Source organism: Triticum urartu, chromosome 2 (genome assembly GCF_003073215.2).
Source record: "Triticum urartu cultivar G1812 chromosome 2, Tu2.1, whole genome shotgun sequence".
Lineage (NCBI taxonomy): Eukaryota > Viridiplantae > Streptophyta > Magnoliopsida > Poales > Poaceae > Triticum > Triticum urartu.
The window spans coordinates 92120280-92192368 of record NC_053023.1 but is presented as its reverse complement, the minus strand read 5'-3'; the positions used below and the strand labels follow the sequence as shown (position 1 = coordinate 92192368).

At 46.9% G+C, this 72089-nt stretch overlaps 3 protein-coding genes and 1 pseudogene across 4 annotated transcripts in view; 2 read left to right on the top strand and 2 right to left on the bottom strand.

Moving 5' to 3' along the window:
• LOC125535246 (AP2-like ethylene-responsive transcription factor CRL5) overlaps positions 1 to 8875 on the top strand; it is a 9451-nt gene extending 576 nt beyond the window's left edge. The window contains exons 2-3 of the mRNA XM_048698295.1: positions 1 to 95; positions 8773 to 8875. The exon at positions 1 to 95 is cut by the window's left edge and continues 444 nt beyond it. Of these exons, the coding sequence (XP_048554252.1) occupies positions 1 to 95; positions 8773 to 8875 (198 nt within the window). The remainder of the gene's footprint in view (positions 96 to 8772) is intronic.
• Positions 8876 to 9302: 427 nt separating this feature from the next.
• On the top strand, positions 9303 to 12937 carry LOC125541164 (annotated as a pseudogene).
• Positions 12938 to 16646: 3709 nt separating this feature from the next.
• On the bottom strand, positions 16647 to 19007 carry LOC125541163 (protein NRT1/ PTR FAMILY 8.3-like). Its single transcript, XM_048704628.1, has 5 exons — positions 18778 to 19007; positions 18560 to 18659; positions 18198 to 18415; positions 17579 to 18117; positions 16647 to 17489 (listed from the first exon to the last, which is right to left on the bottom strand). Exons 1-5 carry the CDS (start codon positions 18859 to 18861, stop codon positions 16685 to 16687), a joined length of 1746 nt encoding a protein of 581 aa, XP_048560585.1. The 5' UTR covers positions 18862 to 19007; the 3' UTR covers positions 16647 to 16684.
• Positions 19008 to 48394: 29387 nt separating this feature from the next.
• On the bottom strand, positions 48395 to 51191 carry LOC125536050 (protein NRT1/ PTR FAMILY 8.3-like). 2 transcript variants are annotated; one of them, XM_048699140.1, is made up of 5 exons: positions 50884 to 51191; positions 50685 to 50784; positions 50398 to 50615; positions 49593 to 50155; positions 48395 to 49500 (listed from the first exon to the last, which is right to left on the bottom strand). In XM_048699140.1, the coding sequence occupies exons 1-5, from the start codon at positions 51028 to 51030 to the stop codon at positions 48675 to 48677; spliced, it is 1854 nt and encodes a 617-aa protein (XP_048555097.1). In that variant the 5' UTR covers positions 51031 to 51191; the 3' UTR covers positions 48395 to 48674. The 2 variants fall into 2 exon arrangements, with proteins under 2 accessions (XP_048555097.1, XP_048555096.1); XM_048699139.1 differs by having other exon boundaries at positions 50398 to 50784.
• Between the last annotated feature and the right edge of the window lie 20898 nt (positions 51192 to 72089).

The following is a 72089-nucleotide window of genomic DNA, read 5'->3' as shown; positions in this document are numbered from 1 at the left end:
GAGAGGACGGCAAGGCGCCGCTCGGAGCGGGCGGACCGGCGTCAGCGGAAGGCAGTGGCGAACGAGCAGTGCGACATCATCTCCGCAGGTGGGAGGTGAAGGAAATATACCCTAGAGGCAATAATAATGTTATTATTTTATTTCCTTATATCATGATAAATGTTTATTATTCATGCTAGAATTGTATTATCCGGAAACATAATACTTGTGTGAATACATAGACAAACCAAACGTCACTAGTATGCCTCTACTTGACTAGCTCGTTAATCGAAGATGGTTATGTTTTCTAACCATAGACATGTGTTGTTATTTGATTAATGGGATCACATCATTAGGAGAATGATGTGGTTGACATGACCCATTCCATTAGCTTAGCACCCGATCGTTTAGTATGTTGCTATTGCTTTCTTCATGACTTATACATGTTCCTATGACTATGAGATTATACAACTCCCATTTACCGGAGGAACACTTTGTGTGCTACCAAACGTCACAACGTAACTGGGTGATTATAAAGGAGCTCTACAGGTGTCTCTAAAGGTGAATGTTGGGTTGGCGTATTTCGATATTAGGATTTGTCACTCCGATTGTCGGAGAGGTATCTCTGGGCCCTCTCGGTAATGCACATCACATAAGCCTTGCAAGCATTACAACTAATGAGTTAGTTGCGAGATGATGTATTATGAAACAAGTAAAGAGACTTGCCGGTAACGAGATTGACTTAGGTATTGAGATACCGACGATCGAATCTCGGGCAAGTAACATACCGATGACAAAGGGAACAACGTATGTTGTTATGCGGTCTGACCGATAAAGATCTTCGTAGAATATGTAGGAGCCAATATGAGCATCCAGATTCCGCTATTGGTTATTGACCGGAGACGTGTCTCGGTCATGTCTACATTGTTCTCGAACCCGTAGGGTCCGCACGCTTAAGGTTTCGATGACAGTTATATTATGAGTTTATGAGTTTTGATGTACCGAAGTTAGTTCGGAGTCCCGGATGTGATCACGAACATGACGAGGAGTCTTGAAATGGTCGAGACATAAAGATTGATATATTGGACAGCTATATTCGGACACCGGAAGTGTTCCGGGTGATTTCGGAGAAAACCGGAGAGCCGGAGGGTTACCGGAACCCCCCCCCCCCCGGGGGAGAAGTAATGGGCCATATGGGCCTTAGTGGAGAGAGAGAGGGGCAGCCAAAGGTGGGCCGCGCGCCTCCTCCCCCCTGGTCCGAATTGGACTAGGAGAGGGGGGCGGCGCCCCCCTTTCCTTCTCCCTCCCCACTTCATTCCCCCTCCTAGTAGGAGTCCTACTCCTACTAGGAGGAGGACTCCTCCTTGGCGCGCCATAGGGGCCGGCCGGCCTCCTCCCCTTGCTCCTTGATATAACGGGGCAGGGGGCACCCCTAGACACATAAGTTGATCCACGTGATCATATTCTTAACCCTGTGCGGTGCCCCCTTCCACCATAATCCTCGATAATATTGTAGCGGTGCTTAGGCGAAGCCCTGCGACGGTAGTACATCAAGATCGTCACCACGCCGTCGTGCTGACGGAACTCTTCCCCGACACTTTGCTGGATCGGAGTCCGGGGGTCGTCATCGAGCTGAACGTGTGCTAGAACTCGAAGGTGCCGTAGTTTTGGTGCTTGATCGGTCGAGCCGTGAAGACGTACGACTACATCAACCGCGTTGTCATAACGCTTCCGCTGTCGGTCTACAAGGGTACGTAGATCACACTCTCCCCTCGTTGCTATGCATCACCATGATCTTGCGTGTGCGTAGGAAATTTTTTGAAATTACTACGTTCCCCAACAGTGGCATCCGAGCGTAGTTTTTATGTGTTGATGTTATTTGCACGAGTAGAACACAAGTGAGTTGTGGGCGATATAAGTCATACTGCTTACCAGCATGTCATACTTTGGTTCCGCGGTATTGTTGGATGAAGCGGCCCGGACCGACATTACGCGTACACTTACGCGAGACCGGTTCTCCCGACGTGCTTTGCACAAAGGTGGCTAGCGGGTGACAGTTTCTCCAACTTTAGTTGAACCGAGTGTGGCTACGCCCGGTCCTTGCGAAGGTTAAAACAGCACCAACTTGACAAACTATCGTTGTGGTTTTGATGCGTAGGTAAGATTGGTTCTTGCTTAAGCCCGTAGCAGCCACGCAAAACTTGCAACAACAAAGTAGAGGACGTCTAACTTGTTTTTGCAGGGCATGTTGTGATGTGATATGGTCAAGACATGATGCTAAATTTTATTGTATGAGATGATCATGTTTTGTAACCAAGTTATCAGCAACTGGCAGGAGCCATATGGTTGTCGCTTTATTGTATGCAATGCAATTGCGCTGTAATGCTTTACTTTATCACTAAGCGGTAGCGATAGTCGTGGAAGCATAAGATTGGCGAGACGACAACGATGCTACGATGGTGATCAAGGTGTCGCGCCGGTGACGATGGTGATCACGACGGTGCTTCGAAGATGGAGATCACAAGCACAAGATGATGATGGCCATATCATATCACTTATATTGATTGCATGTGATGTTTATCTTTTATGCATCTTATCTTGCTTTGATTGACGGTAGCATTTTAAGATGATCTCTCACTAATTATCAAGAAGTTTTCTCCCTGAGTATGCACCGTTGCGAAAGTTCTTCGTGCTGAGACACCACTGATGATCGGGTGTGATAGGCTCTACGTTCAAATACAACGGGTGCAAAACAGTTGCACACGCAGAATACTCAGGTTATACTTGACGAGCCAAGCATATACAGATATGGCCTCGGAACACAGAGACCGAAAGGTTGAGCGTGAATCATATAGTAGATATGATCAACATAGCGATGTTCACCAATGAAACTACTCCATCTCACGTGATGATCGGACATGGTTTAGTTGATTTGGATCACGTAATCACTTAGAGGATTAGAGGGATGTCTATCTAAGTGGGAGTTCTTTAGTAATATGATTAATTGAACCTAAATTTATCATGAACTTAGTACCTGATAGTATCTTGCTTGTTTATGTTTGATTGTAGATAGATGGCCCGTGCTGTTGTTCCGTTGAATTTTAATGCGTTCCTTGAGAAAGCAAAGTTGAAAGATGATGGTAAAAATTACACGGACTGGGTCCGTAACTTGAGGATTATCCTCATTGCTGCACAGAAGAATTACGTCCTAGAAGCACCGCTGGGTGCCAGGCCTGCTGCTGGAGCAACACCAGATGTTATGAATGTCTGGCAGAGCAAAGCTGATGACTACTCGATAGTTCAGTGTGCCATGCTTTACAGCTTAGAATCGGGACTTCAACGACGTTTTGAACGTCATGGAGTATATGAGATGTTCCAGGAGTTGAAGTTAATATTTCAAGAAAATGCCCGGATTGAGAGATATGAAGTCTCCAATAAGTTCTATAGCTGCAAGATGGAGGAGAACAGTTCTGTCAGTGAGCATATACTCAAAATGTCTGGGTATAATAATCACTTGATTCAATTGGGAGTTAATCTTCCAGATGATTGCGTCATTGACAGAATTCTCCAATCACTGCCACCAAGCTACAAGAGCTTTGTGATAAACTATAATATGCAAGGGATGAATAAGACTATTCCCGAGCTCTTCGCAATGCTGAAAGCTGCGGAGGTAGAAATCAAGAAGGAGCATCAAGTGTTGATGGTCAACAAGACCACTAGTTTCAAGAAAAAGGGCAAAGGGAAGAAGAAGGGGAACTTCAAAAAGAACAACAAGCAAGTTGCTACTCAAGAGAAGAAACCCAAACCTGGACCTAAGCCTGAAACTGAGTGCTTCTACTACAAGCAGACTGGTCACTGGAAGCGGAACTGCCCTAAGTATTTGGCGGATAAGAAGGATGGCAAGGTGAACAAAGGTATATGTGATATACATGTTATTGATGTGTATCTTACTAATTCTCGCAGTAGCACCTAGGTATTTGATACTGGTTCTGTTGCTAATATTTACAACTCGAAACAGGGACTACGTATTAAGCGAAGATTGGCTAAGGACGGGGTGACGATGCGCGTGGGAAATGGTTCCAAAGTTGATGTGATCGCAGTCGACACGCTACCTCTACATCTACCTTCGGGATTAGTATTAGACCTAAATAATTGTTATTTGGTGCCAGCGTTAAGCATGAACATTATATCTGGATCTTGTTTGATGCGAGATGGTTATTCATTTAAATCAGAGAATAATGGTTGTTCTATTTATATGAGTAATATCTTTTATGGTCTTGCACCCTTAAAGAGTGGTCTATTCTTATTAAATCTCGATAGTAGTGACACACATATTCATAATGTTGAAGCCAAAAGATGCAGAGTTGATAATGATAGTGCAACTTATTTGTGGCACTGCCGTTTGGGTCATATCGGTGTAAAGCGCATGAAGAAACTCCATACTGATGGGCTTTTGGAACCACTTGATTATGAATCACTTGGTACTTGCGAATGGTGCCTTATGGGTAAGATGACAAAAACACCGTTCTCCAGTACTATGGAGAGAGCAACAGATTTGTTGGAAATCATACATACAGATGTATGTGGTCCGATGAATGTTGAGGCTCGTGGCGGATATCGTTATTTTCTCATCTTCACAGATGACTTAAGCAGATATGGGTATATCTACTTCATGAAACATAAGTCTGAAACGTTTGAAAAGTTCAAAAAATTTCAGAGTGAAGTTGAAAATCATCGTAACAAGAAAATAAAATTCCTACGATCTGATCGTGGAGGAGAATATTTGAGTTACGAGTTTGGTGTACATTTGAAACAATGTGGAATAGTTTCGCAACTCACGCCACCTGGAACACCACAGCGTAATGGTGTGTCCGAACATCGTAATCGTACTTTACTAGATATGGTGCGATCTATGATGCCTCTTACTGATTTACCGCTATCGTTTTGGGGATATGCTCTAGAGACGGACGCATTCACGTTAAATAGGGCACCATCAAAATCCGTTGAGACGACGCCTTATGAACTATGGTTTGGCAAGAAACCAAAGTTGTTGTTTCTGAAAGTTTGGGGCTGCGATGCTTATGTGAAAAAGCTTCAACCTGATAAGCTCGAACCCAAATCGGAGAAATGTGTCTTCATAGGATATCCAAAGGAAACTATTGGATACACCTTCTATCACAGATCCGAAGGCAAGACTTTTGTTGCTAAATTTGGAAACTTTCTAGAGAAGGAGTTTCTCTCAAAAGAAGTGAGTGGGAGGAAAGTAGAACTTGACGAGGTAACTGTACCTGCTCCCTTATTGGAAAGTAGTACATCACAGAAACCAGTTTCTGTGACAACTACACCAATTAGTGAGGAAGCTAATGATAATGATCATGAAACTTCATAACAAGATACTACTGAACCTCGTAGATCAACCAGAGTAGGATCCGCGCCAGAGTGGTACGGTAATCCTGTTCTGGAAGTCATGCTACTAGATCATGATGAACCTACGAACTATGAAGAAGCGATGGTGAGCCCAGATTCCGCAAAATGGCTTGAAGCCATGAAATCTGAGATGGGATCCATGTATGAGAACAAAGTATGGACTTTGGTTGACTTGCCTAATGATCAGAAAGCAATGGATCTTCAAGAAGAAGACTGACGCTGAAAGTAATGTTACTGTCTACAAAGCTCGACTTGTCGCAAAAGGTTTTCGGCAAGTTCAAGGGATTGACTACGATGAGACCTTCTCACCCGTAGCGATGCTTAAGTCTGTCTGAATCATGTTAGCAATTGCCGCATTTTATGATTATGAAATTTGGCAAATGGATGTCAAAACTGCATTCCTGAATGGATTTCTGCAAGAAGAGTTGTATATGATGCAGCCGGAAGGTTTTGTCAATCCAAAGGGAGCTAACAAAGTGCGCAAGCTCCAGCGATCCATTTATGGACTGGTGCAAGCCTCTCGGAGTTGGAATAAACGCTTTGATAGTGTGATCAAAGCATTTGGTTTTATACAGAATTTTGGAGAAGCCTGTATTTACAAGAAAGTGAGTGGGAGCTCTGTAGCATTTCTGATATTATATGTAGATGACATATTACTAATCGGAAATGATATAGAATTTCTGGATAGCATAAAAGGATACTTGAATAAAAGTTTTTCAATGAAAGACCTTGGTGAAGCTGCCTACATATTGGGCATCAACATCTATAGAGACAGATCTAGACGCTTAATTGGACTTTCACAAAGCACATACCTTGACAAAGTTTTGAAAAAGTTCAAAATGGATCAAGAAAAGAAAGGATTCTTACCTGTGTTACAAGGTGTGAAATTGAGTAAGACTCAAAGTCCGACCAATGCAGAAGATAGAGAGAAAATGAAAGATGTTCCCTATGCTTCAGCCATAGGCTCTATCATGTATGCAATGCTGTGTACCAGACCTGATGTGTGTCTTGCTATAAGTCTAGCAGGGAGGTACCAAAGTAATCCAGGAGTGGATCACTGGACATCGGTCAAGAACATCCTGAAATACCTGAAAAGGACTAAGGATATGTTTCTCATATATGGAGGTGACAAAGAGCTCATCATAAATGTTTACGTTGATGCAAGCTTTGACACTGATCCGGACAATTCTAAATCGCAAACCGGATACGTGTTTACATTAAACGGTGGAGCTGTTAGTTGGTGCAGCTCTAAACAAAGCGTTGTGGCGGGATCTACATGTGAAGCGGAGTACATAGCTGCTTCGGAAGCAGCAAACGAAGGAGTCTGGATGAAGGAGTTCATATCTGATCTAGATGTCATACCTAGTGCATCGGGTCCAATGAAAATCTTTTGTAACAATACTGGTGCAATTGCCTTGGCAAAGGAATCCAGATTTCACAAGAGAACCAAGCACATCAAGAGACGCTTCAATTCCATCCGGGATCTAGTCCAGGTGGGAGACATAGAGATTTGCAAGATACATACGGATCTGAATGTAGCAGACCCGTTGACTAAGCCTCTTCCACGAGCAAAACATGATCAACACCAAAGCTCCATGGGTGTTAGAATCATTACTGTGTAATCTAGATTATTGACTCTAGTGCAAGTGGGACACTAAAGAAAATATGCCCTAGAGGCAATAATAATGTTATTATTTTATTTCCTTGTACCATGATAAATGTTTATGATTCATGCTAGAATTGTATTATCCGGAAACATAATACTTGTGTGAATACATAGACAAACCAAACGTCACTAGTATGCCTCTACTTGACTAGCTCGTTAATCAAAGATGGTTATGTTTCCTAACCATAGACATGTGTTGTCATTTGATTAATGGGATCACATCATTAGGAGAATGATGTCGTTGACATGACCCATTCTATTAGCTTAGCACCCGATCGTTTAGTATGTTGCTATTGCTTTCTTCATGACTTATACATGTTCCTATGACTATGAGATTATGCAACTCCCGTTTACCGGAGGAACACTTTGTGTGCTACCAAACATCACAACGTAACTGGGTGATTATAAAGGAGCTCTACAGGTGTCTCCAAAGGTGAATGTTGGGTTAGCGTATTTCGAGATTAGTATTTGTCACTCCGATTGTCGGAGAGGTATCTCTGGGCCCTCTCGGTAATGCACATCACATAAGCCTTGCAAGCATTAGAACTAATGAGTTAGTTGCGAGATGATGTATTACGAAACGAGTAAAGATACTTGCCGGTAACGAGATTGAACTAGGTATTGAGATACCGACGATCGAATCTTGGGCAAGTAACATACCGATGACAAAGGGAACAACGTATGTTGTTATGCGGTCTGTCCGATAAAGATCTTCTAGAATATGTAGGAGCCAATATGAGCATCCAGGTTCCGCTATTGGTTATTAACCGGAGACGTGTCTCGGTCATGTCTACATTGTTCTCGAACCCGTAGGGTCCGCACGCTTAAGGTTTCGATGACAGTTATATTATGAGTTTTGATGTACCGAAGTTAGTTCGGAGTCCCGGATGTGATCACAGACATAACGAGGAGTCTCGAAATGGTCGAGACATAAAGATTGATATATTGGACGGCTATATTCGGACACCGGAAGTGTTCCGGGTGATTTTGGAGAAAACCGGAGAGCCGGAGGGTTACCGGAACCCCCGGGGAGAAGTAATGGGCCATATGGGCCTTAGTGGAGAGAGAAAGGGGCAGCCAAAGGTGGGCCGCACGCCTCCTCCCCCCTGGTCCAAATTGGACTAGGAGAGGGGGGGCGGCGCCCCCCTTTCCTTCTCCCTCCCCACTTCTTTCCCCTCCTAGTAGGAGTCCTACTCCTACTAGGAGGAGGACTCCTCCTTGGCGCGCCATAGGGGTCGGCCGGCCTCCTCCCCTTGCTCCTTGATATACGGGGGCAGGGGGCACCCTTAGACACATAAGTTGATCCACGTGATCATATCCTTAGCCGTGTGCGGTGCCCCCTTCCACCATAATCCTCGATAATATTGTAGCGGTGCTTAGGCGAAGCCCTGCGACGGTAGTACATCAAGATCGTCATCACGTCGTCATGCTGACGGAACTCTTCCCCGACACTTTGCTGGATCGGAGTCCGGGGATCGTCATCGAGCTGAACGTGTGCTAGAACTCGAAGGTGCCGTAGTTTCGGTGCTTGATCGGCCGGGCCGTGAAGACGTACGACTACATCAACCGCGTTGTCATAACGCTTCCGCTGTCGGTCTACAAGGGTACGTAGATCACACTCTCCCCTCGTTGCTATGCATCACCATGATCTTGCGTGTGCGTAGGAATTTTTTTGAAATTACTACGTTCCCCAACAGGAGGTCGTTCTTCACCTCGGACGATGAACGTTGGGACGACATATGGCTCTCAACCTCGGACGACACCGACGAGAATGATGATGGTGATGGTAGCGACTTGGAGTAGTTTTCTATCTATGTATGCCGTAGTAGTTTGTATCTATCTATCTATGCTGTAGTAGTATCTATCTATCTATGTATGTCGAACTATCTATCTATCTATGCCGTAGTAGTTGCACCGATGTAAAATATCTTTGTATCGTTTTTTTATCTATGTAATTTTAATTTAAAAAATATTGTAGAATGAGTGCGCGCTGCATTTTACCGCGCCTGCTGAAGCTGCGCGTGCGCGCGGCTTTTCAGCGCGGCTGCTGGAGCAAACGCTGCGCGCCGCGCCAAACCAGGCGATGGGCGCGCGCCAAATCCGTTTTTACCACGCGGCGCGTTGGGCGCCTGTTGGAGATGCTCTCATTCACAGACACCTCCTTGCTCCTCACTCGTCGCTCGCCTCTTCGCCCGAAACCTTAGCCGGGCTCCTCGTGCTCTGCTCTCCTCCCGCCGCCGGCGGCCATGGACGCGGAGCAGCTCCTGCCGTACATCTACACCTGCCTCCCCGAGCCGCCAGTCTCCCACACCGCCCGCCTCGCCGCCCGCCGTACCGCCCCCTACCACGGCGTCGACCGCATTAGCGGCCTCTCCGACGCGCTCCTCCACGACATCGTCTCCCGCCTCTCCTTCAAGGAAGCAGCGCGCACCGCCGTGCTCGCCACGCGCTGGCGCCGGGTCTGGCTCTCCGCGCCGCTCGTCCTCGTTGATACCCACCTCCTGGAGTAAATGGCACCGGCGGTCCGAGAACTTGCGCTGCGGATGCACTTAAGTCACGGTACTTGCAAAGCGAAGAAACCCGTCATAGAACTTGCATTACGGGTGCAGATAGGTCACACAGGTCATCTGAACCGGCCAGCTGTCCGGTTTTCTCCCTCTAACGGTCAAGCGCGATAAATTTGTTCACGACTTTAAAAATATATGTGATTCGTGACTTTAAAAAAATGTTCGTGAACGATAAATTTGAAAACTATTTGTTCACGACTTTAAAAAAATGTCCGCGAACATTTCAAAAAATATATTCGTGACCCACGACTTTAAGAAAATGTTCGTGAACCATAAATTTGAAAACTATTTGTTCACGACTTTAAAAAAATGTTCGCGAACGTTTAAAAAAATATATTTGTGATCCGCGACTTTAAAAAATTGTCCGCGAACGATAAATTAAAAATAATTGTGATTAGTGACTTTAAAAAGATGTCCAGGAACGAAAAATTTGAAAATGTTTTTGAATGATAAATTTAAAAATGTTCGTGAATGATTAATTTGAAAACTATTTATTGACGGCATTAAAAAAAGGTCGAGAACGATAAATTTGAAAAATATTTTTGATTCGTGAACAATTTTTTTAAGTTGTGAGCATTAAAAAAATTGTGATTCACGACTTTAAAAAAATTCGCGAACGATAAATTAAAAAAAATTATGATTCGTGACTTTAAGAAAATGTCCATGATTTTTTTTGAAAATGCTTGCGAATGATAAATTTGAAAATTTGGTGAATGATTAATTTGAAAACTATTTGTCCACGACTTTAAAAAAATTTGAGAACGATAAATTTGAAAAATATTTGTGATTTGTGAACATTTTTTTAAGTTGTGAACAGTTAAAAAAATATTTGTGATTCGCCACTTTAAAAAAAGTTCGCAAACATTAAATTTGAAAAGATTTATTAAAAACATTTGTGACTCGTGATTTTAATAAATGTCCATGAATGAAAATTTTGAAAATGTTTGCGAACAATAAATTTGAAAATGTTCATGAAGGATTAATTTGAAAAATATTTGTTCACGACTTTAAAAAATGTTCGCGAATGATAAATTTGAAAAATATTTGTGATTTGCGAACATTTGTTTTAAGTGGTGAACATTTAAAAAAATGGTTGTGATTCGCGAATTTAGAAAAAAATTCTCGGACGATAAATTAGAAAATATTTATTAAAAATATTTGTGATTCGTGACTTTATAAAAATGTCCAGGAACGAAAAATTTGAAATGTGACCTATCTGCACCCGCAACGCAAGTTTTATGACGGGTTTTTCTCGAAAATAGAACAGGCCGGTTCAAATGGCATATGTGACCTATCTGCACCCGCAATGCAAGTTTTATGACGGGTTTTTTCAGTTACAAATACCGTGACTTAAGTGCACCCGCAGCGTAAGTTCTCGGACCGCCAGTGCCATCTACTCCTCCTGGACCACTGGCCCCCGACCCGCGCCGACGCGCTGGCCGTCTCGGCCGCGGTGTCGCGCGCCCTCGCCGCTCACCCCGGGCCCTTCCGCTGCGTCTACCTCCTCTGCACCCCCATGGACGCGTGCCACGCCAAGCTCAAGCGCTGGCTCCGTCTCATGGCCGCCAAGGGCGTCCAGGAGCTCGTCCTCGTCAACCGCCCCTGCCCGCGCGAGGTGAATCTCCCCGGCACGCTCTTCCGCATCGCCACCCTCACCCGCCTCTACGTCGGCGTCTGGAAGTTCCCTGATGTGGCCTGCCTCGGCGACGCCTCCTTCCCCAACCTCCGCGAGCTCGGCATCTTCGGCGTCGTCATGGAGGATGGGGACGTCGAAGCCATCGTCGCCAGCAGCCCCGTTCTGGAGATCCTCAACATTCAAGGGAGCGTGAAGGGGTTGGGCCTCCGCCTCGTCAGCCAGAGCCTCCTGTGCGTGCAGATCTTCGATTCCGTGATGGAGAGCGTCGTCATGGCGGACACCCCGCGCCTCAAGCGGCTCATCCTGTACAAGGTTCGGCGATCTCTAAACCCTGCCAGTGGCTTGCGCACCGGGATCAACATTGGCAATGCCCCCAACCTGAAATCGTTCGGGTACCTGGAGCCAGGAAAGTGCGCCCTTGAGGCCGGCGGCACCATCATCATGGTAGATCACCTATCTAAACTTTCCATTTGTTCAATTGGCAAAGATGTTCAATTCAATGTCTGATCTTTCTTTGTTGAATAATTGGGCGCATTCCATTCCAGCCTGGGATGAAGCCAAGCGCAAGCACTATGTTCACAAGCGTGACTACGCTGAGCCTGAATGTGCGTTTTGGAGTCCATGATGATGCCAAGATGGTGGCCACTTTCCTGAAGTGCTTTCCTAATGCGTCGAGTCTGCATATCAGGGTACTCATCTTCATCACCACCTACTATAAGCTCCTAGCATTATATACAATGAAAGAAATAGTGTGCCATTGCAAAACAGCGCCGTCCTTAAAATACACTATTAGCATTCTATATTGCGTTCTCGCTTCATTCACTTGCTATTAGTGAGACATCGTACATTGGTTTATTTAGCAAGACATTGCTTAGAATGGTTTAGCATGCTATTAGCAGCGCTACTATCTTTTCAGTTATTATCCATCATCTTTTTAGTGTTGCTGCTGCAATGCATAATTCATCAGTAGTTAACTGTTCACTGACTTAACCAATCTGCAGTGTGAAAGATGTGATGAACCCACTGGCAAGCTCGAACTTAATAAGTTCTGGGATGAGGTTGGCCCTATCGTGAGCATTATGTTGCGCGTCGAGATTATGACTATCCGTGAATTCAGAGGGGAGGAAGGCAAGATGGCTTTTCTCAAGTACTTCCTGCAGAACGCAAGGGTGCTGAGGCATGCGGTGTTCATCTTCCGCAATCCTGATTTATCTTCAATTTCAAGGGCGAAAGGGCGCTCCATAGCGGGGAATCTGACTAATTTGACATGGGGCAGTACTAAAGACTGCGGATTCATGGCGTATGGGAGTTCAGATCCTGAAGGAGGCAGACCATGTTGCTTCAAAACCGGAGCAGATTTTTCTTGTGACCCTTTTTGCTGGTGAAGTTAAAAGCACCAACATGTTTCATCATCCAAGCTTAATGTCCGTTGGAGTGGTCAGTGTTCTTTTGCAACATCGTACAAGCGATCGTTTTGGGCAGTGTTCTTGGTTCTAGCATGGTGTTTTGGGCAGTGTTCTTGGTTCTAGCATGGTTAGCTTGAAGTGTTGAGGTCAGTGGCGCTACTATTCATGGACTATTACTCCTATGCATATGTCAGCATGTGTTTTCTTTAAGTAGATGAATGCTGCTTTAGCTTCTGCTGGGCTTATCTTGGTAGTGATGGTTGCCTGATAAAACCAGACTGTAAAACTGGATGTTGTTTGGCTTGAATGAAATGGGGTATGGTGAAAAGCCCTGACGTTCGCATGCATGAGCCTTGTTGAAACTAATCCCTTTGGCTTAAGTAGTGGGTATGGTTTGATAGAACTTACATATACCTATATAATAGGTACTTCCTCCGTTCCAAAATAGATGACTCAACTTTGTACAAGAGGGAGTACGTGCTAAGCTAGCGTGATGGACTATCAATACTCCTTATGCATGCCAGTATGTGTTTTGTTTAAGTAGATGGTGAAAGTTGATTTAGCTCTGCTGGTTTTATCTTGGTAGTGATGGTCTGATGGTTGCCTGATAAAACTAGATGGTAAAACTGGATGTTGTTTGGCTTCAATGAATTGGGACATCCATATTTCAACATTATCAATGTTTGACTACAGTACTTTCAAAACGATAAATCCTGGAGCTACCCATGTAAACCCTTTTCCCACATCCACGACTTGTCACTTGGCTGTGAAATCTTCCTCTAGCTGCTAGTACTACACAAGAGTTAATGCTAGAGCAATGCTACAGTGGAGCATGCATCATCCGTTCAAAGACTGCAAGTTTGTTGCATCATATCATCACACAAAACTATTGCTGATCTTTTTTGAGGCATTTCTCTATTATTGATGAATTGTTGATTGTCTTGGGCACCATAAACCGCGGGCTGCAAGAAAAATCTCGGCCCACGGTGATGAACAAAAAAGGAATTTTATGAATCATTGAGCGTTTTTACACATTGACGAACATTTTTTTATTTTGCTACAAAAAAATGTTCACGGATTTGGGAAGAAAAGAAAAAAAGAAAAAAGAGAACTCAAGAAAAACAAAAGGAAACTAAACGGGACATGGGCCGGCCCATACGAACGCCCACCGCACCAGGGGGGTGCGCGCCAGGTCGCTCAGCGGCGCCCTATGCGCCATATAGGAACCCGCGCGCAAGAGCTATGTCTCGCCTGTGGCACTTCCACTTATGGGCCGCTTCCTGGAAGCGGTTTTGAGAAGATTCTATAGACCGGTTTTAGAAGCTTCCGCGTGGGCTTTTTCCCTTCTTTGTTTCTGTGAGATGGTTTTCCACTTATTTTCATTGTGTTTTTTGGGGGGTTTCGTGTTTGTTTGTTTTTACTATTTTTTTTCAAATACATGTTGATTTTTCTAATACAGGTTGAACAATTCTCGTATGAACCCTGAATAGTTTTTAGGAATGCGCTAAAAAAATCAAGTACATGTTGAACATTTTTGAAATGCACACTGAATAATTTGTATACATGTTAAACATTTTATAGATACACAATGAACATTTTCCAAATACACGTTGAGCATTTTTTTGAATGCATATTAAACACTTGTCAAATGCACATTGAACATTTTTTAAATACGCGGTAAATATTTTTTTAACACACATTGAATATTTTTTATAAATGGCATGAATATTTTTTTAAACGTGTGAAACTTCTTTAAGTGTTACGATTTCCGTGAAAGCTATGAAGCATTTTTCCACAATCACACGAACAAATTTGTACATTGTACAAATATATATATTTAATATGTCACAAATACAATTTTGTAACGCATGAATATATTTTAAATGTGATGATTTCTATGAATGTTATGAACATTTTAAAAAGACTAGATAATTGCCACTGCCTTACGACGAGGGCATAAATATTCCCACTTAACGGAACGAGGCGGAGCGCGCGGATGCCGCTGCCATTGATGCCCTCCTACAGGTGGAACCGGACGTCTTGGACTTGAACCGGGCGGCAGAGGCTCAACTCGATGTGGAGCGCGCGGATGCCGCTCTCATCGAATCACTACGTCGTTGTGATACACACCCTCTACGGGCCAACGTTGTTGAGCCCGGCCACCGCCGTGATGCTACTATCTGCTGAAGCAAGGCCGGGGAAGCACTTGGAGGAGCCCCGATAGGTCTGCAGGGTCGTCGGGCTCGCGGACCACCACCCCTCTATACTCCGCCAGCAGTGATGGCTCCGACTCCGACTTGGGCTTGAGTAGGGGGCCGCCAGAGCCTGTCCCAGGCTCGGGCTTGGGCACGAGTAGGGGCGCGCGCAAGCTCGTCCTGGGCTCGGGCTTTGGGACTAGCAGGGGCGTCGTGGGAGCTCGACCTCGGTCCGGCTTTGGGATGCTCAGGCCGGCGTCGCGGACTGTAGAGCTCGTCCCCGGCGTCCCTGGCTCCGGCTTAGGAACGCTGAGGCCCCTCCTGCTGCTGGCACCATCGCCGCCTCCTGCAGATGTGGGTGTGGCCCGCGGTGTGGATCGAGCCGTGGTCCGCGGCGGCGAAACCCGGTCACCATCGTCCAGACCGAGCTGCTCGCGGCACACGGCCATGAAATCAGGGAAGGATTGTGACCGGGTTGGCGTCGGACTGTAGAGCCCGTCCCAGAAGGCGTACCTCTCATCGATGTTGTTCTGTGACGCTGGGTAGCAGCCGTCGTAGTGCTGGATGCGGGCGGCGTTCTCCTCCATCAGGATCTCCGACCACCGCTGGTTGTTAGGCGCGTAGCGCTGCTTGGACCGCTCCTTCGGCGGCAGGCTTTGGCAAAATTCACGTAGTGCGCGCAGAATGGTCGGCGTGCCGACGCTGGGGACATGCTCCACCGTAAGGCCCTCTATGCACAAGTGCTATCCGACCGGCAGGTGCGTGTCCGGCGGCACCATGATGCCGCGGCAGCCGAGGAGCGACGTCTCGTCGACCTGGAGGGTGCGCTGCATGCCGAGAATGAAGAGCGTGTGTCGTCGTTCCAGGCCGCTACTTCCCACCCCACCATCGTGCCTGGCAATTTTTTGCGGCTACGAAAGGGGAGACATCTAGGGTTCAGTGGACGTGGCTAGGGTTTGGTGGAGGCACACGACGAAGAAGGCTGTGGGGCAGCGATGGGAGGGGAGGGGATTGTGACAGGAGTGGGTGAACACCGTTGTGCCGTGTGGCTATAAAGTGCATTAATAGGCGTGTTGCGGGCACGCCGGTGACGCTGCTCCTCGCATGGGAAACCGCATGGTGCGTACTCGCCGGTGTGAAACTGCCGACGTGACCACGATGTGACTACTCATGCATGCGAGCAAGCACACGGTCAATTGTAGAGCGCCACCTGGCACGATGTGTCAACCCACACGTCAGTAATAGCGCCGGCTAGCAGTCAACTCCCTTTGACCAACGACAAACCCCCGTTTGGGCATTGGTGAGGATGGGTGGTGCGGTGGACGGGAAAAGTGAGAAAAAGAGTTTGCTTGGGCAAAACCGAGCAGGACTAAGCAATGAGGGGCACAGAAACAGAAATTCCTTGTGCTTATGTGCTTCTCACAAAAGCGAAATTATACTTCCTAAAAAGGGAAAACACTGCCTATGCTATTGCGAGAAGCAAAACTATGCTTTTCGAAAAGGCAAAAACTTAGTTGTGCTTCTAAAATTAAATGAAAAAGCATGACTGTGTTGGGGCCCCGCATCAATAATTATCGAGCTGAATTGGGGCTGCCAAATGCTCATCGAACGGTCCTAAGGTCGTTTGGATCTAAAACTAATATCCGAACGTTCGGAAATTAGAAATTTCGTTTTTTTGAAATGGTTCACTATTCTTGATCTTTCTTCAGGCATTTCTCTTTCGCTGATGAATCGTGCATTTGTCTTGACCTCTTGGCATCATGCACCGTGGGCTGCAAAAAATCTCTGCCCACGGTGAAGCAAAATTATCAACCTTTCCTGGATTTGTACTTCCTGGCGCAGCTCCCGAACGCTATTAGATTGAGGCAACCAAGTCCGGCCATCATCCAGAAGAAGCGATCCAGGTGACCCTCATTCAGGTCGTCGGGGATCCACCCCGGCGCGCCGCCAGTCGCCGTCGCCCACTGCACGGTCGTCAGTAGGAACGAGCTAAGGTAGCCGCCGGCCGCTATTGCAAGGAGCCCGAGCGCCGTGCACACGGTCTTCATCGCGGCCGGCGCCTGGCCGTAGAAGAAGTCGAGCTGCCCGATGGTGGTGAGCACCTCGCCCACGCCCATCAGCGCGTACTGCGGCGCCTGCCATAGCACGCTCGTCGAGTTTGGCGCAGCACGGAGGCGCGCCGTCTCTAGAAGCGCTGCAGAGGCCATCGCGAGCACGGGCATGGCGAGTCCGGCACCGATCCTCTGCAGCTCCGAGATGCCTTTCTCCCTCCCGGTGAGCCTCCTGGCAGCCGGAACGAAAGCCCGGTCGTAGAGCGGGACCAGGAGGATGATGGTGAGTATATCGAAGGTGGACATGGATGCCGGCGGGACGCGCACGGAGCCGACGGTGGCGTCCATCGCCATGCCTTGCTCGACGAATGTCGACGTGACCTGCGCCGACACGGCATAGAAGAACACGACGGACGCCCAGAGCGGCAGCATCCTCACGAGAATCTTGAACTCCTCGACCTGCGTGACGACGCAGAGTCTCCACGGGCTGGTCCGCGCTGGCGCGGCTGCCGCCTCCACCTCCTTGTCCGAAGCCACGAGAATGGCGGCCTTGTCGAAGAATCTGATCAAGCAAGCAGCATATCAGTCATTCAGTCTAGTGGTAACCAAGCACGCGACGCGAGGTAAACTCAGAGGATTGTAGTAACTGACTGGAGATCGGTGGTGTGGTCGATCCTCGGAACTCCGGCGAGGCCGTCCTCCAGCATGCCGTAGAGCAGAGAGCTATCGGCCGGAAGCTCGATGCCGCACTTTCTCACGGCAGCGACGACGACCTGGCACACTCGGATGAGCGGGCTGCCGCGGGTACGCTGAAATCTATACGTCCGCAACGCCGCAACCAGGCAAGACAGGCCGGCGGCCAGGACGACCGCTGGGATGGTGAGGCCCAGTGCCCAGCCGCAGTGATCCTGCACCCACACGATGGCCGTGCTGGATATGAGCGACGCGCAGTTCATGTTGAATATGTACCAGTTGAAGAAGGAGCCCTTGGTGGCGCGCTCCGACGGATCGCCGTCGTCGAACTGGTCGGCGCCGAAGGACATGAGGCACGGCCGGAGGCCGCCCAAGCCAATGGCGATCATGTAGAGGCCGAGAAACAAGACGAATTCCTGAGACGGCACAATGTTGGACGACACGATGTTCTTGACGAGCAGCGGCAGGTACGCTGAGAGAGCTGTCATCAGCATCCCCTGCAAGCGAAAACAGAGAGCTGTCAAAGTCTAATAATCTTGCAGAATTCAATTCAAGTCAGGATCAGGCAAAAACTTACTGCGACGCCGATGAAGCAGGAGACGACCATGGTGCGGTACCTTCCGCAGTAGGAGTCTGCGACGACGGCGCCGCCGAGAGGCATGAGGAAGCAGGTGGCCTGCCAGGTGGACACGTTCCTCGCCGCCGCGACGTTGCTCTGGCCCAGGACGCCGGTGAGGTACGTGATGAGGTTGAAGGAGATGCCGTGGAAGGCCAGGCAGTAGCAGAACTCGGTGCCTGCGTGGCACACCATCGATCAAACTAAATTAACCATCACGCAGAGACACCATCGATCCAAGATTAAAACTGAACTAATCATCATCACACAAAGAATTTTATTACTAGTACCGAGAACAGGTGAATAAAGAAGAAATAAATTACCAAGAATTGAGCGGCACGCGCGCCATCCACCCGTGCGATTCTTGAGCGCCGGGTTCCCGTCGAAATCAAGGGACCCGTCGGTGGTGTACGCCTCCGCCGCCTGCAACGGCGATCCCCACCAAAGTTAACAGCGAGACATCATCCATCTCAGGGGTTGAAATAATACACAGGCGAAAGGGAGAAAGAAAATGAAGGAGGCAAGGCTAGGGGGACCAGACCTCGGCGGGAAGGCCGGCAAGCAGGGCCACCGTGTGCTCGCCGGTGGAGGCCATGGCGGGAGCTTGGGAGCGTACACCTGTCATTTGTAAGATGCTGCAATTGGGCCGTGCAGGCAGCCTCGTCCTCTAAGCTGGCCCCATGTTGTTGGCATAGAGAAAATTTCCGCAGACTATAATTAAAACAGCAAGAGCATCTCCAATGGGACAAGGGGAAGCGTTTGTGTAGACTCTTAGGCCTCTTTTGGTTCATAGGATAGGATTATCATAGGAATAGGAATCTTGTAGGAAATGGGATGACGTGTATCTCAAATCCTATAAATAGGAATAGGAAACAAGATGTCATTTGGTTGACACCAAAGGAATTTTTCCCATTGAGTCTAGGCTCTTTTTTATTTTCCTATGAAATGTGGAGGATACGAACCAATCCTATATACGAATAGGAATCCATTCCTATGAACCAAAAGGCTCTAAAGGAAAAAATCTTATAAGAATCCTATCCTCTAAAATTCCTATGAAATTCCTCTAAACCAAAGGAGGCCTAGGAAAGATTAAATATCACAAAACTGCTCCTGGACTCGGTCCAGGGCCAGGGCAAGAGGGTGCTGTGGACCAGCATAGGCGCGATGCTATGGTCCCTGTGGCTGACATGCAACGAACTTACCATTGAAGGACAGCTCCCGACGCATCCGGCTAATATTATCTATAAATGCTCTTTCCTCTTGCAGCAATGGAGTCCGTTGGTGAAGCCGAAGGACGCTGATCTCATGAAGCATGCCCAAGTCTGTATTCACCAGGTTTACGTTGCGGCTAGGGAGCCGGTGGTGCCAGCCTGAGGGTGGGCACTTGTTTTTGTTTTGGCGAGTCAGCGTACTCAAGGCCATGGACTTCGGCCTTGTAATAATTCGCGCAGTCAGGCTCTGAACCTTAAGCTTCCTGTTTCTCGCGTAGCTCTGGCTTTTGTCTCGAACTTGTAATGTCCGTGGTTAGCTACTCTGCCTGTTCCGATGTGGGCTTTATTAATTTAAGGCCGGACGCTCCCAGCGTCTACGTTCTAAAAAGAATCACAAAACTAGAAAATATCTAAGCGGCCTAGCTTTTAGCACCAGACAAATAACTTCAACAGCTCCTGTAAAAAAAATTCCGTAAAAGTTGGAAGTTGGCAGACATCAACTTTTCCCAGTTTGTGTAAACTTCTTTCCATAAAATCTGTTTTTATTTCTAATTTTGTTAAATAAACCTAGCTAATGGTGTAAAACCCGCATGTCATTGGCACGAGAGAGAGAGAGAGAGTGTGTGTGTGTTTGCGTGTGTGTGTGTGTGACAGTGAACTGCATGGTGCGGTGGAGGGTGGTGGCGCGGCGGTGCACCGGCGTGGAAGCGTCAGGAGAGCATCGAGGCGGTGGCCCGTGCATGCGGGCAACGTGACAGCGATACAGGGTGGCCATGCGAGGGCGACAGTGGTGGTATCGCAGCTGTCCTACCGCGGTGACCGGCACGGGGTGGCACAGTATGGGAGGCACGACGGTGGCCCCAGGCCTTGTTGGGGCGGCGACGACAGAGGGACGACGTAACAAAGCGGGCAGCGGAGGGGCGGCGGCCAAGTGGCGGTAGTGGCGGTTGATAGACTCTTAGATCTTCCCGAAAAAAAAGATAGACTCTTGGAACACTAGGCTAGATTAGATCCAGTAAACCAACCTTCTCCTAGTGTTGATGAACTCGGGCCGGTGCCGGCCATGGTGAAGTAGCGGCCGGTGATGGCAGAGAGATAGCGACGGTGGTGTGCTTCCCGTGAGCACCGCGCTAACCCTAGATCGATAAGGAGTGTTGGTGGGGTTTATGATAGCGATTAACCTCGTAACTCGTGCCCCGGCCCTCATCTCCGTTTATATAGCGCGGGTCACAGGGGTCCACCAACCATGGTTTGGTTGAGCGCCCCCAATCAGGGCGCGATGCAAGGGCCCATTCGACCTGTTGGGCTCGAACGGGAGAGAGATCAACCTAACAGCGGTATCGCAGCCGTCCTACCACGGCAGACGGCACGGGTAGCGCAGTATGGGAGGCATGACGGCGGCCCAGGCCTTGCTGGGGCGGCGGCGACAGAGGGACGACGCGACAAAGCGGGCAGCGGAGGGGCGGCGGCAAAGTGGCGGCATGACAAGATGACGTCAGGCGACATGCCGGAGTGACGACGCACGGCGCTCATCATGAACTTGTCATCTTCTACCCGTCAAATTATATGGGAAGGGCTAATCTTTCCTTAAACTTAACGGACGGATGAGGTGATTATACAGGATTCCGTAATGTTTTTCTGGATCAACGGAACTGGTGGAGGCCTTTTTTTTCGCTCAAACTTTTCTTGAATGATAAGTAGTAGGAGTAGTTCTTTTAGGGATACGGGGTCTATTGTAGTTGTTCACGACATACGCTAATTAAACAGCCAAGCTGCCTCGTGCGGGGAAGAAAACGATATGTGAATGTGGGCTCTGCAACCGCCAAGGCACCAACGGAAAGTATTAGAGCAACACCAACACCATTCATCAAAACGGACATCATTAAATATCCACAAACACGTCACGGCGTCCGACCATATCCATCAAATATCCGTCATTTGGACAACGGAGAGAGAAAGAGAAGAGCATACAAAATAGGTTTGTGGTGGGGCTTCTGCAGTAGCGAACAAGCATCGCTCGGGTACTACTGCCGCGGGGCGAGTCAGGCGGCTGGTGCGGAGTGAGTCGTGCAGAGACGCCACATGGATTGAACCCGCGCTTACGAGACTACGAGAGCACACCACTGCATTCCCACCACCGGGCTAGGAGCTCACTTCAAAAAAAAAAACCACCGGGCTAGGAGCCCATCCACAAAACACAAAATTAATAAGTAAGAACAAAATGAAAAAGGAAATAAAAAAGGAAGAACAATAAAACCAAAGATGAAACCGGACAATCAAAAATAATAAATAAATAAACGGAAAGTCAAGACATACAAAAAATGAAAAATGAAAAAATAAAAAAGAAGAGAAAGATGAAGCAAAGAAAGACAACTTCTTTCAAAAAAAAAAGAGAAGCCACCGTGGCCCCAACCACTACATGCAAACTCGCTTGTGCAAGGGAAATAAAAAGGTAGAACAAATCCTATATATTCTATATTTAAGAAGTTGATCCTCAGCTGTTTATCTCAACATGCACACATGCCACATCATCATACATCCCATCTCACCAACTCCACTATCTTTATTTCTCTTAACATGCATGCATGAAAATGTTACCTATAATAACTCCCTCAACATGCACACATCCCAATTTATTAACCCCGCTAATTTTATTTCTCTCAACATACATGAGAAATACTATTCAATAAAGATTTCATCACTATACAAGAATCAAATATAGCAAATCAGATGTATTTTTAATCTTTTGTCTCATATTCAAATTCATGGCAACCAAATATCCTCAAAATGATATATCGTAACCAATTTTCGCATGTCTTCGCATGTCTTCACCACAACACGAAAGATATCATCTAGTTGTACAAAACACGACTCAGAAACACGGTAGAAACTCGGGCTAGAGGAGCAAAAAGTACAAAGCCCATAAGCAAGAAAAGGCCTCGTCTCAACCCGCCCCTCCTACCAGCGCAGAGGCAAAGAAAAACTCATGTTCGAGCCAGCCTACCCATGCACACAAATATTCACACTTCTATATCCTACAGTCCAAGACATCGGCTGAGACTTTGCTAAATCTTAGTTAACTGAAATTTAGCAAAACCCACAAGGAAAACTATACGGGCCGTCGCACATGCCGTTAACACACGAGAAACAAAAACATGCTCGAGCCTTCATGTGCGCTTGCGTGAATCATAAAGGAACTTCAGTCTAACGGTGAAACATGCAACCAAGTCTCAGTCGATTCTATATTTATGGGATCTTACGTCGAGATCCATGCAAATTTTTCATTTTAGTTTTACGTCAAGATCAGTCGATGTTATGTTACCTGATTTAGACTTGATTAAGTCCCGAGACCTAGCCACACCCATTTAGTAAAACCGTTCTTTTAGCCCCACCAAGACAAGTGCCGCTCAAGCCCAACCTGGATGTGAAGCAACTTATTGCGATCGGAGGATGGTATCTTTGGTGGATTCGGCGTGAGACCACTCATAACGGATCTCCCCCACCCCCTTGCAAATGGCCAATGTCAATTCTTGCTATAGCTAATAATTTTCAGCAAGCAAATGCAAAGAATATGGCACCAGCGCAAGATAGATGGAAGAAGCCGGAGTTCAGGTTTGTAAAACTAAATGTTGATGCAACATTTTATATGGCAGAAGGAGTCACTAGTAGAAAAAGGGTCAAATGTGAAGCACATTAGTGCCGGTTTGAATTTGAGCCGGCACTAATGTGTGCATTAATGCCGGTTCCAACGGCTAGCCGACCGCTTTCATTAGTACCGGTTCGTGGCGAACCTTTAGCACTGGTTCGTGCCACGAACCGGTACTAAAGTGAGTGGTGGCAGGATGTTGTCAGTCCGGGGCCCCTCCAGCACCTTTAGTACCGGGTCATATCACGAACCGGTACTAAAGGTCGTCCTACATAGACCCTTCGTCCACCCGAGCTCGCTCTGTTCTTCCCCTTTCCCCTTTCCTCTTTGTTCTTTTCCCTCTTCCTCTCAAGCTCATCACACATTTTGCCCAAAATTTGTCAAGATTTGAAGGCCCCCATCCATTCACATGATCACAAAGGTTAGCAACTTTGTCCTTTCATCTCTCATTGCTAGATTAGCTCGTGCAATGCTTTGTATAGTGATTGATTTTTGAGTTTAGTAATTTGGGAGGAATTATATATATGTGCTAGTATTTGATTTATATGCAATTTGAGGTCAAAAATAACACTTAGTTTGCATATGTAGGTGTGGTTTACTTAGTACCTTCTAAATCTCCATCGTAACCACCGTCGATCGCTCGCAACGTCCCGTCGCTGGCACCACCTTATGGTGAGCCTCTTGTTCATGAAGTTCTATATAAAAAATTGATGTTTGCGTGATTTGGATATATAGTTACTCATATAATTATCTTACCCATACGTTGTTTGTTATACATAGTGCCATGGTTTTGATATCCGTCCCCGTCGGCCCTCGTCCGGGTTATGATTCGGATGTGGTATATTCTCTTTTAAAACTATTCATTGCATTTCGTGTTTATGACAAATTATGCCCATCAAGTTGATATAGATATTTGTATGTAGGAGGTAGTTGAACCGGAAATTCCAACCGACCCTATTGTCGAGAGGTTAAATTTAGTTGAAAGAGAAAACGAGGATTTGAAGGAAAAATTGAAAAGAATTGAGGGGGAGAAGATGGAATTGGAGTTGCATGTTGCCGATGTCGTCGATGATCACAAGATTAAGATGGAGAAAATGCGCTTGAAGATTAGAAAGATTAGAAAATATGCCATTCATAGTGAGGCTTGGTATCATTATGCTGTTGGATCAATTGTTACCTTAGTTGCGATCTTGATCGCATTTGTTGTTGCATTTAAATTCTTTAGCTAGAGAGTTATTTGTTTGTTGCATTTAAGTGTTGTATGATATTTATGTATGAACTTTATGTATTGTATTAATTTGGTGTTTTCGGTGCTATGTATTGAAGATGAGCCGGCAATGGATGTACGATGACCGATGCTCTCCCGACTTCATTAATGGTGTGCGTACTTTTCTGCTTGCGGCTGAGGCAAACAAGCGGGCGGATGGTTTTATGTCTTCATGTGCTGGCTGTAAGAATGGTCACAATTACTCTATGTCAAGAACCATTCACGTCCACCTGTTTGAGTCCGGTTTCATGCCCCACTATAATGTTTGGACCAAGCATGGAGAAAGAGGGGTTATGATGGAAGACAATGAAGAAGAAGAGGACGACGACAACTATCCTGGCCATGGGTTCCCTGAATATGATGATACAACAATGAGGGAAGAAGCTGAGCCGGTAATGCGGGAAGAAGCTGAGCTGGCAATACGGGAAGAAGCTGAAGAAGAGGCATCGGATGAGCCCGTTGATGATCTAGGTCGGGCCATTGCCGATGCAAAGAGAAACTGCGCAAGTGATTTGGAGAAGAAGTTGCAGCGCATGTTAGAGGATCACAAAAAATTGTTGTACCCGAATTGCGTAGGTGACAAGAAAAAGCTGGGCACCACACTGGAATTGCTACAATGGAAGACAGAGAATGGTGTATCTGACAAGAGATTTGGAAAGTTGCTGGTAATGATAAAGAATATGCTTCCAAAGGACAACGAATTGCCCGAGAGTACGTACGAAGCAAAGAAGGCTGTCTGCCCTCTAGGGTTAGAGGTGCAGAAGATACATGCATGCCCTAATGATTGCATCCTCTACCGCGGTGAGTATGAGGATTTGAACGCTTGCCCAGTATGCGGTGCATTGCGCTATAAGATCAGCCGCGATGACCCTGGTGATGTCGAGGGCGAGCGCCCCAGGAAGAAGATTCCTGCCAAGGTGATGTGGTATGCTCCTATAATACCACGGTTGAAACGTTTGTTCCAAAACAAAGAGCATGCCAAGGCGATGTGATGGCACAGAGAAGACCGTAAGAAACACGGAAAGTTGAGAGTACCCGCTGACGGGTCGCAGTGGAGAAAAATTGAAAGAAAATACGGGAAGGAGTTTGCAGATGACGCAAGGAACGTATGGTTTGGTCTAAGCGCAGATGGCATTAATCCTTTTGGGGAGCAGAGCAGCAACCATATCACCTGGCCTGTGAGTCTATGTTTGTATAACCTTCCTCCTTGGTTGTGCATGAAGCAGAAGTTCATTATGATGCCAGTGCTCATCCAAGGCCCTAAGCAACCCGGCAACGACATTGATGTGTACCTAAGGCCATTAGTTGAAGAACTCTTACAACTGTGGAATGGAACAGGTGTACGTGCGTGGGATGAGCACATGGGGGAAGAATTTGACCTAAAGGCATTGTTGTTCGTGACCATCAATGATTGGCCTGCTCTCAGTAACCTTTCAGGACAGACAAACAAGGGATACCGCGCATGCACGCACTGTTTGGACGATACCGATAGTATATATTTGGCTAATTGTAAGAAGAATGTGTACCTGGGACATCGTCGATTTCTTCCGAGCAGGCATCCCGTAAGAAAGAAAGGCAAGCATTTCAAAGGCGAGGCGGATCACCGGACGAAGCCTCGCCACCGTACTAGTGCTGATGTACATGATATGGTCAAGGATTTGAAGGTGGTCTTTGGAAAGGGTCCTGGTGGACAACCTGTTCCGAATGACGTTGACGGATGCGCACCCATATGGAAGAAAAAATCTATATTTTGGGACCTGCCCTACTGGAAAGACCTAGAGGCCCGCTCCGCAATCGACGTGATGCACGTGACGAAGAATCTTTGTGTGACCCTGCTTGGCTTCTTGGGCGTGTATGGGAAGACAAAAGATACACCTGAGGCACGGGAGGACTAGCAACGTATGCACGGAAAAGACGGCATACATCAAGGTCATGCAAGCTACGCTCTTACCAAAGAAGAGAAGGAAATCTTCTTTGAATGCTTGCTCAGTATTAAGGTACCGTCTGGCTTCTCGTCGAATATAAAGGGAATAATAAACATGGCAGAGAAAAAAATTCCAGAACCTAAAGTCTCATGACTGCCACGTGATTATGACGCAACTGCTTCCGGTTGCATTGAGGGGGCTTCTACCGAAAAATGTTCGATTAGCCATTGTGAAGCTATGTGCATTCCTCAATGCAATCTCTCAGAAGGTAATCGATCCAGAAATCATACCAAGGTTAGAGAATGATTTGGTGCAATGTCTTGTCAGTTTCGAGTTGGTGTTCCCACCATCCTTCTTCAACATCATGACGCACGTCTTAGTTCATCTATGTGAAGGGATTAACGTTTTGGGTCATGTATTTCTACACAATATGTTCCCCTTTGAGAGGTTCATGGGAGTCTTAAAGAAATATGTTCATAACCGTGCTAGGCCAGAAGGAAGCATCTCCAAGGGCCATAAAAATGAGGAGGTCATTGAGTTTTGTATTGACTTTATTCCTGACCTTAAGCCGATTGGTGTTCCTGAATCGCGGCATAAGGGCAGACTGGATGGAAAAGGCACGCTAGGAGGGGAACAAATAATATGTATGGATGAACATTCTCTCACTGAAGCACACTACACAGTTCTACAGAATTCCGCCTTGGTGGCTCCATATATGGATGAACACAAGAATTTGCTACGCTCCAAACACCCAGAGCGGTCTGATGACTGGATTACACGTGAACAAACCAGGAGTTTCGCCAGCTGGTTGCAGACACGTACCATGCATGACGCCTCTATTGAAGATGACCTGTACTTGCTGTCCCAGTTACCATCTTCGAATATAATGACTTTCAAAGGGTACGAGATAAATGGTAATACATTTTACACGATCGCCCAAGATAAGAAGAGCACCAACCAAAACAATGGTGTCTTCTTTGATGCAGAAACCAAGACGGGAAAGGAAACATATTATGGTTATATACAGGACATATGGGAACTTGACTATCGACGTGGTTTGAAGGTCCCTTTGTTTCGGTGCAAATGGGTCAATATGACACGAGGCGGGGTAACGGAAGACCCGCAGTACGGAATGACAACAGTGGATCTCAACAATCTTGCGTATGCATACGAATCATTTGTCCTAGCCAATGATGTGGCACAGGTTTTCTATGTGAAGGACATGTCTACCAAGCCGAGAAAAAGAAAAGATAAGGAAGTGAATGCATCGTACGATGAGCCAAAGCGGCACATAGTTCTTTCTGGGAAGAGAAACATCGTGGGAGTGGATGACAAGACAGACATGTCAGGAGATTATGAAAAGTTTGATGAAATTGCTCTATTCATAGTGAATATTGACCCGAGCATCCAGTTAAATGATGAAGATTTTCCATGGCTACGGCGCAAAGGGACACACGCGAAGAAAAAGTTTCACACCCAAAGATCTGGGATGTGATCGGCTTCGCTATCATCAATTTCTTCTGTGTTTCACACCCAGGAGGGAATCTCTGTAATAGTTAGGGTAGCTAGTTATGTGTTTTGGCATTTGAAACGCGAAGAAATTTTATGTGCAAGCAAATTCTTTCATGCATTTACTGATTTTTTTCAGCTAAATGACCCTGAAATTGAAAAGCATTTCAAATGAACTCAGAAAAGGTTGAAAGTTGGCATGGTATCATAATTTCACCCACATAGCATGTGCAAAAAAGTAGATAGGGTTACCGCAAAAACTAGATGCACTTCGTGTACAAAATGGACAATCTCTTTCGAAGTATCAAGGTTTCGGACAAAAACTCATCCGTTACAAAGGCATTTCATTTTTTAAATAACCTAAGCATTACCAAATTGAATATAATGATAAAACACACTAATATTAAACATAAGAAAAAAGAATCACTGAAAAATCTATTTTCAAAGTTAAGTTATTCACAAACTAGTGATTCACACAAATTTCAAATAATTCAAAATTTAAACTATTCAAATTTGTAAACTACCGGTACTAACAGAAAGTTTGTAATTTTTTGTACCTAAGGCAAAAATATTCACAAAGAAACTCTAAATACAGCAAAAAACAACTCAAAAATAAATAAAGCAAAAAAAGAAAAAAAAAGCCCACCTACTGGGCCACAGCGGCCTGCATACGACTAGAAACCCAAATTCTAGTTGGGCCAGGATGCAGGCCCGCTAGCCCAGTAGGACCAACAGGGCATCGCAGCAGAGGTAGGCCCAGAAGGCTTGCTTAAGAGAGGAGCTCGAGAGAGCAGCGACGGCGGGGCTTATAAGCAGATGCGAGTGCCCCTCGGCTAGCGAGGTGGGACTAAACTTCTGCGCCCCTCGCCTGGCAGTGCACACCCTTTAGTACCGGGTCGTGGCTCCAACCGATACTAAAGGGGGGGCCTTTAGTACCGGTTGGTGCCACGACCCGGTACTAAAGGGGGTGCGGTTCCCGCCGCTTCGCCTGGCCAAAACAGACCTTTAGTACCGATTGGTGGCTCCTACCAATACTAAAGGTGGGTTCTATATAAGAAAACACTTCAAAAACTTGTCAGTTTCTCGTCTTCTTTCTCCTCTGCCCCGTCGCCGCCGCCCCCATCGCCGTCCCTGTCCCCGTCCCCGTCGCTGCGCCGCGCCCCGTCGCCACGCCCGCCCCGTCCTCCCGTCGTCCCCTCCCGGCCCGTCCCCGTCCCCGTCGTCGCTGCCCCGTCCCCGTCGCCGTCTCCGTCTCCGTCCCTGTCGCCGTCTCCGTCCCCGTCGTCGCTGCCCCGTCCCCGTCGCCGTCTCCGTCCCCGTCCCCGTCGCCGCCCCCGTCGTCGCGCATCGCCGGTGAGCTCCTGCCCCGGCCGCCAACTACACACACACACATTGTTATAGAATTGTTAGCAATCTTTCTATTTTTCAGTTATAGAATTATTAGAAATGTTAGTTTTAGTTATAGAAATGTTAGTTATATAGAAATGTTAGTTATATAGAAATATTAGAAATGTTAGTTCTATTTTTTAGTTATAGAATTATTAGAAATGTTAGTTTTAGTTATAGAAATGTTAGTTATATAGAAATGTTAGTTAGTTATAGAAATATTAGAAATGTTAGTTTTAGTTATAGAAATATTATAAATGTTAGTTTTAGTTATAAAATTTAGAATTTGCATATATGAAATCACAATCCATCATTTAAAAAATGTTACTTTACTTTTGCGGCATATAGTATTTGTTGTCGACGATGCCCGGCCCGCATCCTCGCCGTCGACCCGTTCGCGACGACGTTCTGCTTCAGAGGACCCATGTCCGGGACTGGGCTCCGCCGGGCTGGCACTGGGAGGTGCTACCTTCAGGGGCGCGACGCTTGGTGAGGAACCCGGCCCCGGGTCCCGTCGTCGACCCTCATCTCCTTTGGTGGCGTTCGCATGGGCCACTTTCGGTGCGGAGGGAGCCGGCCCCGCCGGAGGTGGTACGTCGCCGTGTCAGGGAGGAGGACGAGCACGTCCATTGCTACATGGCTGCTATGGACGTCAGGTTCTCCAATACCTGGCAGGTTCTTTGGGGAGATCACCCGAGCTATGATCCAGTGATGGTTCCTTCACTTTGGTTGTCCACCGCCTAGATTACTCTCTAGTATTCGATCTTTATTAGCTAGCTAGCTAGTGATGTATTCGATATATAATATTCGAGATGATTTATTCGAGATTATATATATTATTCGAGACGATGTATTCGAGATTATGTCTATTATTCGAGACGACGTATTCAAGATTATATTCGATGATGCTTATTATGTACTATGATTGATTTAGTTTTTCCTTATTAATTGATTGCATCCATGCATTGTAATTTGAATATATTTCTTTTGGATTAGTTAAACAAAACCTATGGCGGACAATACCGGCAGAGTGGGAGAAGAGGCCCTGTTCAATATCATACGCAATCCTCGCGGGCCAGATGATGATCAGAATGAAGAAGATTATGACGGCTCCCAATATCTAAACAACACCGAGGAGGGTGATATGATTCGATCGCGACGACCGAATTGATGAAGTCATGAACTATGAACATGACGAAGAAAATGTTGATCTTGAAACAACAAAGACCGGCGAGGTATATATATTTATATAAGCAGGCATCTGGTGATCATCACATGTTTTAAATGACTTGAAGATATATTAACGAATTGATCTTTCTTCTTTCAGCCATCCGGATCGAGCAAATCTTCAGGCAACAGGAAACGAGGCCCGAACAAAAAGTTGAAGGAGGGCGTAAAGTACAATATCAAGGCCATCAAACCTAATGGCGAACCATTAGCGCTAAGAAGATTGCGGACAAGTTCATTCGTCAGTGCGGAGTTCTTGTGAAGGACCAACTCCCGATCTCCCTTCAAGAATGGAGAGAGCCAGCAAAGCCACGTCCAGGAGTTACTTTTGTCGACGACAGACAAAAACTTCTGCTTTGGGAAATGCTCATGGAACATTTCACCCTACCAGATCATTTCACAGATGCAGATGTGGAGAAAGTCAAGGACGCTGCTCTTAGGAAGATGGCGGTTGCATTCAAAAACCACAAGAATCGTGAATGGGCCAAGTACGTCAAGGAAGGAAGGAAGACTCCAGTATTCAAGGGAACACTAGAGAAGCAAAGTGCTCATTGGGACGATTTCGTAAAATTCAAGGATTCAGAATTATCTAAGGAACGGTCGAGAATAAACAAGGCCAATGCTGCAAAAAAGGATAAGTTTCATAAGTTGGGGCCAGGTGGCTATGCGGTGGGAATGCCTAAGTGGGATAAGTCTGAGAAAGAGATGGAGGATGCAGGTGTCACTCCAGAAACATTGAGCTGGCCCCCAGGTGCAGGGCTTGGTTCTATGCGCATGGGGGGGGGGAGTTGGACCCGAAGACAGGCAAAGTTTCGAAGAAGTCATGTCTGGACGGAGCCGAAGATAAGCTACTTGTTGCAATAGAAGAGGCTCGATCAGGGGTGTTCCATCCCAACAGAGAGAACGACGAGCTTACACGTGCCCTGGGAAATCCTGAACACCCAGGAAGAACACGAGGCATGGGCGCTATTCCGTGGTATGAGGGGTTTTCGGACTGGAACACCGACTACAGAACCCGTGCAAGAAAGAAGATTGCGGAGAAGAAGAGGAAGATGGAGGAGGAGCAGGAAGCTAGACTTTGAACGCCTTCAAGACCTAGAATCAGCGCACGCGGACTTGGCAGTCAAATTCCAGCGGCAGCAGGAGCAGATCGACTCACTTAGCCAACAAAGGGGGTCTCAGCAGCTGCAGCAGCTAGCGGATGATCCAGCATTGGATAGCACCGTCCCATCCATGCCGAGAAGCAGCGTGGGTTCCGCCCCGGGCAACGCATTGCTGGATAGCTACCCAGTGGATGACAACATGGAGAACACTAACTGCGAGCTACACTTCAAAATGAAGAACATATCCATGAAGGTGGCGGACGCCCTTGCTTTTACAAATCCCCCCAGGCAACCTTCCATTGCAACCCGATTCCAGCGGGCTATGCTTGTGTCTTGGTTGATGAGGTGGTGGACCAATATTCGGGGCTAGAGCTTGACATCCCTGGAGGTGACGATGAGCACACACTGGGAGAGGCCAACCATTGTATCATCCTACTGAGAAAGGATTGCAGCATCTTTCGAAGGCCACCGACACCGCGTCATCCGACTCCTCGTCGAAGTCCGCCACCGAGTCAGTAGACTCCTGCTCCTCCAAGTCCACCAACGCGTCAGTCCACTCCTCCTCCAAGTCCGGCACAGCTTCAGGCCACTCCAAGTTTGGCAAAGCGTTAGGCCACTCCTTCTCCAAGTCCGGCACAACTTCAGGCCACTCCTCCTCCAAGTCCGGCACTGTTTCAGGCCACTCCTCCTCCAACTCAGCCACGTCAGCCATCTTCACCGCCTCAGCAATCACGGAAGAGAGCCGCCTCAGCTATGGTGCGTAGCGGTACAAGTCGAGGTAGTACTGGAGGTACAGGCGGAGGGAAGCGATTTCAATATGGTCCAAGCCTCACGCCTCTTCCGCAGAGGCCTTACGACAAGTCCGAGGAGGAAAACGTAGCCTATCCAAGGCCGAGGTGGAAGCCCATTTTGCACCGAAATCGCCACCGCCGCCAAGGGAGAAAGTGCCTGAGGAAAAGATTGACGACTTCATTCGTATGGCTAGATCACCAGCTCCCAAGCCTGTTGACACAGACTATGAGCGCCACATCAAGAAGTTAAATCGAGCACGTCTACAGAAAGAGGCGACCTCGAGCTCGAGCAAATCAGCTGGCAAAAGGAGCGGTAAAACCATTCCCCAGCTGGGAGAACAGGCGGCGCAATCAATCCCCCCGCTTGTTGTGCCAACAACACATGAGAGTAGGCACGCCCAATATTATTGTGGGCAAATCGTTAACGTTCCCGGGCTGGGCGATGTGGTAATAACCGAGGAGCATATTGAGCAGGCTGAAACGCTCATGATCACTGTTGGACAACTCCTCGATATCGAGCCCATGTCTCCGACTAGAGAGGAGGAAATAAAACGGAAATATGTCCGGGGCCAACCTTTGGTCAATCCAGACGAGGTCAAGAAGTTCCCAACAAGAATGTATGAATTGCATCAATGGTACATGGACATTACCAAGATTTCCAATCGAGAGTCCCTCATGGTGAATGTCAAGAAGGATCATTACTACCATGAGAAAGCTGTGACCGTTGAGTATTCAGAACTATTTCAGCTATACAATTAAGGTGCACTCGACAAATCTATCGTCAGTTGCTATTGTCCGTAAGTGATTTCTTTCTGTAATTTAAGTCTCAAGCTAGCTGTAGTGATCATTTTGATCAATCATTACCTGTAATTATCCTCACTATATTCTTTTCTGTGGTATTATGCAGGATGAAGATTTATGAAATGAAAAAAGGTGGACGCTATGGCATTGGGTTCGTTGACCCAAATACCATTAATGAATACACATGGAAATTAGATCCATATTACGAAAAAATTGTAGAGGAAAGCACGCTAGAGTTCTTCAAGCGCCTCAAATACAATGAAGATATACTACTTCCTTACAACTTCGAGTGAGTCACACTGTCTTGTACTACAAATTCTGTTTTTGCCTACTAGCTAGCTACATGTTTTTGCTTACATATGCCCGCTTAATTAAGACATGCAAACGTGTGTGCATGCAGATTTCACTGGATCTTGTTAATCATTAAAGTTGATGAAGGAACAGTTGAAGTACTAGACTCACTACTTAAGAAAGCAAGTGACTACACCATCGTGAAGGGGATAGCCAACAGGTAATTTCAATTATTATTAACTATATCTCGGCCTATTTAATTAGTTCGTCATTTCCTAATAACAACTATTTAAGAACCCATTTATTCATTTTCTTTGTCGGCGGGCAGGGCTTGGGCAAAGTTCATCAAGGCCACTCCAGGCCCATGGAAACAAAATCTAAAATGGTATCGACCCCAAGTAAGTAATTAAGTAGTACTAGCTAGCTGCCATCTCTTTAATTATCATGCTTGATTAAATATTATCCGATCAAATTCCATTCTCATAAAGGCCCTGAAGCAGGCGCCGGGGAATAATCTGTGTGCATACTACGTTTGCGAGAACATTCGCATGATGACGTCCGAAAGGAGCAGATCTCAAAGACAGGAGTGGGTACGTTTGTCAGAACACTATTCACAATTTTTACACCATTATCGATATCTAGTCACACAACTAATACACATGCATATTGATCTCCTTCTTAACAGTTCAAAGAGGTGCGGGAGAAGCTCCTAACAAAGGACCGCATAGAAGCAATTCAAGAGGAAATAGCGGGATTTTTGCTCGACCAGGTCATAGATCCCAAAGGAGAATACTATTACCCGCTACCGCCCCCATGAACCACTTCCAATTGTTATCGTGCTCCGAAGGCACCAATTAGCCTAATGCCACTGGCTCCGAAGGCACCAATTAGGATGTGTGTATATATGTGTCACATCCCTAGTTCTGGTATGACCTAGACCAGCTAGCCATTTGTGCATCATATTTAAATTCCATTTAAATTTGAAATGGGGATTTGTGAATACCTCAGAATCATTTCTGGAAATAATCCAGATAAAAATTTCTCCAAAAAGGTCCAAGAAAATGTTCATGTTACTCTCTGAAAATATTGGTTAGAGGTAAAAATCAAACCAATATTTTAAGGAACTCATAAATATTTATTTTGGACAATTGGAGTTAATCCAGTAATTATTTACATTGGATAAATATTTTTATATATATGAAATATTGTCCAATAATTCTGAATTTTGGTGAGGGGCTTTGGAATAATCCCTTAGGCCCCTGCAAAAATTGTCAGAATTAAATAAAATGATTTGGTATTTTTATCAAATCAAAACAAATGTCAGAAAAATAGAAAAGAAAACAAATAAAGGAAAAAGCCTACCTGGACCTTACCTGCAGCCTCGCAGCCCAGTGGCCAACAGGCTGGCCCAGCTGACTGGCGCTGCCAGTCGTCATCTCCACCGCGCCAGAAGGACGCCGAGCGCGTGCTCGCCGCGCGCGAGCACACGCCGGCCACCTCCTGCTTCCCCGCTCGCTGCTGGAGGCCCCTGACGGCGCCACGCACCCCCTCGGCCCTCTCTCACTCCCTCGAGCTCTCTCCTCCCCCTGGTGCTCCCTCTTCCGTTTTCCCGAGCGCGCCCGCCGCCGCCGCTTGCTGCTGCCGCAGCCATCGCCTCCCACTCGCTTCTCCGACGTGCCCAAGAGCTTCGCCCCGGCTCCGTCTTCCTCTCCACCGAGCCGCGCCTCGCCGGAGGCCCTGCATCATCGTCATCTTCATCATCTTCGTCGCCGGCCGCCGGAGATCCCCCTTGCCGCTGCGCTTGCCCCGGTGCATCCCCGAGCCCGCTAACCATCCCTACGGATCCTAGTGAGCTCCTCCGTCTTTCCGCTCACCCCCCGTGCCATAATTTGCGCGCTAGCCACCGCCCTGCGTGTCCCGAGCGCCGCCGTTTGCCATGACCGATGAGGTCCTCGCTCCTGAGCGTCTCCGCTCGATGCAGTGGCACCAGCGTGCTCCTGGAGCTCCCAGGAGTCCGCCCCACTGCTTAGCTCGCTCGTTAGCCAAGCGTAGCACCTCGCCCGCGCTAGGCCGAGCTCCGGCTGCCGCCTCACTCGCCGCCGACGCGTCTCCGGCCACCCAACGGTCCGGCCGTCGTGCTCAGCTCCCTCCCCGCGCCGCGTAGAGCACGTAGGTGCCCCGCACGAGCCACCCTACCCACCGCCAAGGTCGGCCCCGAGCTCACCCGAGCCACCCTACCCATCCCAGGCCCAACTGCTGCCACAAATCGACGCAGACGAGTGCTCGTGTCCCGCAGATGCCCTCGGCCGGCCATTTGGTCGCCGGAGGAGGAATTCCGCAGCCCTCCGCCGCATTCGGCCTCGCCGGCGGCTAAACGCCGGTGGGGTTGACCGGGTCAACCCCCCCAGTTGACCTGGTGTTTCACCACCCAGGGTCAATGACATGTGGGGCCCGGCTCTGCTAAATTTAGTTTAGGATTAGTTTAAAAATTAATTAACTCTCCTAATTAACTATGGCACTGACGTGTGGCCCCCACACGTCAGATTTGACCTGGACAGCCACGTTGACTCGCTGACGTAGTGATGACGTCATGCTGACGCAGTTATTCTTTTCTGGAATTATTTTAAACTGGAAATTCCAGAAATTGATTTAAACTTCAAAAATTCATAGAAATTCAACCGTAGCTCAGATTGAAATAATTTATATATGAAAAATTATCAGAAAAATTTCAATCTATCCATCTGTACCACTTTCATGCATGACAAACCATCTATACATGCTGTATATATGAAAACACACTTATGGCATATTTAAGAGCTTAATTTGGAGTTGTATTTGAACCCTTGGTTCAAATGGACTTCAACCAAATAAATGCTAGATGCATTAACTCAAACAACATCACATACTCATGCCATGTTCATGCATCATAATGTTGCATATGCTTGTGTTTGATTTCCGACACCGTTCCTTCTCGATAGGTCCTGCTCCGGAAAGTGTTCGAGAGTACCTGTCTGAGGAGCAGTGCCCCCCTGTTGATCTACCAGGCAGGAAACCTCCCCTTGTTCATTCCGATACAATCCCACTCTCTCGCTCCTGCTCTCATTTATTGCATTAGGACAACAACGATTCAACCGCTACTTTATGCTGCGGTAGTTGAACCCATTCCTCTGCATGACCTGTCATTGCCACAGTATATAGTTAAAACCCACTAGCATGTGTAGGAGTTGTTTGAGCCATGTTGTGTTCCTACCATGCCATGCCTGCTATTGCTTAGAGTTGTGTCAGGTCTGATTCATCAGGAATGAATTGGAGTGTTATGATATGTTCTGGTGTTGAGAGTTAAGCGTGTGAACACGATTTGGTAAAGGTAGCGGTGAGAGGCCATGTAGGAGTACATGGTGGGTTGTCTCATTGGGACCGTCCTTAAGAACTAAGTTCTGTGTAAGTTGTACAATGACTAGCTACTACCACACATTGGGCTCCGGGCGCTCCAAGCTTTCTCGACTTATTAACCGCCTTGATCTTGTCCAGGAGTTACAAATAGTTTCTGGTGTTTGTAGGTAGTGCTATTTTTCTACCGAGTGGCACCCGACAGGGTGGGCTCGGGACAGACTAGGCACAGGTGGCACGGTGTACGAAGTGGCACCCGGATGGTTGGCTTGGGAACCCTGCTCACATCGTTTGGGGCCGTGAGCGACACCCCGGCCGGATCTCCTTGCGGATGGAACCCAAATAGGCGATAAACCTTGACTAGAGTTTTGCATGGTTAGTTAGGTCATGGACGACACCCTTGCCAGGCTTCCGCTTGAAGGTTGCCGAGATACATGACGTGTACATGATGATAAGTGGTGAGAGCATGTGTGAGGAAGTACACCCCTGCAGGGTTATCATGATCTATTCGAATAGCCGTGTCCTCGGTTATGGACTTCTTGGATGCTTACGTGGTACATAGACAACTTAAAGTGGATACTCTAAAATGCTCAAGACAAGTGTGAGTGCTATGGATGGCCTTCTCGTAGGAGAGACAGGGATGAATCCATAGTAGTGTATTGATGTGGTGATTAGTGGACTCGTGTGCGCTGCCTCATCTCAAAGAAGTTTCTCATTGTCGTAGAACAGGATAGCCACCGAGTCAAAGCTGGCTTGCTGCAACTAGACCCCCCATTACCTTCTTGATACAAATGCATGTATGATAGGATCTGATGTAAGTCTTGCTGAGTACCTTTGTACTCACGTTTGCTTTATTTATGTTTTGCAGATGAGACATCTGTCTCACTAGTAGTACCGCTTGGACTTCGACGAGTAGCTTGTTACCTGAGCTACGATCTTGTACCTTGGAGGGACATGTAGATAGTCAGGCTTCTCAGCCTTTTTCTTTTGTAGTTGTCTGTACTCAGACATGTAATGCTTCCGTTGCTTGTATGCTTTGAATGATGGGTCATGTGACCCATGTTTGTATTTTTGCTATGTGGCTCTTCTGAGCCTTTATCTATATGAGTTGCGTTATGTTGTGATGCCATGTTGTACATCACATACTTGCATGTTATGCGTACGTGTGACGTGTATTGCTATGTGTGGGATCCGACAATCTAGTTGTTTGTCCTTGGCAGCCTCTCTTATGGGGAAATGTAGTCTAGTGCTTCCTTGAGCCATAGTAGTCTGCTACAGCCCGGTTCACCAGAGTCCTGCTAGCCCAGCACTACTACTCAGAACACTTGACTGGACGGCATGTGTTCCACTTCGTTCCTATGTCTGTCCCTTCGGGGAAATGTCACGCGGTGACTTCCGGAGTCCTATTAGCCCAGTGCTACAGCCCAGATTCATACGCTGTTGACCGACATGCTCGATGTGATTCATGTATGCCTGTCTCCATAGGTCTGTGCCGCTTTGGGTTCACGACTAGCCATGTTGGCCCGAGTTCTCTGTCATATGGATGCTAGAGACACTATCATATACGTGAGCCAAAAGGCGCAAACGGTTCCGGGCCATGGTAAGGCGACACCCGTGGGGATACCGTGCGTGAGGCCGCAAAGTGATAAGAGGTGTTACATGCTAGATCGGTGTGACTTAGAATCGGGGTCCCGGCAGCTTTGGTATCAGAGCCTGACTGCCTGTAGGATTTCCAAGCCAACCTGGTCGAAGTTGAGTTTAGAAATTCTTTAGTTATGTAAGGGAATTGATTGTGGAAGGGAACATAAGGCTCTCTTTACTCCTTATACCTCATGTCCTTCTGATCTGAGTCATCCTATCCTTCCTAAGGGGTTAAGGAACTAGGCTTTCTCTTCCGTCTTTCAGGGTCACGTGTTACTACTCCGTAGTCTCTAAGGTTTGGTTGATCTGAGTCATATCCCAGTTTGAGTACCTCCGGTGTAGCCTGTTTAGTAATATCTCAGAACCTTGAGTAATGATGTTGAGTATGGTGCTACCCCATCTTTTGCAGAATGTCTCATTTCAAGCATTTTACTGCCGTTATGCTGCCGGAATTTCCCTAGGAGTTCAAGAGATAGTATTTTTCTCGTACTATATTCTACATCCTTATGATGATGCTGAATCCATCCTTGTTTCCTTGGTTGGTTCTTCAGGATGTTGCCGGTTAACCGAAGTTCTGTTGCTCGTATCCGGAACCACGGAGATGGTAGGGATGAGGATCCTCCCGACTAGTCTTCGTTGGCAGAGTTCATGTTAGAGGCTAAGAGGAACAAGTGTGAGTCTAACCGCTTGCTAGCACGTATTGAGGAGAACACCTCCCATCAGCACAAAGAGTCAGCGTCCATCTATGATTTCATTGGTCTGAAACCACCTACCTTCCATCATTCCATTGAACCACTTGATGCAGATGACTGGCTCCGTAGTATCACCCACAAGCTGCGTTCGGCGAACGTAGCTGAAAGTAACAAGGTCACCTACGCTGCTTATCATCTCGAAGGTCCTGCTAGTATTTGGTGGCAGAACTATGAGGCTATGCTTCCAGCTGGCCAGAAAACCACCTGGAGAGATTTCACTGAGGCTTTTCGCGAGCATCACATTCCTCAGGCTCTCATTGATCGCAAGAGAGAAGAGTTTTGTAGTTTCACCCAGAGTAAGATGGTTGTTGATGCTTACAGCGGAGAGTTTGAGAACCTTGCTCGCTATGCTACAGAAGAAGTGTCCACAGACGCCAAGAAGCAGGCCAGGTTCCGGAAGGGTCTCAACCCCAAGTTGTGTCATGATCTTCACTTGCACCATTGCAATACATTCCAGGCTCTTGTGAACAAGGCCATTAATGCGGAGACAGCTCAGCTCACTTACGAGGAGTCTCATAAGCACACCCGTGATTTTGTTTCTTTCTCCGGTTCTAGTTCGCAGAAGCGCCGGATTTGGGTTCCGAACTCCGCTCTTCCACCCGGATATTCACCAAGGCCATCTTCTGTGGCGCCTCACCCAGTTCAGTCATATGCTCCACCCAGGCCTATTGGTAGACCGCTTGTCAAAGCGGGTCCACATCCTACTTCAGGGACTTGTTTCACATGCGGAGAGCCAGGAACTATGCCCGTGACTGCTCTCAAACCAACTATGCTCCACCCAGCCTGAGAAGTCTGTTGGCCGTGGTAAGCCATCACGCAAGATGATTAGTGTCAAGTCAGCTCCCACTGAACATGGATGTGTGCATCACGTCTCAGCTAAAGACACTCGTGATGATCCGGATGTCGTTCTTGGTACACTCCTTGTCAACTGTCACCCGGCTTCAGTTCTGTTTGATACCGGAGCATCTCATTCCTTCATTTCCGAAAGTTATGCCAGCTTGCACAACATATCCTTTTGTGATATGCCCTCTCCACTAGTAATTCAAACTCCTGGATCCAAATGGCAAACTTCTAGTGTAAGCCATGGTAATGAAATCCTTGTTGAAAGACTTGTATTCCTTGCGTCACTTATAGCCCTCAAGTCTACGGATATTAACATCATCTTGGGTATGGACTGGATGAAAGCTCACTATGCCAAGATTGATTGTTACACTAGGTCTGTTCAGCTTACACACCCATCTGGCAAGATAGTCACCGTCTCCACTAGGGTTGCAAAGCGTCAGCTCTATTCTCTTAATGCCAACCCTCTTCCTGACCTTGAAGATATCCCGGTAGTCCGTGACTTTCCGGATGTCTTTCTAGAGGAACTGCCAGGTATTCCACCTAACAGAGATGTAGAGTTTGTCATAGATCTTATTCCAGGAACCGCTCCAATTTCTAGAAGACCTTACAAGATGGCACCCTTAGAACTAGCCGAGCTTAAGAAACAACTTGATGAATCCTTGCAAAAGGGTTTCATCCGTCCTAGTTCTTCTCCCTGGGCTTGCCCCATCCTCTTCGTCAAGAAGAAGGATGGTACGAACCGGATGGTTGTAGATTATCGTCCCGTTAATTTGGTCACGATAAAGAACAAGTATCCGCTCCCCAGGATCAACGATTTGTATGATCAGCTCGCTGGATCCTCAGTCTTTTCAAAGATGGATTTGAGGTTAGGCTACCACCAAATCAAGATCAGAAATGGGGACATTCCTAAGATGGCTTTTGTCACTCGTTATGGCCAGTATGAGTACACCGTCATGTCCTTCAGTCTAACTAATGCTCCAGCTACATTCTCCCACTTGATGAACTCGATCTTCATGGAGTACTTAGATAAGTTCGTCGTGGTTTACCTCGATGATATCCTTATTTACTCGAAGAACGAGGAAGAGCATGCCGAACATCTTAGACTTGTGCTAGAAAAACTCAGAGAGCACCACCTTTATGCCAAGTTCTCCAAGTGCGAATTTTGGTTGCCAGAAGTGACCTATCTCGGCCATGTAATCTCTGGTAAGGGCATTGCTGTCAATCCCGAAAGAGTTCAGGCCGTTCTTGATTGGACTCCGCCTGAAACAGTTAAGCAAGTTAGGAGTTTCCTTGGTCTAGTCAGTTATTGTCGCCGCTTCGTCGAGAACTTCTCCAAAGTGGCCAAACCTCTCACGGAACTTCTCAAGAAAGATAAAAAGTTTGAGTGGTCCCCACAGTGTGAGCACAGTTTCCAGGAACTGAAAAGACGCCTGACTTCTGCTCCCATACTTGTGCCACCGGATTTCACTAAGGACTTTGTTATCTACTGCGACGCCTCACGACAGGGACTAGGTTGCATTCTTATGCAAGATCTCCATGTGATTGCCTATGCATCTCGACAGTTGCATCCACATGAGGAGAATTATCCTACACATGATCTAGAGCTTGCAGTCGTAGTCTATGCACTTAAGACATGGCGACATTACCTTCTCGGCAAACGTTGCGAGATTTACACCGATCACCAGAGTCTCAAGTATATCTTCACCCAACCAGATTTGAACCTTAGGCAAAGACACTGGTTGGAGTTGATCTCAAATTACGACTTAGGGATTACCTACACCCCGGGCAAGGGGAATGTCATGGCTGATGCGCTAAGTCGTAAGTCCTATTGCAACAATCTCATGTTGCAGCAAGGCCAACCACTTCTCCATGAGGGATTATGTAAACTTAACCTTCACATTGCTCCTCATGGATTCCTTTCTACCTTGGTGGCGAAACCTACTCTTGTGGATCAGATCATATCTGCTCAGAAGCAGGATACGGGAATTTCCCGGATCAAGAGAAACATTAACAAGGGAGTTGGTGGTAGTTTCTCTATAGACGATCGTGGTGTTGTTTCCTTTGAGAGTCGCTTGGTGGTTCCCAAGAATCAACATCTTTGACAATTAATCCTTAAGGAGGCGCATGAATCTCCTCTCACGATTCATCCCGGTAGTACTAAGATGTATCAGGACCTACGCCAGAGGTTCTGGTGGACTAGGATGAAGAGAGAAATCGCTCAGTTTATTGCTAATTGTGACGTTTGTCGTCGCGTGAAGGCAGAGCATCAGAGACCTGCTGGCACCCTTCAACCTTTAGCTATTCCTGAGTGGAAATGGGATAAAGTTGGTATGGACTTCATCACCGGCTTTCCCAGGACCAAGAAAGGGAATAATGCTATCTTCGTAGTCATTGATCGTCTTTCCAAAGTGGCTCACTTCCTACCTGTTCGAGAGATTATCACTGCTAGTCAGCTCGCTGACTTATATATTTCTCGAATAGTGTCACTTCATGGTGTTCCACTAGAGATCAATTCAGACCGTGGTAGTCTTTTCACTTCTCATTTCTGGGAGAGTTTCCAAACTGCCATGGGCACCCATCTTTCCTTCAGTACCGCTTTCCACCCTCAATCAAGTGGTCAGGTCGAAAGGGTCAACCAAATTCTCGAAGACATGCTTAGGGCTTGTGTTATCTCATTCGGTATGGATTGGGAGAAGTGTCTTCCCTTTGCCGAGTTTGCTTATAACAATAGCTACCAATCCAGCCTTAAGAAAGCTCCTTTTGAGGTTCTGTATGGATGAAGATGTCGAACACCTTTGAACTGGTCAGAAACCGGTGAAAGACAATTCTTTGGACCGGATATGATCCAAGAGGCAGAAGAGCAAGTTCGCATCATTCGTGAGAATTTGAAAACAACCCAATCTTGTCAAAAGAGCCAGTATGACCATCGTCATAAGGAAGTGACTTATGAAATTGGCGACAAAGCTTATCTTCGGGTTACCCCTTTGAAGGGTACCCATCGATTCGGTATCAAGGGCAAGTTGGCTCCTCGTTACATTGGTCCCTTTCTCATTCTCGCTAAACGAGGAGAGGTTGCCTACCAGTTGGAACTACCACCACATCTTTCTCGAGTTCATGATGTCTTCCACGTCTCTCAACTCAGGCGTTGCTTCTCGGATCCCATCCGCGGAGTGGACCACGAAACGCTTGATCTCCAAGATAACCTCACTTATCGGGAGTACCCTGTCTGCATCCTTGATCAAGCAGAGCGTGTCACCCGGCGTCATAACATCAAGTTTCTCAAGGTTCAGTGGTCTCATCATTCCGAGAGAGAGAAGCTACTTGGGAGCGTGAAGATCGTCTTCGACTTGAGTACCCCACTTTCTTTCCGCCGACTCCTGAATCTCGGGACGAGATTCTTCCGAGTGGGGGCGAGTTGTCACATCCCTAGTTCTGGTATGACCTAGACCAGCTAGCCATTTGTGCATCATGTTTAAATTCCATTTAAATTTGAAATGGGGATCTGTGAAACCCTCAGAATCATTTCTGGAAATAATCCAGATAAAAATCTCTCCAAAAAGGTCCAAGAAAATGTTCATGTTACTCTCTGAAAATATTGGTCAGAGGTAAAAATCAAACCAATATTTTAAGGAACTCATAAATATTTATTTTGGAAAATTGGAGTTAATACAATAATTATTTGCGTTGGATAAATATTTATATATATGAAATATTGTCCAATAATTCTGAATTTTGGTGAGGGGCTTTGGAATAATCCCTTAGGCCCCTGCAAAAATTGTCAGAATTAAATAAAATGATTTGGTATTTTTATCAAATCAAAACAAATGTCAGAAAAATAGAAAAGGAAACAAATAAAGGAAAAAGGCTACCTGGACCTTACCTGCAGCCTGGGGCAGCCCAGTGGCCAACAGGCTGGCCCAGCTAACTGGCGGTGCCAGTCATCGTCTCCACCGCGCCAGAAGGACGCCGAGCGCGTGCTCGCCGCGCGCGAGCACACGCCGGCCACCTCCTGCTTCCCCGCTCGCTGCTGGAGGCCCCCGACGACGCCACGCACCCCCTCGGCCCTCTCTCACTCCCTCGAGCTCTCTCCTCCCCCCTGGTGCTCCCTCTCCCGTTTGCCCGAGCGCGCCCGCCGCCGCCGCTTGCTGCTGCCGCAGCCATCGCCTCCCCCTCGCTTCTCCGACGTGCCCACGAGCTTCGCCTCGACTTCGTCTTCCTCTCCACCGAGCCGCGCCTCACCGGAGGCCTTGCATCGTCGTCATCTTCACCATCTTCGTCGCCGGCCGCCGGAGACCCCCCTTGCCGCTGCGCTCGCCCCGGTGCATCCCCGAGCCCGCTAACCATCCCTACGGATCCCAGTGAGCTCCTCCGTCTTTCCCCTCACCCCCGTGCCATAATTTGCGCGCTAGCCACCGCCCCGCGTATCCCGAGCGCCGCCGTCCGCCATGACCGATGAGGTCCTCGCTCCTGAGCATCTCCGCTCGGTGCAGTGGCACCAGCGTGCTCCTGGAGCTCCCAAGAGTCCGCCCCGCTGCTTAGCTCGCTCGTCAGCCAGGCGTAGCACCTCGCCCGCGCTAAGCCGAGCTCCGGCCGCCGCCTCACTCGCCGCCGACGCATCTCCGGCCACCCAACGGTCCGGCCGTCGTGCTCAGCTCCCTCCCCGCGCCGCGTAGAGAACGTAGGTGCCCCGCACGAGCCGCCCTACCCACCGCAGCGTCGGCCCCGAGCTCACCCGAGCTCCGGCCATCCCAGGCCCAACCGCTGCCACAAATCGACGCGGACGAGTGCTCGCGTCCCGAAGATGCCCCCCGCCGGCCATTTGGTCGCCGGCGGAGGAATTCCGCAGCCCTCCGCCGTGTTCGGCCTCGCCGGCGGCTAAACACCGGTGGGGTTGACCGGGTCTAACCCCCCCAGTTGACCTGGTGTTTGACCACCCAGGGTCAATGACATGTGGGGCCCGGCTCTGCTAAATTTAGTTTAGGATTAGTTTAAAAATTAATTAACTCTCCTAATTAACTATGGCACTGACGTGTGGCCCCCACACGTCAGATTTGACCTGGACAGCCACGTTGACTCGCTGATGTAGTGATGACGTCATGCTGACGCAGTTATTCTTTTCTGGAATTATTTTAAACAGGAAATTCCAGAAAATGATTTAAACTTCAAAAATTCATAGAAATTCAACCGTAGCTCAGATTGAAATAATTTATATATGAAAAATTATCAGAAAAATTCAATCTATCCATCTGTACCACTTTCATGCATGACAAACCATCTATACATGTTGTATATATGAAAACACACTTATGGCATATTTAAGAGCTTAATTTGGAGTTGTATTTGAACCCTTGGTTCAAATGGACTTCAATCAAATAAATGCTAGATGCATTAACTCAAACAACATCACATACTCATGCCATGTTCATGCATCATAATGTTGCATATGCTTGTGTTTGATTTCCGACACCGTTCCTTCTCGATAGGTCCTGCTCCGGAAAGTGTTCAAGAGTACCTGTCTGAGGAGCAGTGCCCCCCTGTTGATCTACCAGGCAAGCAACCCCCCCCTTGTTCATTCCGATACAATCCCACTCTCTCGCTCCTGCTTTCATTTATTGCATTAGGACAACAACGATTCAACCGCTACTTTATGCTGCGATAGTTGAACCCATTCCTCTGCATGACCTGTCATTGCCACAGTAGATAGTTAAAACCCACTAGCATGTGTAGGAGTTGTTTGAGCCATGTTGTGTTCCTACCATGCCATGCCTGCTATTGCTTAGAGTTGTGTCAGGTCTGATTCATCGAGAATGAATTGGAGTGTTATGATATGTTCTGGTGCTGAGAGTTAAGCGTGTGAACACGATTTGGTAAAGGTAGCGGTGAGAGGCCATGTAGGAGTACATGGTGGGTTGTCTCATTAGGACCGTCCTTAAGAACTGAGTTCTGTGTAAGTTGTCCAATGACTAGCTACTACCACACATTGGGCTCCGGGCGCTCCAAGCTCTCTCAACTTATTAACCACCTTGTTCTTGTCCAGGAGTTGCAAATAGTTTCTGGTGTTTGTAGGTAGTGCTATTTTTCTACCGAGTGGCACCCGGCAGGGTGGGCTCGGGACAGACTAGGCACAGATGGCACGGTGTAGCAAGTGGCACCCGGATGGTGGGCTTGGGAACCCTGCTCACATCGTTTGGGGCCGTGAGCGACACCCCGGCCGGATCTCCTTGCGGATGGAACCCAAATAGGCGATAAATCTGGACTAGAGTTTTGCGTGCTTAGTCAGGTCTTGGCCGACACCCTCGCCAGGCTTCCGCTTGAAGGTTGCCTTGATACATGACGTGTACATGGTGATAAGTGGTGAGAGCATGTGTGAGGAAGTACACCCCTGCAGGGTTATCATGATCTATTCGAATAGCCGTGTCCTCGGTTATGGACTTCTTGGATGGTTACGTGGTACATAGACAACTTAAAGTGGATACTCTAAAATGCTCAAGACAAGTGTGAGTGCTATGGATGGCCTTCTCGTAGGAGAGACGGGGATGAATCCATAGTAGTGTATTGATGTGGTGATTAGTGGACTCGTGTGCGCTGCCTCATCTCAAAGAAGTTTCTCATTGTCGTAGAACATGATAGCCACTGAGTCAAAGCTGGCTTGCTGCAACTAAACCCCGCATTACCTTCTTGATACAAATGCATGTATGATAGGATCTGATGTAAGTCTTGCTGAGTACCTTTGTACTCACATTTGCTTTATTTATGTTTTGCAACTGAGACATCTGTCTCACTAGTAGTACCGCTTGGACTTCGACGAGTAGCTTGTTACCTCAGCTACGATCTTGTACTTTGGAGGGACTTGTAGATAGTCAGGCTTCTCGGCCTTTTTCTTTTATAGTTGTCTGTACTCAGACATGTAATGCTTCCGTTGCTTGTATGCTCTGAATGATGGGTCATGTGACCCCTGTTTGTATTTATGCTATGTGGCTCTTCTGAGCCTTTATCTATATGATTTGCGTTATGTTGTGATGCCATGTTGTACATCACATACTTGCATGTTATGCGTACATGTGATGTGTATTGCTATGTGTGGGATCCGACAATCTAGTTGTTTGTCCTTGACAGCCTCTCTTATGGGGAAATATAGTCTAGTGCTTCCTTGAGCCATAGTAGTCCGCTACAGCCCGGTTCACCGGAGTCCTGCTAGCCCAGCACTACTACTCAGAACACTTGACTGGCCGACATGTGTTCCCCTTCGTTCCTATGTCTGTCCATTCGGGAAAATGTCACGCGGTGACTTCTGGAGTCCTGTTAGCCCAGTGCTACAGTCCGGATTCATACACTGTTGACCGACATGCTCGATGTGATTCATGTATGCCTGTCTCCATAGGTCTGTGCCGCTTTGGGTTCACGACTAGCCATGTTGGCCCGGGTTCTCTGTCATATGGATGCTAGCGACACTATCATATACGTGAGCCAAAAGGCGCAAACGGTTCCGGGCCATGGTAAGGCGACACCCGTGGGGATACCGTGCGTGAGGCCGCAAAGTGATAAGAGGTGTTACATGCTAGATCGGTGTGACTTAGAATCGGGGTCCCGACAATATGTGTGAATTAATTAATGGTGGTTGTGAGACATTCGATGATATATATATATATATATATATATATATATATATATATATAGTATGATCGGTTCTACTAGAAATTCTATTTATATCTATGCATAACATGTACAGTATGTAGTATCATCGTAAAATACCAGTAAACGAAAAAGAATTAAATGGAAAACACAAAATTAAATGAAAAAGAAATCATAAACCCAACCCCATCCCCCCCTCAACCTTTTAATACCGGTTGGTGACACCAACAGGTACTAAAGGGCTCTCTGCCCCCGAAGCTGACTCGTGCCACGTGGTTGCCCTTTAGCACTGGTTCGTGCTGAACCGGTACTAACAAGGGGGGGGGGGGGGCTTTAGTGCCTACACTTTAGCACCGGTTACCGAACCGGCACTAAAGGGCCTTACGAACCGGTGCTATTGCCCGGTTCTGCACTAGTGAGTAGGAGCTACTACAACAGTGACCAGGGATGCGAATGGATCCTTTCTAGCTGCTTAATGTATTTATATTCCTTATACATCAACTGTGGTTATAACCGAGGCGTTGGCAATGCGGGATGGTCTGAATTTTGCAAGTTCGCTAGGTTTCCCGCGAGTGGAGGCGGAGTCGGACTCGTTGATAGGAAAATTGAATCTTGTGATGGCCAGACAAGATGGTGGGATGAAGCTGCTGCAATTTTTGCTGAATGTGTGGACATTTCGTCATTAATTGGGAAGGTCAGATTCAAACATTGTTATCGTAGTTCAAACCAAGCGACGCATGTGCTAACAAATTACAATTATTGTAATAACTTTGTAGTCATTGGACGGACGAGCCGCCAGGCTGTCTTGTCTCAAACCTTGTGGACGATGTAATATTATAATTTCTATCTACGTTAATGAAGCTAGCCATGATGGCCTTTCTAAAAAAAGTAAAATTGAAATGGTTCACTACGGCAGATCTTTTTTGAGGCATTTCTCTATTGCTGATGAATCGTGCTTTTATCTTGGGCATCATGCACCTGGGCTGCAAAAATATCTCTTCCCACCAAGAAGCAACTTAAAAATCAGCAACCCTTCCTGGATTTGTACCTCCTGGCGCAGCTCCCGAACGCCATCAGATTCAGACAACCAAGTCCGGCCATCATCCAGAAGAAGCGATCCAGATGACCCTCGTTCAGGTCGTCGGGGATCCACCCCGGCGCGCCACCAGTCGTCGTCGCCCACTGCACGGCCGTCAGTAGGAATGAGCTCAGGTAGCCGCCGGCCGCTACCGCGAGAAGCGCGAGCGCCGTGCATACGGTCTTCATCGCGGCCGGCGCCTGGCCGTAGAAGAAGTCGAGCTGGCCAATGGTAGTGAGCACCTCGCCCACGCCCACCAGCACGTACTGCGGCGCCTGCCACAGCACGCTCGTCGAGCATGGCGCCAGGGGCGCCGCCTTCGCCGTGCGGAGGCGCGCCGTCTCTAGAAGCGCCGCGGCGGCCATGGCGAGCACGGGCATGGCGAGGCCGGCGCCGATCCTCTGCAGCTCCGAGATGCCCTTCTCCCTCCCGGTGAGCCTTCTCGCCGCCGGAACGAAGGCCCGGTCGTAGAGAGGGACCAGGACGATGACGGTGATTATATCGAAGGTGGACATGGACGCGGGCGGGACGCGCACGGAGCCGACGGTAGCGTCCATCGCCCTGCCTTGCTCGACGAATGTGGACGAGATCTGCACCGACACGGCATAGAAGAACACGACGGTCGCCCAGAGAGGCAGCATCCGCACGAGAATCTTGAGCTCCTCGACCTGCGTCACGATGCAGAGCCTCCACGGGCTGCGCGGCACCGGCACGGCGGCTGCCTCCACCTCCTTGTCAGAGGCCACGACAATGGCGGCCTTATCGAAGAATCTGATCAAGCAAGCAACAGATCCATCTTGAGTGAGTGGTGAATTGAACCAAGCAAGCTGCAAGCAGATACGAGGAGAATTGTAGTAACTGACCGGAGATCAGTGGTGTGTTCGATCCTCTCGACTCCCTTCATGGCGAGGTCGTCTTCCGGCATGTCGTAGAGCAGAGAGCTGTCGGCCGGCAGCTCGACGCCGGACTTTCTCACGGCAGCAACCACGACCTGGCACACTCTGGTGAGCGGGCTGCCGCGAGTTCGTTGAAACCTATACGTCCGTGACGCCGCGACCAGGCAAGAAAGCCCGACGGCGAGGACGACCGCCGGGACGGTCAGGCCCAGCGCCCAGCCGTAATGATCCTGCACCCACACGATGCCGGTGCTGGATATGAGCGACGCGCAGCTCATGTTGAACACGTACCAGTTGAAGAAGGAGCCCTTGGTCACGCGCTCCGATGGATCGCCGTCGTCGAACTGGTCGGCGCCGAAGGACATGAGGCACGGCCGGAGTCCGCCCAGCCCAACGGCAATCATGTACAGGCCGAGAAACAAGACGAACTCCTGAACCGACACCATGTTGGACGAGGTGAGGCCTCTGAACGACACGCCGCTCTCGACGAGCAGCGGCAGGTACGCCGAGAATGCTGTCATGAGCATCCCCTGCAAGCCAAAAACACAGAGACCAAACTGTAACGATCTTGCAGACTGTTCTCTGAATTTTCTCAATTAATTGAAGTGCTCCAGGCATGACGTCGACTGCAGAGTATCGTAATTAATTCAAGTGCTATTCTGTATGATATTCTTGATTGCTCCATTGGGACATGACATAGAGATGCATACTGTGCGCAGAGCGATTCTTGATTGCGGTGCAGAGTGGCCGGGAGGAGGATTAGGTAACGTACTGCGACGCCGATGAAGCAGGAGACGACCATGGTGCGGTACCTTCCGCAGTAGGAGTCGGCCACGACGGCGCCGCCGAGGGGCATGAGGAAGCAGGTGGCCTGCCAGGTGGACACGTTCCTCGCCGCGGCGACGTTGCTCTGGCCGAGGACGCCGGTGAGGTACGTGACGAGGTTGTAGGAGATGCCGTAGAAGGCCAGGCAGTAGCAGAACTCGGTTCCTGCATGAACACCGTCGTTCCAAGGTAACGAGATTACTACCAAGAACAGGTGAAGAAGAAATAAATTACCGAGAACTGCGCGGCACGCGCGCCATCCCCCCGTGCGATTCTTGAGCGCCGGGTTCCCGTCCAAGTCGAGGGACCCGTCAGTGGTGTACGCCTCCGCCGCCTGCGACGGCAAAATCCCATGCCATGGGTTAAAATCCCATGCAGACGAAAGGGGAGAAAACAATTGAACCGGAGCAGAGACGGGGGAGACGAGACGGACCTCGGTTGGAAGTCGGGCGAGCAGGGGCACCGTGTGCTCGCCGGCGGAGGCCATGGCGTGCGAGAGGAGCTTGGGAGCGTACGCCTCTCCCTCGTCCAGTGCTTCACTTGGCGGCAGTGCAGTGGGTGGACGTCCTGACGGACGCATCCTGGCAATTGGAGTGGCTGCAGATGCGAGGTTGCTAGGCCGCCTTAGCCAAGGCGCCAGTGATTGAGCCCTTTTGCTGAGACTGAGAGCGACATGTGAAATGTGGACGGGGCAACCGCGGCCATGGCGCCAACCAAAAGCATCAGGCCGCAAATCGCAAATGAAAAGATAGATAGAAGAATATTATCGGGTGACTGTGCCAACCGATCTTTCCGTAGCGAAGGGCAACCACATCCACTGGATTCAGCACGCAAGTATGGGCGTGCTCTGTGGATGCTAAATGGTTTCTTCCCTTTTTGGGACGACACCTCGCACTTATGGTCCGCCATGGTTTAGAGCATCTTCAGCGGTCTTTCAGGGACTTGAAATAGCGCCGTTCTACGGACGAACCGACGATAATTTTTACGTAGGGGCAATTGAGTTCCCAGCTGCCACCTTAGGTCGTCCTCAGGCGTTGATTTCGACCCACTATCGACGCAAATTGGTCCACTTTTTAGCCTGTTTTCGGCACAAATTGGCTCACTGTCGGCGCAAATTGACCAATTTCGGCCCTATTCGGTGTGCTTGGGCACACATTAAACAGAAGCTATTTTTATCACATAGTTCATCACAGAAAACCAATAGAAATCAAATATTTCAATACAAATTATATATTTCAACAAATAAAAACTCAGATTTCATCACACATCGAGCTAGGCGTTGCCCTTAAGCCTTCATAAGTGCTCCACCAGATCCTGCTGCAGTTGTTGATGCATCAGTGCGTCTCGGATCTCCTGACGCATATTGAGGAAGGCAATCTAGGTTGTCGGTAGATGGTGATCAACTTGGGCAAAATGACCCTGCATGTAATACGGTTCAGTGTCAAACACTGGCTCTTCCTGCTCGCTCTCAAGTTGATAGAGCAAGTCATGATCTCCCACATTTGATCTTTTGACCAGGTCTGAGCGGGGTACGAACAACAGCAAATCGAGATTGGATCACACCAAATGCCCGCTCGACATCCTTCCTACAAGCCTTCTGAACCTTCGCAAAGTTGGAGTTCTTGCCTCCTGGCGCAGGGTTTGAAATAGTCTTCACAAATATGGACCATATCGGATAGATGGCATCTGCTAGGTAGCATCCCTTGTTGTAGTGCCACCCATTGACCTCAAAGTTCACCGGGGGAGAATGACCTTCAACAAGCTTGGCAAAGACAGGGAGAGCACTGCAGTACGTTAATGTCATTGTGAGTTCTGACATACCAAAGGAGTGTCAAATCCAGAGGTCGTCTGTGGCCACTGCCTCAAGTACCGCACTGCAACTGCCTTTGATGCCTTTGTACATCCCCTGCCAAGCAAATGGACAGTTTTTCCATTTTCAATGCATGCAGTCGATACTTCCAAACATCCCAGAAAATCCTCTTGCTGCATTCTATGCTAGGATTCGAGCGGTGTCTTCAGCATTGGGTGATAGCAAGTATTGCGGTCCAAACACTGCCACCACTGCCCTGCAGAACTTGTAGAAACACTCAATAGTCGTGGACTCGGCCATGCGCCCATAGTCTTCCAGTGAATCACCGGGAGCTCCGTATGCAAGCATCCTCATAGCTGCCGTGCACTTCTGGAGTGAAGTGAATCCAAGTGTGCCGGTGCAATCCTTCTTGCACTTGAAGTAGCTATCGAACTACTTGATGGAATTCACAATCTTGAAGAAGAGTTTTCGGCTCATCCGATAACGGCGTCGAAATACTTTGTCACCGTGCAGTGGAGCGTCGGCGAAGTAGCCGGAGTAGAGCAAGCAATAGCCTTCCAGCCGATGCCACTGCTTTGCCTTCAGCTGGCCCGATGCCGAGCCACCTCGCCGCGGCTTTGCATTGATCGCGAGTAGGCTGGCCAGGGCGGCGACGACCATGACATGCTCTTTGTCTTGGGCGTCGGCATCGGCTTCCTCCTCCAGCAGCGCCGCGAGCGCCTCCTCGTCGTCCGAGTCCATCGCCGAGCAGACAAATCACCGAACACCTGTCAGGTGTGGTAGGCGCGTAGCCACCGGGATCGGCAAGGCGCCGGGAGGGTGTGCGCGGGGCGGGGAGGGGGGGAGGGGGGGAGGGGGGATCTGGACATGCAAGATGCGTTTTGGCCTGACAGTGGTGGCCTAGTGCAGTGGGTTTGGCCTGGGATCGCCAGACCCAAAAACGGGCCGAGATGGCGGATTTCGGCATCTTGGGGCACAACTGGGGTTTTTTTTTGGCGCCGGCTCGAAAAAAGTCGTCCTGGGGCCATGTTAGGGGCACGGCTGGAGTTGCTCTTAGGATGGTTTCTGTGACAGCTTTAACTCGCCGTGCATTTCTTTTCGAAAATGTTATCCGGCTGTCGTACGATATTTGACACATGTCAGTGAACGCTCTAATCGCCGTAGGTTTGCGCCAACGAATCTTGAAGCTAGCTAGGGTGCGTCGTGGGCGGTGGTTTCCACTTGGTTGGTGGCGCATCGCCACCGGGTCAAGCGCCGCTGCTCGCCGTCGACAAGTCTTCATCCCTTACTTCTGACATCGCTGCTATCGACGAAGGCAAGCGCCGTAGCTCGTCGATTCGTTGTCGTGCATTTCGCTCTTTTGTTGGCACGTAAACTTCTCGTGCCCGGTTGGGCAAAGAGCCCAGGCAAATGATCTCAAACATGCTAGACGGCGCGCACGACGGGTGGCCGACACACCCGTGCACAACCGGGTATGGGAAGCGGACAGTTGCGTGCAACGAGAGGCCGGCCAGTCGCCTCTCCAACTCGGACGGCAAATGCACGCGTAGCTGGGCAAGCCATAAACACGAGTCTCGCACCAGCTACACAACCTGGCTGGGTCCGAAGGACACAGCCAGGCAGACCCACAGCATCACACGGGCGAGGTAGCCCCCATGGCGGTCGAGGACGCTGACGGGCTGACCTGGTATTGCCATCGCGCCCGAGACAACACGCGGGGGCGACAAAATATACCTCATGACCGTGGCCCCGGTCGCATGCACGTCCCACCCTTCATTGACCCCCGAGGGAAGTTGTGCCGCTGCAGGCCCCCGTGTAGATCAAACGGCCAGGAGATCGCCATGGAGCTAGCCGCAGGCCCCACGCGCAACTGATGGTGAAAAGGGTACTCGCACGGTCGCACCCATGGGAGGCAGACTCGACTGCACGATGGCTCGCGCGCACAGGCGGTCTAGCCGACATGGACCGCTGAGACGGGTCGCTTGCGTGCGGGATGTTCGGGCAGATCGGACGTCCCGCGCGGGCGAACGACATCGAGAGGCAGACCTGGCTGCACATTCGCGTGCAGGCAGCGTGCGGGAATGCTCTCATGGCCGCGGAGGAAGCCATCCCATGATGGTGGCCCCAAGTACGCCCCGTGATCCACCAGTCATGCACCGCTGAGTCGGGACGCTCGGTGCGCACGGTCCAGGCATATCAGAGTGCGCGGGGAGCCTACGAGAGACCCTCATGGCACGCCAATGGCAAGCAAGACGCCGCAGAGGCCTTGTTCACCCTCGATGGCCCTAGAAAGCGGGTACTCCAGCATCCATTATAAGATTAATAACATGTGAACAAAACATTGAAATATATATGACTTATTACATTTGATTATGTATAGTTTAAAATTTTTTGAATAAAAGTAGTAAAAAAGCGGAAATCCAATTCGGCTTTAAAATGCTTTTCAAATGTCAAAACATGAAAAAGAAGTGTCTATAGTTACATCTAAATGCTACTACCCGCAAATTTTTAGGTGAAAATATTAAGCACTTTTGCATGCGCAAAAAAACAACAAGTTGAACACCGAACGCCACCTCCAAATGTAACACCCAATTTTGTTTTTTCATTGACGCAATACTGCTACTCCGTTTCGCATGAAAACTATCAAGCATGCTTGCGACACTAACATGAACATCTATAAAAGAAATTCTGAATTTTCTAAATTTATTTACTATTTTTTAATTTATTGTTCATCCGGATGCAAATGCACCTAGTGTTGGTGGTGGGTCTTATTTCATCCATAATTGTACGATGATGTGTCATACTTGCATGTTGAGATAAATAAAGCTAGTGTGGATGACTCAATATATAGGATTCTTGTGCAAAGATAATGTAATTCTAGTAATACAAAAAGTGGCATGAGTCCTTTTTTGTCATTCTAGATTTTCCACTATTGCTGATCTCGGTTGGATGTGTGAGTTCATACAAGTTAATTGTTTTTGGGATAAAGAAATCGTTGCAACATTATTTGATAATCAAAAGGTCACTAGTTGAGTTCGCAAAAGAATAAAAAATAAAATTCCAGAAGAATATAATCACCATTTGTAAAAAGTGTTCACTTATGTTTGACTTTCAACAATTATATTAATCTTTGTTTGAACGTTTAGGTTCTAATAGTAAGTAATACCATAACACACACTTCTAATTTGACTCACCTTCAAGAATAGGGTTGTCACATACATTATGTTTTAGCATCCATAATTTTGTAAGATTCAACATAAAAATAACACTCGTAAAAAATACAATGCCGATGTGTTATAAAAATACAGATTTGACTTATCACGACATTATAGTCCACCTCACTGACAGTTTGAAACATCGTCTGTATAGCACTGCTCTTTTTTCTAAGAGGGTAAGCAAAAGTGGGCTTCATCTACAATTAAATATTCTCATATAAAGATAATGTAGTTATAGTGGCACACATTATTTTGCTGGCATGCTATTTCTGATGATCTCAGACATGGAGTTTCGCTCTTGGATGCAGATCTTGCGATGCACGATTGACAGTTTTGCATGCAAATACTTAGGCCTCACTCTCAGGCTGGCCATAGTGAAAGTATCATAGCCGGTATCATGCACTCGGGAATAACAAACATGATGATGTGGTAGTGAATTAAAGAAGAGAGAGAGGGGGTTAGAGTAACATAGGTACAAATGATTAGCCGTGGCTTTTTGTGGTGTGCCAAACATGAAGCATGGGGCGGTAAATGTGTCGACGCATGGGAATCGGTTTGCACACCAAAATAGCTTAATGCGGCTTTGATGGCACGGTGATTATGGTTGCGGCGCACTGACAGATTGAGACCATGAAAGGAGTTCAGGATCACTGTACCAAGCGAGGCACTCGCAGTCTACCATTCGGCGGTGGTGGCCATAGTGGGCAACGATGGCGACGCCCTTTTCTGGGAGGACCACTGGCTCAACGTTTACCGCATCCAAGAGCTTGCGTCGACGTTATATGTGAAGGAAATATGCTCTAGAGGCAATAATAAATTTGTTATTTTATATTTCCTTATTCATGATAAATATTTATTATTCATGCTAGAATTGTATTGATTGCAAACTTAAATATATGTGTGAATACATAAACAAATACCGTGTCCCTAGTATGCCTCTACTAGACTAGCTCGTTGATCAAAGATGGTTAAGGTTTCCTAACTATGAACATGTGTTGTCATTTGATAATGGGATTACATCATTAGGAGAATGATGTGATGGACAAGACCCACCCGTTAGATTAGCATAATAATCGTTCAGTTTATTGCTATTGTTTTCCTCATGTCAAATAATTATTCCCTCGACTATGAGATTATGCAACTCCCGGATAACGGAGGAATACTTTGTGTGCTATCAAACGTCACAACATAACTGGCTGATCATAAAGATGCTCTACAGATATCTCCGAAGGTGTTTAGTGATTTAGCATAGATCAAGATTAGGATTTGTCACTCCGAGTATCGGAGAGGTATCTCTGGGCCCTCTCGGTAATACACATCATAAGCTTGCAAGAAAATGACCAAGGAGTTAGTCATGAGGTGATGTATTACAGAACAACTAAAGAGACTTGCCAGTAGTGAGATTGAACTAGGTATGAAGATACCGACGATCGAATCTCGGGCAAGTAACATACCGATCACTACAAAAAAATACACTTCCGTGATGATACATGTTTGTCATAGTAGGTCACGTTTTTTGTCATGCATGTACATCCATGACGATTTTATGACAGAATCAATATAGTCATACCTGTGCTGCCGTAAAAGTGTTTCATGACATTACCAAAATTATCATCGCGAAAGTGTTCACTTCCATGACGATAAATCGCGCGTCATAAAAGTGATTTCGTTTAACCGACACGTGGCATCCACCGTAACAGGTCATCGTTAAGCTATCGGGTTTCAATTTGGATCCGATAACCCGTTAACAACACAGACTAATGGGGATTTTCCATGTGTAAAATTCTGAATGGCCAGAGGAACCACGTGCCGGCTCACCGTCGGGATAGATGTCATCCACTCATTGGACAGAAGGCACCTATGATACGTCGACATGTGGCACGGCCCAACAGAGGCCCATTCCGGTGAAAAGGCCGGCCCGTTTGACTTGGTCAAAAGGTAGCGACCCGGCCCATGAAAAGCCTATTAACGGCCTATTCGCATATAGCCCATTTACAGCCCGCTAAGTCACAGCCCGTTACGACTTATCCGAATTAGGCCCAGTAGCGTCATCTAGGCCGTCCAATATGATTTCAACCCGTTGTAACTTTTGGCCCATGACGTCTTTCAGCCCATATGAGGCCCTTCGTAACTCTTAGCCCATTAACGGCTCGTGGTGAAACTGGCCCGTAATGAACAGTGCATCGCTTTATATCCATTAACGGCCCATTAGTCCGTTGGCCGTTTCCAGCCCGTGTTAACTTTCGGCCTTCTAAGGGCCCATTTATTCTTGGGCTCATTTCTAGAATTCGATTACTTACGGTCCATTACTGGTGTGTTTCGCTTGTGGGCCAAATACAACCCGTGGTTATAGTCGGCCTATTTGTGGCCCGTTAATCCGTTGGGATGTTTTCATAGCGTCATCAAATACGGACTATTAACGACCCGTTATGGTCAGGCCATAAAAAAGATGATTTCCACTCTAGCCCGTTTACGAACGATTTTGCGGTCCGTTATTGGCCCACGAATAGTACGACCCATGTTTGGCAAAACGATTATACGACCCGTAGAAGGTCCATAGATGAGACGGCCCGTAGAAGGCCCATAGATGAGACAACCCATAGAAGGCTCATGGATCCTACGGCCCGTAGAAGGCCCATGGATCCCACGACCCGTAGAAGGCCCATGGATCCTATGGCCCATGGACGGCCATCGTCACTACAACAGGTAGCAGGACCATGGTCACAACAGTCCGTGTGTTGCCATGGTTATTGTGGCCTAGTTATAAAAATAGGTTATTGTGGCCACTAGAAAAACGCGGAAAAAGAACTACAGTGACTACAAGCAAACAACTAAACAAGACAATAAGGAAATAAATAAGCAAGCAACTAACGCTAGGCCATTACGGCTATTACACATATTACATCCACTGGGCATCAAAGTTCGCCACCAGTGCAAATATAGGGAACAAAGCAGCATATTACATACATTGGCCGTCTAAATTTGCCACCAGTGCAAATAAACGTAGCAGCAAAACAAGTCCATAACTGAAACAACTTCAGAAGAGCTCAAGAAACGTTATCCTGGGTATCCACCATGCTGGCAATAAGCTTAGAAATCTTATTAGCTTTGTCCTGTTTAGCGCTAAAATCCTCCCTTGTTGTTGCACCAGAAAGTATGCATCTGAATGCTCCAGGGACTTCCGCAGTCCTTCCGCTTCTTGTCGCAGCACAGCTGATCGATGTCTTTCAGCTTGTAGTTGAGACTCAAGAAACCGAACCGATTCAGACAGTGAGTTTGAATAGCTTGCGCAAGCGGTAGTGGCTAGTAACTCGAACACTAAACCAAGACAGGACTTTGGGGTTGTCTCAATATCTTTAAGATAGTTTTCCTTAGCTGTTTTATCAGCTTTGTTGGAGACCAACAAGGATGTCTCACTATCCTGAACCTTATCCGCATTACTTCCTTTACCATTGCTTAATAAGGCACTCTTCCCCAATATTCTGTCAGAATTCTAAAAGAAGAAACAAGCAGACACATAACAGGTTTAGCATGTACTAGTATATGAAACTCATTTCGGTAAACCAGTTCATTAGTAAGATGGACATGATTAAACTATCAAGTCTTCTATTGCCAAGTACTACATAATAAAAGCATCAAACAAACATATATCTATGTCCTATGGTTACTGCATTATCTTGCCAAATCAAAATAGAGACACGGTTCAAATTATATCAGTTTAACACAAAGCATCACTGAAAGAATACAAAGTGTGGGAAACTACACGACACAACAAGATTCCAGATGGGTACCACGGGTCTACATGTACAACAACACTATTGGCTATGTTGTGATGCTAGTAATGTGCATGATATGAGAAGTCAACTGTATACACAATTGAAATTGAAATCAACAGAGCTATTCATAAGAGGAAACCTGTTAAAGAAACATGCGTAAAGATACCTGTTGTGCCATTGGAGTTTCGATTGGAACCTTCAATTTAAAAATAAGTTTGTATGAGTAAATACAGTGATACAAGAGCAAAGCAGTATGCACGATAGCAATGGAATCTTAAATAAGAACAGTTATTCTTTAGGTTTAAGCACTTGTTCTACATGAACAGAGTACAATAAGATGCAAGAATATAGTACTTAAAATAACAAATGAGCTCATAGACCTTACCACATTCTTGGTTCGGGACCAGTACAGAACAAGGCATTCCCAGTCATCGTCCAATAAATGTGTCTCAGGAGAACATAAGGGAATTTGATGAGTTTCTTACCAGCGAAGTATGTTTTCTTCAGGTAATTCCGATACTGCCACCAAGCATTCTTGAAAATAGCAGAGGTATTAGCACAGTTTACCTCATCTCGAGTTTCCAAATCGGTCCTTCTCTATAGAGAAAAATGGGAAAATTTGCTGTATTATAACCATCATGGAGGTAGAATGTATGGGACAAAGCAAAGTAATTGCCATGAATAACATTACGTACACATAAATCCTAGACAAACACATGCAAATGGCATTTTCCTTCATCTTTAGTATAATATTTCCATGATGGGAAGATATGCACATAGGATTTAACAACAACAAATGCGATAGATGCTAAACTACGACTGGCTGGTTGTGCTTTCTCCACAGGAATAGGTGTACTAACTGGTGGAGTTGGGGTTCGCCGTGGTAGTACTGGCTCTTTGGGCACTGGAGCTGCCTTGCTAACTGCTCTTGTTTGGGAGCTCTGTGGTGGAGATGGTGTTGTGTCAACAGGAACTGGGTTACTATTTGCTGGGGTTGGGGTTAGATTGGGTGAAGCTGGTTCTCTGTCCATCATGACAGGGGTACAATCTGCGAGAGTCTGGGGTATGTGTGGTAGGGCTGGTTCCCGTGCATGTACAATCGGGGCACTATCTTCACCAAGAGGTATCACTGTTTTATTTGAAGACCGTGTTTTTACTCGCTAGATACTACCATCACCCGCTCCAATTCAAATGGCTAATAAACAAGAAACATAGTTGAATGTACAGACATTGTATGAGAACAGATGCAATAGATAGTGTGGAAAAAAGAGGGCATGAAATAGTTGACATGTATATTGTTTAACTAAAAAGGATAGCATGACATATTTTCACATATATGATGTCTATCTAAATTGGATGGCATAGCATGACATAATTCAAAGATATGATGACTAACTAAACAGGATGGCATGAGACAATTATATGATGTCTTTAGTAAACAGGTTCACATGACATAATTCACATAGATGTTATCTAAGTAATCAGGATCGCATGATTTAATTCACATATGTGATTTATATGTTAAGCAGAGGGCATTCACATATATGATGTATGAACTAAGAACATGGTGTTGAATATTGTGTATATGATGTCTAAACTATGCAATGCAAGACACCATATGCATGATATGAGCAGTATAACTGTGCCAAGTTAGAGCATACACCTCGGTGGGGGAATAGGACTGGTCATTTGTCCCTGAATCCATCTCTGAGGAGCTATCGGGACCCATGAAGAGATCTGCTTTGACAGGTAGCACTGTCTGCTCTGAAGACCTTGTTTTCACTCCAGATTTTTCCATTACCCACTCAAATGGCTGATTCACATGAAGAGTAGTTTAATGTACAAACATTGTCGACAAATGGAAATGTATGAAGAAAAGGATGGGCAAGATATCATTCAAATATATGATGCGTGGTTAAACAGGACGACATTGCATATTTCACATATATTATGGCTGGCTAAAAGAGATGAGGCTGCATAATTCCCATATATGATATAGAAACTAAACAAGTGGCATTACAGAACATGTCTAAACTAAGCAGATGACATATATGATGTCGAAAGTAGGCACTGCAAGGCAACTTATGCATGATATGACCAACATCATCATGCCAAGTTAGAGCAAACATCTTGGGGGGTAAATAGGAGTGGTAAACTACGTCTGAATCCGCCTCAGAACAGATATCTTCCTCTGGATTACAATCTGGAGAGTATTACAATCTGGAGAGGGGGGGAAGGGTTTGCCATTGAACCCACCATGGAGTGATGTCTGCATGACATTGTATTGCCGTGCAGAACTCTTCTCCTTTTGTCTACATGTTCAGCATGTCTGTGTACAATATCTTACATGCATACGAAAAATATAGTGAGATTAAATAAGGAGAGCATGCAAAAATCTAGAGTGATGGTAACAACCAGTGGATGGATCCAAAAATAATGATAGCAGGCTGATGATAGCTTTAAATTAATAAAAAGACAGATGATGATTGCTTTACTATTTGTTTCCCACCCAAGATGAACAACACAGGCATACCATAGGTGAACCAGATAATAGACAGAGATACTATTCATAGTTGCCTCGATATGTGCCTCACAAGTAATTTTAAAACTCAGGTTTGAACATTAATTTGAACCCGACTTGGAGTCTAAGAGGTGAATAGGACGATAAAGTAGCAGGTAATATTAAGCAATGCATAACATAAGCAGCACAAGTGAGGGGGAGAGCAGAGCAGCAGCGAGAGCGAGCGAGAGCCGGAGCAGTAGCAACGTGAGCGAGCGAGCGAGAGTCGGACTAGCAGCAGCAGATCCGGCTGGTATGGACGCCGCCGCCAAAAGGTCCTTGCACTGAGGAGATCCGCCGTGGAGATGTCGCCCGGGGCGCCGGCCTCGAGGTAGCCACGCCATGGGTGTGCGGGATGGAGCACTGTCGGTGCCGGGAGGTCGAGTTAAGGAGAAGGTGTGATGCGATGAGTGTATGATACGTCCATTTTGCATCATGCTTTTATATTAATATTTATTGCATTATGGGCTGTTATTACACATTATATCACAATACTTATGCCTATTCTCCCTTATTTTACAAGGTTTACATGAAGAGGGAGGATGCTGGCAACTGGAATTCTGGACTAGAAAAGGAGCAAATATTAGAGACATATTCTACACAACTCCAAAAGTCCTGAAACTTCTCGGAGCTTCTTTTTTGAATATATAAAAAATAATGGGTGAAGAAAGAACCAGAGGGGGCCACCAACCTGCCACAAGGGTGGAGGGCGCACCCTACCCCCTGGGCGCCCCCCGACCTTGTGGGGCCCCTGGCAGGTGATACGTCTTGAATGTATTTATAATTTTTGATTGTTCCATGTTGTTATATTATCAATCTTGGATGTTTTATAATCATTTTATAGTCATTTAATATCATTTTTGGTACTAACCTATTGACATAGTGCCAAGTGCCAGTTCCAGTTTTTTCCGTGTTTTTTACATCGCAGAAAATCAATATCAGACGGAGTCCAAATGCCACGAAACTTTACGGAGAATTTTTATGGGCCAAAAGGAACACAACGGGCCCTGGCTGTGCCTGGGGGGTACCTTTAGGGAGGCACAACCCACCAGGGTGCGTCAGGAGGCCCAGGCGCGCCCTGGTGGGTTGTGCCCACCTCGGGTGCCCTCTGGACCGCCTCTTTGCTCTATAAATACCCCAAAAATCCCAGAACCCTAGGGGAGTTTATGAAATATTCATCCAGTCACCGTAGAGTCCAGAACCACCATATCCAATCTAGACACCATCTTGGATGGGGTTCGCCGCCTCCATTGGTGCCTCTCCGATGATGCGTGAGTAGTTCTTTGTAGTCCTTCGGGTCCGTAGTTAGTAGCTAGATGGCTTCATCTCTCTCTTGATTCTCAATACAATGGTCTCTTGGAGATCCATATGATCTAACTCTTTTGCGATGTGTTTGTTGGGATCAGATGAACTTTGAGTTTATGATAAGATCTATCGTTCTATACCCATGAAAGTTATTTGAGTTTCTTTGATATCTTATATGCATGATTACTTATAGCCTCGTATTTCTTCTCTGATATTTGGGTTTTGTTTGGCCAACTTGATCTATTTATCTTGCAATGGAAAGAGGTGCTTTGTAGTGGGTTCGATCTTACGGTGCTTGATCCCAGTGACAGAAAGGGAAATGACACATATGTATCGTTGCTACTAAGGATAAAACGATGGGGTCTATCTCTACATAGATAGATCTTGTCTACATCATGTCATCGTTCTTATTGCATTACTCCGTTTCTCCATGAACTTAATACACTAGATGCATGCTGGATAGCGGTCGATGTGTGGAGTAATAGGAGTAGATGTAGTCAGGAGTCGGTCTATTAATCTTGGACGTGATGCCTATATAATGATCATTGCCTGGATATTGTCATAATTATTTGAGGTTCTATCAATTGCACAACCGTAATTTGTTTTCCCACCATTTGCTATTTTTCTCGACAGAAGCCACTAGTGAAACCTACGGCCCCCGAGTCTTCTTTCTCATATATTTGCCTTTGCGATCTGTTTTTATTTGCTTTTACTTTCAGATCTACTAAACCAAAAACCCAAAAATACTTTGCGGCACTTTATTTTATTTGCGATCTATTTATTCAATCTATTACAACTTTTTCCTGTCACACACCAATTTCTGGCACCGTTACCCGAAAGGGATTGACAACCCCTTTAACACATTGGGTTGCGAGGATTTGTTATGTGTGTGCAGGGGCTGTTTTCGTTGTGTTGCTTGGTTCTCCTACTGGTTCGATAACCTTGGTTTCATATCCGAGGGAAATACCTACCGCCGATGTGCTGCATCATCCCTTCCTCTTTCGGGAAATACCAACGTAGCTTCAAGCGACATCAAAAGGAATCCGGTGCCCATCTTTGGCTATATGGTATGTTTTACCCTGAAAAAAATAAATAAGAAGTTTTCGGGACGAAGCACCGCCGTCTCGGGGCGGAACCTGGGCAGAACCAATCTAGGGCTCCGGCAGAGCTGTTCTGCCGAGGAAATATCCCTCCGGGAGGGGGAAATCGTTGTCATCGTCATCACCATCGATCCTCTCATCGAGGGAGGGTCAATCTCCATCAAAATCTTCACCAGCACCATCTCCTCTCAAACCCTAGTTTATCTCTTGTATTCGATATTGGCCCCAAAACCTCAGATTGGTACATGTGGGTTGCTAGTAGTGTTGATTACTCCTTGTAGTTGATGCTAGTTGGTTTATCCGGTGGAAGACTATATTTTCAGATCCTTAATGATAATTAATACTCCTCGGATTATGATTATGAATATTCTTTGTGAGTAGTTACATTTGTTCCCGAGGACATGGGAGAAGTCTTGTTATAAGTAATCATGTGAATTTGGTATTCGTTCAATATTTTGATGAGATGTATGTTGTCTCTCCTCTAGTGGTGTTATGTGAACGTCGACTACATGACACCTCACCATTATTTGGGCCTAGGGGAAGGCATTGGTAAGTAATAAGTAGGTGATGGGTTGCTAGAGTGACATAATCTTAAACCCTAGTTTATGCATTGCTTCATAAGGGGCTGATTTGGATCCATATGTTTCATGCTATGGTTAGGTTTACCTTAATTCTTCTTTCGTAGTTGCGGATGCTTGCGAGAGGGGTTAATCATAAGTGGGAGGCTTGTCCAAGGAAGTGAAGCACCCAAGCACCGGTCCACCCACATATCAAATTATCAAAGTAACAAACGCGAATCATATGAGCATGATGAAAACTAACTTGAAAACAATCCCCATGTGTCCTCAGGAGTGCTTTGCTTTATATAAGAGTTTGTCCAGGCTTTTCCTTTGCTACAAAAAGGATTGGGCCACCTTGCTGCACGTTAGTTACTCTATTTACTTGTTACCCGTTACGATTTATCTTATCACACAACTATCTGTTACCGATAATTTCAGTGCTTGCAGAGAATATCTTGCTGAAAACCGCTTGTCATTTCCTTATGCTCCTCGTTGGGTTGTACACTCTTACTTATAGAAAGGACTACGATAGATCCCCTATACTTGTGGGTCATTAGTGTGCAACCTCTTTGGTGGCGCCGAGTAGGCCTCGGCTTCATGAGTCGGTGAGGATGTTGCGGTTCCGTTAGAGCAGGTTAAGGCGTCGCTGTGGGGATGGAGCAGCCGCGATAGACTTGGCGATCGTCGGAGCAGCTCCTTGGAGGTGGAGGACGAGGCAGCTGAACCGGCGGGACGATGATATGGACGACGGATCCTCATCCGGGGAGGTGGATGAGGGACGTCAAGCTGTTGCGGTGCACGACATTGTCTGGGAAGAGGCTCCGGCTGGGCAGCGGTGAGGTGGAGGATGGAGGAGGGTGCAGTTTCGCGGCTGGAGCAGAGAGGTTATGGCGGTCTGGGATTTCGAATGGCGAAAAGGGGGCAATGGGAAGGGGGAACCATGACATAGGGACGCGCTTGTCCCAAATGGAGGGTGTGTTACGAAAGTACCCTCACCGATTTGAACTAACAGCCCTTTTGGCTCAGGGTTAGAAGGGGGATTTTGCGTGTCGGGATTTGGCAGTTGGAGGGAGTTTTCGCACATGTTGTATTTTTGGGATAGCAAGGCGCGGGTTGTGAAGGCGCGAGTTTTGGGAGCACTATATCTGAATTTTCGGGATATAACAAGGCACGGGTTGAATTTTAGGGACAAGCCTAACGTGTAATATTATACTTGTACGTGCCAAATCAATTCACACTTCCCTCAACAACAAAAAATGAAAAAAAATAAAACTATTCAGACCACACAAAGAGAGAGTCTTGTCCCGTTTTACTATACAAATGCTATTCAAAGCTATGAATCCATGTTATGTCCAATTAAATTTTTTCACTGGCTGTATAATGCATGTAACCTACTCATACCAACATTTTAGTGCATTCCAAATGTCTATACTACTGCTACAATTCGAACTAAATTTGAATTAGTTTCTCTATTTGAATAAGAATCTACAATCATGATTGTTGCAAACTTCAACCGTCATTCGTGTATTACCTTAACAACACACCACATGATTACTATAGAGATAGACATGAACTATGTGTACTATATGAACTTGAATTCAATTTTTTGAATACACTTGATGTTGATTCCAAATAATAGTACATTTGATGTACTAACTAGATATTCATAATCTAAACCATGTTCCATACGTACACCGTGTTTATCACACAAAGTATAGTGCCCCGCCCCCTACATTATGACAAGTATTTAGCCCTGAACTGCAAAAGCCACACATTATCCCAAATTATAATCAATGTTATACACTATGATATCTTCTTCAAATATCCGTATCCACTTTTTTATAATGAATTATGATCTTTGTTCGTCTTTTACACCTTCACGATCCTCTTCTCTTTGTAGCTAGCTAACGGCAACTCTCTATCATGCATGCACATGCCCGCCCCCTCTCACCCTCCTCAGCGCCCCTCCATCGCGCACATTCATTATTCCTCTTTAGGTCGTTCATCGACGGTGTGTGTAGGCCCCCCGGCTCCTTCTTTCCGGCACACAGCGGTCGATATACCTCTCTAGCCAAGTGTGCCTACCAAAAACACACACTTCCCCTCTTCTCTTCTCATCGTCCATGCCCACCCTATGTCCAATACGGTTCCACGCAGGTGCACACTCCCGCCCCTCTTTTCATCGATCTCATACTCGCACACTCCTCTCCCCTCGACATAGTAGGCCTCTCGCACCACCTCCTAGCCGCACCCCTCTCCCCCTGCCCGTCTCTCCGGACCTTATTTTCTTCTAACACATGCATGCATGTATATGTACCAATCTCCCTACATATAGCTAGGTCGACTATAATTCTTTTTCCCCACACACCGATAGACTTGCCTCACTAGTTATGTATCTACCTTTCTCGGACACATGACGATTGATCTTACTATGTAGTTACGTCTTCTTACCACAACCATATCGGCCCCCCTCATCATCCTTGCATACCTCCCGACCCATCTCTCACATGCATGTGCATAGACAGGCAGACATCCCTGGCCCTCTCTTATTGATATTGCACTCGCACCCTCCGTTTGTCTAGCAAGCCTCTCCCACCACTTGTGAGAAGCAACTCCACCACCAACCCTCCGACACTCTACCTTTGTCTTTCTCAAAACCTTATTCCTCTACTACGTATATGCATGGATGTCAATCGATCTCCCTTAATACATAGCTAGGTTTCTCTCCTTCTCCACACACATACTAGTCGATCTAACCCTCTATAGTTAGGTCTCTGCCCCTCCCCCACACCGATAGTCGAACGTTGTAGGTACGTATCCATGCCATAGAGAAAAAATGCACCTCTGCCCTCTCACATTCCAGTAGGCCAGCTGCCATGTATCTTTGACATGGGCAAACACAAATTCGATGGCCTCTTTATCGACCGCACACCCACACACTTCATCCCTATTTTTGATTCTATCGATATCTCACGCCGATGATCCCTCCACTCTCTTCTCGTGGATCGCTCCCTCTATATATGATATATCCATGACTCTGTTTCACACACATTGCGTATGTTATGTTTTTTTGTTTGAGATATCATCGACACATTGCCTCTGTTTCGCACAAACCATCTCTCTCACACCCACCCACGTACGTACCTGCAACTAAAGAAGAGGTGCATGCACGACGCACATACTCATGTCTCGTTCCTGGCCACACTCGCGCGGGTACACGGTGGAGTTCATTTCTGTACGAAAAGGCAGCCCATGTGATAATTTGACGCGTGTAGCGGTTATTTACTCGAAGGAGGGTCGTGTACCACGCGTAGATGGAACAAAGTTTGACTTGACGTGTTAGTATTAAATAAAGTTATATTCCTCAATGGCACGTACAGAATATAAAATGATTGTCATCGAGAGAAAATAAAAATCCGCTCCACTATATACAATGGAGCCTGCCTGCCGGGGTTTGTCTCTCGTCACACAATCTCACACAAGGCGGCGATGGCCGCTCTCTCACCGTTGGACACTGATCCGTCCGCATCCCGTCCGCTGGCGGAAAGGGAGGATGTGCATCGTTTCTCCGTTCGACGGTGTTGAGGCAGCACGTCTTGATCTGCGGTACCCGTCGTTCTCTCTGACCAAGCTCCGGTGCGGTAGGGCCTTTGCCACTTGCTCACTGCCGCAGTATGGGCAGATCCCGGCCGCCGGTGCCCTCCTAGTTACATCCCGATGACCGTCAAGTACAACTTTGATAACCGACAAGTATAGGGGATCGTTTGTAGCCTTTTTCGATAAATAAGAGTGTCGAACCCAACGACGAGCTAAAGGCAGCACAAATATTCCCTGAAGTTCTATCAACCACCGATACAACTCCACGCACACTTTAACGTTTGCTTTACCTAGAACAGGTATGAAACTAATTTGCAAGGATAAAACTAGAAGTATTTTGCAATATAATAAAAGTTAGGTGTTTATTAAAAGGGTTTGTGTTAACAAGAAAGTTATTTGTCCCTAGGCAATCGATAACAAGTACTGGCAATCATTCTTGCAATTCTACATGAGGGAGAGGCATGAGCTAACATACTTTCTCTACTTGGGTCATATGCACTTATGATTGGAACTCTAGAAAGCATCCGCAACTACTAAAGATCATTAAGGCCGTGAAACCCAACCATAGCATTAAGTATCAAGTCCTCTATATCCCATACGCCATAGCCCACCTACTCGGGTTCAAGCTTTTGTCACTCTCGCAACCCACCATAAGCGAACCATGAACATATTGCAACACTCTCCAGCAGGGGCCCCTCACGTTTGCCTAAGAACGGAGGGCATCGTAGGACAACAACATAAATACAATATACAATCATACCAACCAAGATCACGATTAACCCAGAGGACAAAACAGATCTACTCAAACATCATAGGATAACTATAGATCATTGGAAAATAATATATGGAGTTGAGCACCATGTTTAAGTAGAGATTACAGCGGGGAGAAGAGGTGTTACACCGCTGCATAGAGGGGGAGAAAGTTGGTGTAGACGGTAGCAAGATTGTTGATGTAGATTGCCGTCATGATCCGAGCCCCGGCGGCACTCCGGCGCCATCGGGAGAGAGAGCCCCCTCCTCCTCCTTCTTCTTCCTTGGCCTCACCCCTAGATGGGAGGAGAGTTCCCCCTCTTGTCCATGGTCTCCATGGCGGCGAAGGGGCGGGAGCCCCTCCGAGATTGGATCTCCCTCTCTGTTCTCTTCTATTTTGCATTCCCCAGATCAGGCCCTTCACGGTTTCTTAAATTCCTGGAGATCCGTAACTCCGATTGCGCTGAAATTTTTACATGGTTTTTTCCATAAATTATCTTTCTTGTTCCAGAAGAAGGGGCCCAACTGACCTTCGAGGAGGGCAGAAGACACCTGGGCGCACCAGTGGGTGCCTGGCGCGCCCTGGTGGGTTGTGGGCACTGTGGGCCCCTGTTTGCGTTGATTCCACCTCCGAAAAATCACATATATTCCAAAATAATTCTCCGTAAAGTTTTATCGTGTTTGGACTTCTTTTGATATGGATTTTTTGCGAAACAAAACAATGCAACAAACTGGCACTGAGCACTGGATAAGTAAGTTAGTCCAAATAAATCATATAAAAAGTTGCCAAAATTATGTAAAAGTTGAATAATATTGTCACGAAACAATCACAAATTATAGATATGATGGAGATGTATCAGCATCCCCAAGATTATGTGGCAGCCCGACTCAGAGAAACCGGAACGCCCCGTATTCCAGCCCAGAGATCGAGGAGAAGTCTTTGGAATACGACACTGCTTGACATAGAACAAATCAGCTCTTATTACAAGAATAATAATACCAGGGTCTGATGTTACGAAGAAGCACATCAGCACGGCGACACTACACCTGCGATACTACACTTGCTCTAAGCTAGCAGTGGAACAACTCGTAGCAGCGGAATACTTCTAGCAGCGGAACAACGACGAAGGTGGTGAACTCCACTCAGCAGGAACTCTGGCTGGGACACGATCTAGCTCGCACGCACGACAACCATCGACAAGCAATCAAACAATCATGGCATCACCTGCAATCTGGCATGACACTCCAGGTCAGTACATTGAATGTACTTGCACGCTCACAACAACCATAAACATCAAGGCAAGACAATAACATAGCATTAACATGTTAATTATTTAACAACTACCATGATGAAACAACTAATAAGCAAGGTATGAAACTGATACAATACTAATAAATCACCATCTCAGACCTCCTTAACCATATCTCTCTTGGCTAACCGGCCAAGCAATATACCATCTCGATCACCTCGTGATCAAAACCAAACGGTGATCTTTCCGGCGATCACAACCATGACCAACACTTGGTCTCAAATGGTGATCCTTCCGGCTATCACTACCATGACCAACGCTGGGTCTCCAACATCATCATCAACATCCTGCCAATCTGTACTCCTCAACATATCAACATATAAATATATCATCAATAAGTCATTCCGTCATGTGAGTGTTGATCGAACGTGTGACCTAGTAGGAACCCATGCCCATGACTGAGGACGCGGCTATCAATAGATTTAAATACACACTCTGCAGAGGTAGCGCACTTTACCCACACCACAGAACCCATGGCCTCGCACTCCCATTCGGGTGGACCAACGGCATTCTGACAAAACCGATCTACTGCCATGACACTCTCCCGGCCACTCCGACCCACTCCCAACTGGGCTAGTCCTGGGTGGCCCCGTGTCTACCATAGACACAACGACCATCGTCGTGGCCAAAATGTCCCTCATGGGGACCGTGCACATAACAACAACAACGAGCACACAAGGCTTATGTCCGCCTAGCTGATCAGGGTAGTGCGTGCCCATAACCTTCCCTAGTTGGAGGCACCAGCAAGAGGCATGATAGTAGACCGCATTAGGGCCTTCCCATAAAGGCAAATGTGGTTGCACTAGAAAAGCCCGGTTCGGTGGCACGTGACCAACTTAATGATGGAATTCATCCCCAAAATATAATAGTAATGACTGATACTCCGATATCATCTATCAACCTATAATCCAAGTCATAGCGATATCCAACAAATAATCCAAATCTTAATATCATCATACCAAAATACTCCGAGGACGGTATAACACTACTATCATGATGAACCCAAGAACGATAATACTACTACTCAAATAACTATCCAGCTATGATCCAAATGCAAGCATCATCTCCATCATCATATTCCATAACATAATATCATGACGAAAATAACACTAGCCACTAATAATCCAAAGGCAACATGATATTCAAAATAGTGCTCCAAGATAATAACAGATACCATCATGACAATAATTATACTAGCCACTAAGAATCCAAAGGCAACATGTCATCCAAAGTAATACTCCAAAGCATATTACCATCATGAACATAATCATAATAGCCACTAAGAATCCAAAGGCACATGTCATCCACATAATCATCAAAATATAATTCCTAGAACTCCAAGCAATATCATGGCAATATCAACATCAAAACAATACTCTGAGTCATGCCATGAACAGATCATACATAACTAATGCAATGTTTCAAATAAATAAACCATTTCACTGCATTGCAATCATGCAAATGGAGGGTGTGGCTTGCCTGGGGTGGAAGAAATCACCGAGAAGAAGTGCGAGAAGCTCGGGAAACAAATCTCTCTCGGAGGGGGCTGATTAATGGCATGGGCAAAATGGTCATTTTCAGAATGTTAAAACATAATGAAAATGATACCAACAGAACGGGCTCGACAAAACGAAGAAGTGGGCTTTGGAATAACCT

What these genes read in the sequence shown, in the direction of transcription:
- LOC125536050 (XM_048699139.1), bottom strand. Translation starts at nt 51,030, where the DNA reads ATGCGTCCGTCAGGACGTCCACCCACTGCACTGCCGCCAAGTGAAGCA. An exon ending in CCTGCTTCATCGGCGTCGCA is followed by an intron (nt 50,156 to 50,397) that starts GTACGTTACCTA and finishes TTTGGCTTGCAG; the next exon opens with GGGATGCTCATGACAGCATT. An exon ending in GAACACACCACTGATCTCCG is followed by an intron (nt 49,501 to 49,592) that starts GTCAGTTACTAC and finishes TTGCTTGATCAG; the next exon opens with ATTCTTCGATAAGGCCGCCA.
- LOC125541163 (XM_048704628.1), bottom strand. Translation starts at nt 18,861, where the DNA reads ATGACAGGTGTACGCTCCCAAGCTCCCGCCATGGCCTCCACCGGCGAG. An exon ending in TTGCCGGCCTTCCCGCCGAG is followed by an intron (nt 18,660 to 18,777) that starts GTCTGGTCCCCC and finishes TCGCCGTTGCAG; the next exon opens with GCGGCGGAGGCGTACACCAC. An exon ending in CCTGCTTCATCGGCGTCGCA is followed by an intron (nt 18,118 to 18,197) that starts GTAAGTTTTTGC and finishes TTTCGCTTGCAG; the next exon opens with GGGATGCTGATGACAGCTCT.